Here is a 72,089-nt window from a genome sequence, read left to right on the forward strand (position 1 = left end):
TTTACTCTTCTTCCAGGCTGCATCACAAAAGGACTCAATACCCTGAACTTTAGTGATTTGAGCATGGATATCTCTGGATGATTTTCATGCTTTAATCACTTCTTGTTCTCGTTCAAGCTGCTTCTTTAAAATCTCTTCTTTCTTCAAGGACTCAATTAATTTATCCTTAGCAATCTTACACTCAATTCTCAATTTTTCAAATTCAATAAACTGAGACTCTAGCACATTTTCCTCTCACTTAAAATAAATTGTTTTCTTTAATTTAAGCATTTTCCTTAGAGAGGGACTTAAGTGTAACACACAAGTGATATAATTCTATGGACATGTCATTTATGGCATCATTACACTCAGTTTTAGATAAATATGTTAGGTTAGTGGTGATTACCTGATTACTTGAAGAACTTATTTCTGTTTCACCAGACTTGGCCATTAGGGCTAGATTGACATAGTTCGTTTCTTCATCTTCATCTAAACCATCTGCAGCCCAGTAATTCTCCTGTGTGATGAAAGCCCTTTCCTTTTGTTTGAGAAACTTAAAGTATTTCTGTTTATAATCAATAGGCTCAAACTTCTTCTTGCTAGAATCAGACTTTCTACATTCACTTGCAAAATGCCCTGCCAAGCCATATTTGAAACATTTGAATTTGGATTTATCCACCATGTTTTTACTTGGCTTGGCTGCCCCAAAATTCTTTTTGAATTTGAGCTTGGTAAATCTTCTGGATAGGAATGCTAGATGTTCATCAATATCATCCATGTCATCTTGGCTCAAGTGATCTTCATTTTCAGCTACTAGCCCTTTACCCTTGCTTTCACAGACCTTTGATATAGACTCAACAGCTTCTACCTTCATCTCTTTCTCCTTCTCTAACTCAACAACCAGTGCTATGGACCCTCATTTCTTCCTTCATTTCTCCATTCTCTCATCTTGCTCTATTTCAAGCTCATAAGTTTTTAGGATGCCATACAGTCTCTCCAAGGTGAACTCCTTGTAATCCTGACAATTTCTCAATGAGACTGTCATTGGCTTCCACTCTTTTGGAATAGATCTAAGGAACTTGAGGTTAGAGTCTTTTGTTTAATAGACCCTTCTATGCAACTTCAAAGCATTAGTAGCTTTTGTAATCTACTAAAAATATCAGTGAGCGACTCACTTTCTTCACAGCGGAAATGCTCATATTGCTGAATCAGCAGCTGCATCTTGTTCTCCCTTACTTGCTCAATACCATCACAAATAATTTGAATTGTGTCCCAAACCTCATAGGATGTTTTACAGTCAATGATGTTATCAAATATATCACCATCAACTCCATTGAACAATATGTTCATGGCCTTCTTATCTTTCCTGACTTGCTCAATATCAGGATCTGACCACTCATGCCTAGGTTTGGGAACATATGGTTCATTTCCAGTTGCAGCTCTCATTGGTACATGAGGACCTCTCTCTATGCAATCCACATAGGCCTCATCTTGAGAAAGAAGATGGAGGTGCATCTTCACCTTCCAGTGGTGATAATTGTCTTTGTCCAGAAATGGAATTTTGACTCCAACATCCTTCTTGTTCATCTTGTTGTTTGTTGTGATCTTTACACTCTTTGTTCTTCAAGAGCCTGCTCTGATACCAATTGTTATTTCCTAATAATATAACAAGAATTACATAAGGGGGGTTAAATGTAATTCTGGCAACTTTTTCAAGATTTTAAAAGAGTTCTAACTCGACAAATATATAAGTGTTTGATTTGCAAATTGTGGAATGAAGTAGTTATATAAATCAAAACACAAAGTAATAAAAACACAAGCTTTTAAAACTTTCTGGTGGATTTGAAAGTATCCACCAGTGATATATATATCGAATGAGAACTCTGTGAAGCTTGAATAGCTCGCAGCTGCTTAAAAGTAGAACAAACAAACTACAGAGAAATTCTTGACAAGTACAGATTTTTCTATCTCTCTTTGAAAATGTGTTTGCTTAGTTGAATGTTCTACTAGCTACACTTGGTTTATATATATCACTAAGTTTACATGACAATAAGACAAGATAATAAACCAAAACATATATAGTCTAACTCCATGCTACTTCATTACTCTATTCCAGCATCTTTGAATATCTTCATAATAGCATGAAAATAGTAATGCTTCTTTGTTCTCAAATTCTTGCTTAACAGGCCGCCACATTCCTTTTGCAAACACCCAACACATGTGATTTTGTTGTCACTGTCAACAGATATTTAAATTCGAACATCCATCGGGTACATGTTTGTCATCCGTCGGGTAGCTTTGTTGATCATCTGTCGGGTAGCTATGTTGATCATCCGTCAGGTAGCTATTTGTCACTTGACTCCATTTCACTTACACAGAATTACAAGACATCTTATATTTACAATTAATCAACTTATTCTGCATATCCACTAGTAGTCAACATGACTCATATACTCCTACAGAATCTACACAAAGTTATTTACAGAAATGTGCTACATATCTTATTATTACATAAGCTACTCACCCGGTGGATGTCAAATTGTCATTCGTCGGGACTATATTAAATCATCCGTCGGGACTTTATTTGATTATCCATCGAGTGCAACAAAATTCACTAAGTTAAATCTACTAAGGTGTTTTGTTTAATTAATCATCAAGTTCACAACATATTCCTAACAGTCGTTGACCATATCTATGTTTCTACGATGGCCCAAGAACACGCTCATTCTTTAGCTAGCACTTGAATCTATTTCTCAAGTGCAAGCTAAACCAAGTGACTTGGTTCAAGTAACCTTGTTCACCACCCAGACACTACAATTAGATGGTGAGAGGCTACTAGCTGGGGTAAACCTTGATGACACCATCAAAACCATTGAGAATTCATCAGTTTTTACTGAAGATCTCATGGATATCATAAATGCACCTTTATGTGTAAATCATCCTTCACAGGCTGTTAGGTTTGAGGGTAGTACTCCTGGGGGAGCTATATAAATCCTCTCCAATTCAGTTGGAGATTCCTATACAAGGAACAACTCCCCTCAAAACCCTAGCAGAAATTGCATTAGCAGTTATTTCTAGGAGTACAATTACCAATGACCCTACTATGGGGGAGGCAAGATTATCACATTCATTTGATAGTGCTTTGCAAGAACCATAAGGGTATGAGACTGGTGCACATGACAGTAACCCAGTCAAATCCCCTCCAATTCAATTGGAGGTTCCCACTACATGTGAGGAACAAGAACTTATCATAACCACAGAGCAATATGTGAGTAAAACTATAACTTCAGTCACAGGTGGTTTCCGATCAACCTTCAACATCACAACCTCCACAATAACACCTCTCTCAATGGCTGCAAGAATTTGACTCTCAACCTACATTTGTAGATGATCTTCTTGTTGAGAAAATTTCTGGATTAGCCAACATCTCACAGCATCACTCACTTCAGACATGAGTAATCAAGACTATCAAGCCATCATGCTGACCTACAATGAAGATGTTGAAAAACAGAAGGAGAAGATAGTAAATGATGCAGAACTAGATGGGAATGTGGATGCATGGCTATCTCAAGACTTTGTATTGGAGATGGATCAAGTCTTGGCTAGGTTTAAAGATGAATATATCACTATTCTTGGAATCAATGCCAAGGCCTTGACTCTACAGGATGTCTATGATGCAGTCACTGAGGTCTACAAAGCTCAACTCAAGGCTTTTCACCTATTTGGTAAATCTCTAGAACTCAAGCTGACTGGTCATGAAGACAAGATAAGGAAACTGGTGAAGGATAAAATGGATGAGATTATACCATCTCAAGTACAGATCACCTCCAAGTTCAAGCATTTTGCTGATCAAATGTCAAGGGTTGATCTGACTACCATTGAAAAAGATGTAAAAAATCTCAAACAATCCTTCATTGCTCTTCATACAGTGGTCCAACAACAAATCACTCACTCAAATGACATAAAGGTCAACCTGGAACAGCTTCACCAGAGTAGATATGAGCCTTCTTCCTTGCTTATGGATTGCATCAAACAAGCTGAATGTGGAAGCAACTTTTGGCTCCTCAACATCTACAAGTTCCTATCAGATGGGCTCAAACTCTATAAATCTACAAATCTAGTCTCTCCAACAACAAGTCTCAGACTTGCAGACCTCCAATGTTTCTCTCAATGCACAAGTCCAAGCATTGACTTCTCTAGTCAGGAGTCAACAATCAGACATCCAGACCCTGGTGGACTCTCATAAGCATCTCCAAATACAAAATTTAGTAGCTTTGGCGGCCATCATGGGGAAGCTCAATATACCACTGCCTTCCCTACCTTAACAAATTAGGCCGGAAATCCCATCACCCCTAATCATACCTGTCACGAAGACTAAGGAGGAGATTAAGGCTAGGATTCAACAATCCAGGGATGTGGCGCCCTCCAAACCCGGGTCAGAAGTTTGGGGTCCACACACACACCTTAATTATAACCTTCTTATAACAATAATAAAGATAATAATAATATAGGCAGTGACCCTACTTACCAACCACCATGGACCGCAACAGGTTAAAGTATGCACACAAGCCAAACACACTAATATATTACAAACCGTTCAAATCCCAACTATTTCAAACTCAAACTAAGTATTAAACATTATTACAAACTTTTACAAACTTAAATTATCCCAAAAGAAGCCTACTAGCTCAGCTTTCTCAACCTGAACCCCCAGCTCCCGCGCTGGACTGGGGATCCTTGCTACCAACTGGTTCCTTTTTAACTGGAAAGAATATAAACAACATCGCACAAATGAGCTAACTAGCTCAGCAAGTCACAATGACAAAACTGAGAATAATGATCATCGGGTGAATATGATTATGATATCAAGTGAACAATGGATTATGATTTAGAATTGGATATTATACTTTTAATTTAAAAACCAAGGTTATGCCGCTGGTCAGTCACGCACTAACCCCGAGCAAGGCACACAGCATTGCTCTAACTACTGGATCCAAGGCACACATTGACCTACCTTGACCATTATATGGTCTGACCACGAATCTGGTCCACAATTTTATAAAAACCAATCCAATTCTAACATAATAACTGAATATGCAATAATAAACAATTAACCGAAATCATTAACAACAATAATTGTTTAACAATGAAAGGGTTTCAATCCTTGTAAGGATCAATAAGGCAATTTAAAAGCTTGGATGCTGGGTAATGAAAGAATTGGATAACAAAGGAATCAACATTTCAGGGTTTCAAAAATTTAGGCTTTCAAAGCATAGGATACAAGGATTGAATGTACAAGTAATTCAGTTCAGTGTTTGGGATTTTGTTTACATGTATTTGTGGAGTAATATCGTATACTTGAGATTTGTGTTTAGGTGTACAACAATCAATGGTCTAGAAAGAATAAGGTTTATGGCTCAAGAACAATAACTGGAATCAGAGTTTAGGTTTCAGTGCTTCAAAGCACTTGCAATATCAATCTGACTATCAAATACTACAATATCTCGAGAAAGTTCAGAACACTTGCCTGATATTAGCTTACTACACTGCACTCATTTCCAATCACAAGTGTCTTACTCTTCAACTATCTGTTTCCCTTTCCTACGTCTTGCCTCTTCTGCTCACATATCATAAGCATCTATCAATAATTTACTCATGGAATTCTATTCAACACATACTTCTATCTACCCTTCGTTTTATCCAAATCCGTTTAACGGATTGAAAGTTATGCAATAATCAAGTAAACACCGAATATATAGACCGATAGTCAATTAACAAGTCACATATAACATATAATACATCACGTAATCAATGATATATTATTTATAAAGAAGTCTCGGGTCATAAATAGGCTTTTTGGTATTTAAAATGATTTTTAAAATATTTTTCGGAATTAAAACGGGTCGTTGGATCAATTTCGGGTTAATAAACAGGGTTCGGTTGGCCAATTCTGGCTCCAAAATAATTTTAGAATAATTATCGAGCTTGGAAATAATTTAGAATAATATTTTAAAGCTCGAAACTATTTTTCAGAATTTTTAAATCATTGTTAAATAATTAAATCTAATTAAATAATTAATTAAAATCAATTAATAATTAATTAAATTAATTAATCAATTAATTTTCGAATTAATTGACCAATTAATCAATTAGAAATTAACTGAAATTAATTAACTAATTAATTTAGATTTATTTGTGAATTTAAAATAATTTTCAGAATTAAAATAATAATTTTTAGAATTTTCAGAAATTAAAAACGAATTTTTATAATAAAAATAAATAGGAAATATGATTTTTAAACATTTTTAAAACAGAAATCCAATTTTTGCAAAGTTTGGAAACTACAGGGACCAAACTGCATCGTTTTCAAAACTATAGGTACTAAACTGTAATTTTTCAGGGGGTCGCCGGAAAACAGCCAGGGATGGCCGGAGAACACGTTCCAGGGATGCTCAGGCCACCATCACCTCCAGATCACATCTACACAGCACCAGGAACACAACCATGCAATCAATTCATCCTAACAATCCCTGAGTTGACCGGAATTTGGCCGTGAAATTTTCCAGTTTCCGGCGAACATCGGAAAACTTCAAAACACAACTCCCTTCTCTACAGACCTCGTTGGTTCATGAAACTTATACGACTAGATTGCAAATTTCACAGAGAACACAACCCACTATAACACAACATCAACCTATCACAGAATAAGAAACCCCCAAATTTCAATTAAGAACATTCATACGGGTTATAAACCCTAATTTTAAAATTCGAAAATCAAACTCAAATTTGAACATGTTATTGAACTCCAAATCAGACGTATGACATATAAAAATCATCAAGAAAACAAGCTCTACAACATGCAATCATCAAATCATACAAACAATCATCCGAACAAAAATTCATATTTTTAATAAAATAAATTCGAAAATAAATAAATTTTTAGAAAAATAACCTTGATTTCTGCAGGTGTATGGATTACAGAATCTGGTAGAGCTCTTCAAGACCTTCAGATTGGTTACTCGAGCTTTCCAAACCGAATTCAATAACACCTCCAAATGCTTGTTTGATTCTTAGAACAGTTTTAGGAAATTAGGGTTTTTCTCTGAAAATTATATAATTATCTGTCTGCAAATGATTTTGATACGAAATAAAATACGGTAAAAGGCTATTTATAATTACGGAAAATTAGGATCCCGTTGGATCATTCCGGATATAAAACGGTACGTTTATTTGTAAAAACTGATCCAAACGGTATCGGTTTTCGGGATAATTATCCAAATCAGTACAATTTGTACTGCGGTCTTGGTCTCAGCGCCTGGTTACACGTATTACGAAGTGATAATTGTGATAGTTTAATAAAAATCTCCCGTTTATCGAAAATACGGGTTTTATTGATTTACCGAAACGAATATTGTATCGAAAATGTTGCGTCGAGACCCGCGCAGGACAAACCGTACGCCGGATCGAAAAAGTCGAAACATGGAAAATGCTCAAAATATTACAATTAGGTTAGGAAGGAGTTCTCAAAAGAGTTTCGGGTTCCAAAAACGTAACAACGGGTGACGTCAGTTGGTTCCCGTTTTTATAAAATAGATTTTAATTACCCGGAAAAAGATTTTAGAAATTTCATATGATTCTTATAAATCCATAAACCAACATAAAAATAATTAGGAAGATATGACAATTATCTATATTTTATTTTGGACATATAAAAATTAAAATACTCAATTAATATTATTTTTGAATATTCAAGTACAGATAACACTTACCAATTAGCTCACAGAATAGATACTGAACACACATAATAATTATATAATAGCAAAAATAATTACACGATATATCCTGGATATTACATCCATTCCCCCTTAAAAGGATTCTGTCCTCCGAATCTCTAAGAAAACAAATGAGGGTACTTTTCTCTCATATCACTTTCTAACTCCCAGGTTGACTCTTCAACCTTTGGGTTTCTCCACAATACTCTTACTAACTTTACCACTTTATTTCTCAATACTTTCTCTCTTTCCTCTAGAATCTCTATCGGATTCTCTACATATGATAAATCTGCTTGAAGTTCTATTGGCTCATATTCTATTACATGCCTGGAGTCTGGATTATATTTCTTAAGCATTGATATGTGAAAAACATTGTGAATGTGCTCCATGTGCGGAGGTAACGCCAACTCGTAAGCTACCTTGCCAATACGCTTTAGGATTTCAAAAGGTCTGACATATCTTGGGTTTAGCTTCCCTTTCTTCCCAAACCTCGCTAGTCCTTTCCACGATGATACTTTCAATAATACCAAGCTTTCTTCTTTAAATTCCATTTCTTTTCTTGACTGGTCTGCATATTTCCTCTGACGATCTTGTGCGGCTATTAATCTTTTCTAGATAATTTCAACAACTTCCTTTGTCTGCTGCACCAATTCGGGTCCGAGTATTTTGTGTTCTCCTACTTCGTCCCAATATACTGGAGATCTACATTTGCGTCCATAAAGGGCTTTAAAGGTGGCATCCCAATACTGGCGTGATAACTGTTGTTATAGGCAAACTCTATCAGGGGTAAATGCTCGTCCCAACTTCCTTTGAAATCAATAGCACAAACACGTAGCATGTCCTCGATTGTCTGGATCGTTCTTTCACTTTGGCTATCCGTTTGGGGGTGATAGGCCGTACTCATATTCAATCTTGTTCCCAAACATTCTTGAAAACTCTTCCAAAATCTTGAATTAAATCTTGGATCTCTATCAGATACGATAGACACTGGAACTCCATGACGAACTACGATCTCTTTCAAGTACATATGAACTAACTTGTCGAGCGAAAATCTTTCATTTATAGGCAGAAAATGAGCTGACTTGGTAAGTCTATCTACTATAACCCAAATGGCATCATGATTAGTCGTTGTCCTTGGTAATCCAACTATGAAATCAATGGTAATATATTCCCACTTCCTTTCTGGAATCTCCAATGGCTGTAGCAATCCGCTTGGTCTCTGATGCTCTGCTTTAACTCTCTGACAGGTATAGCATTTGCTAATCCATTCCGCAATTTCCCTCTTCATATCTGGCCACCAATAATTCTTCTTTAAATCTCTGTACATTTTGGTACTCCCTGGATGGATGGAATATCTTGAACTATGTGCCTCTTGTAAAATTTCATTTTTCAGCTCCGTCACTGGTGGAATCCAAATTCTTAAAGAAAACCTAAGAATACCTTGATCATCTTGTTGCGTGCATAATTCCTCACCTACCAAACTATTTATATCTTGATCCATTACCTCTTTTTGACATTTCTTTATTTTCTCCAATAACTCCGGTTGGAAAATCATACTGTACACTTTTGCTTCCTCAGGCTTGTAAATTCTAATCTCCAATTCCAATTTTTGAAATTCTTTATATATCTCTTCAGGTACGGATAAGACATTTAACCTTTCCTTCCGACTTAACGCATCTGCTACAACGTTCGCCTTACCGGGATTATAATTAATCGAGCAATCATAATCCTTGATCAATTCTAACCATCTCCTTTATCTCATATTAAGTTCCTTCTGGGTAAATATATATTCCAAACTTTTGTGATCCGTGAAAATCTCACACTTTTCTCCATACAAATAATGTCTCCAAATCTTCAAAGCGAAAACTATAGCTGCTAACTCCAAATCATGAGTAGGGTACTTCTGTTCGTGTGGTTTCAATTGCCTTGACGCATACGCAATCACCTTGTTGTGCTGCATAAGAACACATCCTAATCCTTTGTAAGAAGCATCGCTATAAATTACGAAATTCCCTTGATCGTCTGGAAGTGACAAAACAGGTGCCGTGATTAATCTCCGCTTCAATTCCTGAAAACTTTCTTCGCACTTGTCATTCCATATAAACATTTCATTCTTTCGTGTAAGCTTTGTCAATGGTGTTGCAATTCTTGAGAAATTCTGAACGAATCGTCGATAATATCCTGCCAATCCCAAGAAACTTCTTACCTCAGTGGGTGTTCTCGGTCTTTCCCAATTCGTAATTGCCTCGATCTTTGCCGGGTCCACTTTGATCCCTTCATTACTGACTATGTGTCCTAAGAACTGAACTTCCTGTAGCCAAAACTCACACTTCGACAATTTAGCATATAACTTCTTTTTCCTTAAAATCTCCAAAGCTGTCCTTAGATGTTCCGCATGATCCTCCTCCGTCTTTGAATAGATCAAAATATCATCTAGAAATACTATAACGAACTTGTCCAAATATTCCTTGAAAATTCTGTTCATCAGGTCCATAAACGCTGCTGGGGCGTTGGTCAATCCAAAAGACATTACTATAAATTTATAATGCCCATACCTTGTTCTGAAAGCTGTCTTTGGTATATCTTCTGGTTTGATCTTCAGTTGATGATATCCCGATCTTAAATCGATTTTGGAGAAATACTTGGCTCCCTTCAATTGGTCAAACAAATCATCAATTCTGGGTAACGGATACTTATTCTTGATTGTCAACTTGTTGAGCTCCCTATAGTCGATGCACAGTCTCATGCTTTCATCCTTCTTCTTGACAAATAATACCGATGCACCCCACGGGGATACGCTGGGTCTGATTACTCCTTTCTCTAACAGCTCTTGTAATTGCTTTGCTAACTCTTTCATCTCAACGGGCGCCATTCTATACGGGGCCTTGGATACTGGTTCAGTTCCAGGTGCTAAGTCGATTGCAAATTCAATTTCTCTATCTGGAGGAAGTCCTGGTAATTCATCGGGAAACACGTCTGGAAATTCCTTCACAACTGGAATATCTTCAAGTTTTGCGGGCTCCTGACTTCTGTCGATCACATATACTACGAAATGCTCACATCCTTGTCGTAGTAACTTCTTGGCTTGAATCATCGTTAAGAACTTCTTTACCTGCTTCTGTCTCTTGAACGTTACTATTCTTTCATCTGGCATTTTCACCATTACTTTCTTATTTCGACAATCTATCTGAGCATCATGCTTAGATAACCAATCCATCCCTAATATAACGTCAAATTCTCCTAACTTAAATGGTATCAAATCTACACAAAACTTACTACCAGAAATCTCAATCTCACAATTCCCACAAACTTGGTTAACAGTTGCACATTCTTGATTTGCTAATTCCACAGTCATTATTTCATTTAAATATCCAACTGGACAATTTAACTTACTAACAAAATCTTGTGAAACAAACGATCGAGTTGCTCCCGAATCTATTAACACTTTGGCACATAAAGAATTTACATTAAGCGTACCTGCCACGACATCCGTATCCTGGATCGCATCCTTCACCGACATGTCAAAAACTCTAGCCCTCGGAGTCTCATTCACTGTTGGGGTAGATCCCATAAACCTTAATACATTACTGACTGGGGCTGGTGTCTTGCAATCCCTGGCCATATGTCCTGGCTTTCCATATTTGAAGCATATAAATCCAATGGCTGGAACCTTCACTGCTGGATTTCGGATAGGTTGATCCTTATTTGCTGGCTCTCTTGCTGGCTGATTTCGGCACTCCCTCGAGTAGTGCCCTTTCTGGTTGCATTTAAAACATACCACATTCAACTTGTTACAAACTCCTCCATGCTTCTTTCCACATACTTGACAATCTGGAAAAGTTAATCTCAACTGATTCAGCGGATTCATATTAGTTGGACGATTGCCCTGGCCTCCGTCTCCTGCATTTTGTCTCCTGAAATTAAAATTTCTCCCTGGCTGAAACTTGCCCTTCTTAAAATTTGGAAACTTCCCTGTTTGTGACTGATCCTCACTTCCCTCAACTTTCCTTTTCTTGCTTTCCTTTTCTTTCTGGAACATCTCAATCTCCGTCTCTGCGATCATAGCTTTCTGTACAACCCCGGCATAGGTATCCAATTCAAAAATAGCTACCTTCCCTCTAATCCATGGTTTCAAGCCTTGCTGGAATCTCTTAGCTTTCTTTCTATCAGTATCAACATACGACGACACATACCATGACAATTCCTCAAACTTCCCCTCATAATCTGTTACCGACATGTTCCCTTGCTTTAATTCTAAAAACTTCAGCTCCATTTGATCCTGAACAAACTGAGGAAAATACTTTTCTAAAAACAATTCCTTAAACCTTTCCCAAGTAATAACATCCGTGCTTTCCAATGTCTTCACCATCTCCCACCAATAGGTGGCCTCATTCTTCAGATAGTAACTTGCAAATTCAACCTTCTGCTCCTCTTTCACTTTTACCAAGGCAAATGCCTTCTCTATTTCCTTTAACCACACATTTGCTTCAATTGGCTCTAAGGAACCTTTGAATTTTGGTGGGTTTACTGCCTGAAAAGTTTTGAAAGTTACCTGGGGATTGGTCTGTCTCGGCTATTGTTGTGCCAGGTGAACTGTTTGTTGGGCCAAGATTTGAAAAATCTGGGCTATTGCTGGGTCCATGGGTCCTGGGTTCACATTCTGGTTTGTATCATCTTGGTTGTTATTGTTGTTGTTGTTGGTTTCTTCATTCTGGGTGTTGGTGCGGGTATTTCTTCTGGGAGGCATTTTCTGTAAAGAATCAATCAATTTATTTAGCTTTTGAATCAAATCTTTGTATAAAAGAAAAGTTTTGTAAAATAGGAATATCTCTTTTTGAAAACAGTTGTAACTAAATAAATTGCATGCTTCTTTACAGAATATAAACAGTTATGGAAAACAGGGTACATGGTATCACAGGGTATACTGGTGCAATAAATAAGGTAAAGTAAAACAGGTGCAAGAAAGTAAATGACAGTGTTGGAAAGGAAAAAGGTACTGATATATAGATCAAAATTTTTAGGTAGTACAAGCGTAAAGACGCTTCGAAAGTAAAAACAAAAAGGGTAAAACAACCTACTCACTAGTCAGCATCGCTAGTCTATAAATACAACTCAAAAGTCTACTGATACACACTACACACTACTGTACATACTACATAATCATAACAACATTGCTCAGCATCTCCATCTCAGAATCTCTAACTCATGGCAAATCTGGACCTCCTATCTCCTCAAGCTCCTCTAGAACCCACTTAGCCCACTCCACTAGGAAATCAGGGGTGATGTCCTCATGTGTAGCCTCAGCAATCCTCACAGCAGCTGCTCTACGAAATGCCTGGAGCCTCTTTCTAAGTCGCCTCTCACCACTCCCCATCTCTCTGGTACGCATGATATGTAATAACTCCTGGATCTGACCCTGTAGGAATCGCTGCTCCATAAGACAAGCCTCAAACTGATGATATGGGACAGGATAGGAAGAGAACTGGAAAGGTACTCCTGTGACTGAATGACTAGTAAAGCCTGAATCAGCAGGTGGGGGTCCTCTAACAGGTGGCCTCATGCCTGGAGGTGGAATGGCCTGCAATGGTACGGGCTGCAACACCGGTGGAGGTAGAATAGCCAATGCTGGTGGAATAACAGGACGTGGAGCCGATGCTGGTGCTCCAACTGAAGGCTCTCAGTGATCAGCTGATACGGGAATAAAAGAGTCGGCCATCTCTGCTATCTGAAATCATATCGTAATATAAGAATCTCGTACCACGACGCAAACTACACTAATACCGGTTATACCATAACACTCAACCTCTCGACGTTCTATCATCCTATACCTTATTTCTAATCCTATCCCTCTACCCATTTTCGTCAACCTAGGCTTGTGTCAGTGACTTATGACCTGTAGCTCTGATACCAAACCTGTGGCGCCCTCCAAACCTGGGTCAGAAGTTTGGGGTCCACACACACACCTTAATTATAACCTGCTTATAACAATAATAAAGATAATAATAATATAGGCAGTGACCCTACTTACCAACCATCACGGACCGCAACAGGTTAAAGTATGCACACAAGCCAAACACACTAATATATTACAAACCGTTCAAATCCCAACTATTTCAAACTCAAACTAAGTATTAAACATTATTACAAACTTTTACAAACTTAAATTATCCCAAAAGAAGCCTACTAGCTCAGCTTTCTCAAACTGAACCCCTAGCTCCCGCGCTGGATTGGGATCCTTGCTACCAACTGGTTCCTTTTTAACTGGAAAGAATATAAACAACATCGCACAAATGAGCTAACTAGCTCAGCAAGTCACAATGACAAAACTGAGAATAATGATCATCAGGTGAATATGATTATGATATCAAGTGAACAATGGATTATGATTTAGAATTGGATATTATACTTTTAATTTAAAAACCAAAGTTAGGCTGCTGATCAGTCACGCACTAACCCCGAGCAAGGCACACAGCATTGCTCTAACTACTGGATCCAAGGAACACATTGGCCTAACTTGACCATTATATGGTCTGACCACGAATCTGGTCCACAATTTTATAAAAACCAATCCAATTCTAACATAATAACAGAATATGCAATAATAAAAAATTAACCGAAATCATTAACAACAATAATTGTTTAACAATGAAAGGGTTTCAATCCTTGTAAGGATCAATAAGGCAATTTAAAAGCATGGATGTTGGGTAATGAAAGAATTGGATAACAAAGGAATCAACATTTCAGGGTTTCAAAGATTTAGGCTTTCAAAGCATAGGATACAGGGATTGAATGTACAAGTAATTCAGTTCAGTGTTTGGGATTTTGTTTACATGTATTTGTGGAGTAATATCGTATACTTGAGATTTGTGTTTAGGTATACAACAATCAATGGTCTAGAAAGAATAAGGTTTATGGCTCAAGAACAATAACTGGAATCAGAGTTTAGGTTTCAGTGCTTCAAAGCACTTGTAATATCAATCTGACTATCAAATACTACAATATCTCGAGAAAGTTCAGAATACTTGCCTGATATTAGCTTACTACACTGCACTCGTTTCCAATCACAAGCGTCTTACTCTTCAACTATCTGTTTCCCTTTCCTACGTCTTGCCTCTTCTGCTCACATATCATAAGCATCTATCAATAATTTACTCATGGAATTCTATTCAACACATACTTCTATCTACCCTTCATTTTACCCAAATCCGATTAACGGATTGAAAGTTATGCAATAATCAAGTAAACACCGAATATATAGACCGATAGTCAATTAACAAGTCACATATAGCACATAATACATCACGCAATCAATGATATATTATTTATAAAGAAGTCTCGGGTCATAAATAGGCTTTCTGGTATTTAAAATGATTTTTAAAACATTTTTCGGAATAAAAACGGGTCGTTGGATCAATTTTGGGTTAATAAACAAGGTTCGGTTGGCCAATTCTGGCTCCGAAATAATTTTAGAATAATTATCGAGCCTTGGAAATAATTTAGAATAATATTTTAAAGCTCGAAACTATTTTATAGAATTTTTAAATCATTTTTAAATAATTAAATCTAATTAAATAATTAATTAAAATCAATTAATAATTAATTAAATTAATTAGTCAATTAATTTTCAAATTAATTGACCAATTAATCAATTAGAAATTAACTGAAATTAATTAACTAATTAATTTAGATTTATTTGTGAATTAAAAATAATTTTCAGAATTAAAATAATAATTTTTAGAATTTTCAGAAATTAAAAACGAATTTTTATAATAAAAATAAATAGGAAATATGATTTTTAAACATTTTTAAAAGAGAAATCAAATTTTTGCAAAGTCTGGAAATTATAGGGACCAAACTGCATCGTTTTCAAAACTATAGGTACTAAACTGTAATTTTCCAGGAGGTCGCCGGAAAACAGTCGGGGATGACCGGAGAACACGTTCCAGGGATGCTCAGGCCACCATCACCTCCAGATCACATCTACACAGCACCAGGAACACAACCATGCAATCAATTCATCCTAACAATCCCTGAGTTGGCCGGAATTTGGCCGTGAAATTTTCCAGTTTCCGGCGAACATCGGAAAACTTCAAAACACAACTCCCTTCTCTACAGACCTCGTTGGTTCATGAAACTTATACGACTAGATTGCAAATTTCACAGAGAACACAACCCACTATAACACAACATCAACCTATCACAGAATAAGAAACCCCCAAATTTCAATTAAGAACATTCATACGGGTCATAAACCCTAATTTTAAAATTCGAAAATCAAACTCAAATTTGAACATGTTATTGAACTCCAAATCAGACGTATGACATATGAAAATCATCAGGAAAACAAGCTCTACAACATGCAATCATCAAATCATACAAACAATCATCCGAACAAAAATTCATATTTTTAATAAAATAAATTCGAAAATAAATAAATTTTTAGAAAAATAACCTTGATTTCTGCAGGTGTATAGATTACAGAATCTGGTAGAGCTCTTCAAGACCTTCAGATTGGTTACTCGAGCTTTCCAAACCGAATTCAATAACACCTCCAAATGCTTGTTTGATTCTTAGAACAGTTTTAGGAAATTAGGGTTTTTCTCTGAAAATTATATAATTATCTGTCTGCAAATGATTTTGATACGAAATAAAATACGGTAAAAGGCTATTTATAATTACGGAAAATTAGGATCCCGTTGGATCATTCCGGATATAAAACGGTACGTTTATTTGTAAAAATTGATCCAAACGGTATCGATTTTCGGGATAATTATCCAAATCAGTACAATTTGTACTGCGGTCTGGGTCTCAGCGCCTGGTTACACGTATTACGAAGTGATAATTGTGATAGTTTAATAAAAAGCTCCCGTTTATCGAAAATACGTATTTTATTGATTTACCGAAACGAATATTGTATCGAAAATGTTGCGCCGGGACCCGCGCAGGACAAGCCGTACCCCGGATCGAAAAAGTCGAAACATGGAAAATGCTCGAAATATTATAATTAGGTTAGGAAGGAGTTCCCGAAAGAGTTTCGGGTTCCAAAAATGTAACAATGGGTGACGTCGGTTGGTTCCCGTTTTTATAAAATAGATTTTAATTACCCGGAAAAAAAATTTAGAAATTTTATATGATTCTTATAAATCCATAAACCAACATAAAAATAATTAGGAAGATATGACAATTATCTATATTTTATTTTGGGCATATAAAAATTAAAATACTCAATTAATATTATTTTTGAATATTCAAGTACAGATAACACTTAACAATTAGCTCACAGAATAGATACTGAACACACATAATAATTATATAATAGCAAAAATAATTACACGATATATCCCGGATATTACAAGGGATGCTAAAGCCAAATCTAAAGAGCCTATTCAGGATGGTCAAAGCTCTTCTCAAGTGGATGTTGAAAAGGAAAGACTTCTCAAGGCTGCAGAAGGACCTAATCAAGACCAAGAATTTAGTGAACTTCTTGCAGTACTAAGAATGTCCCTTAAAAACAACTACTTAACCAACAAGAAAGCTTTGGGAATGAACATAAACTTCATCAGGGAAGTGGTGGTTAAAATTGATGACTTCCTGGTAAAGAGAATTATTGTGAACATAAATGATGGTGGTGTTGACAGGTGTCTTCAGGTGTCTCATCCACATATTCAAACTCTAAGAGCATCTAAATTGGACATAATGATTGACAGAATGAAACAAGTTATTCCAGAAGACACTCAACTTCTCCAAGAGCTCAAAAAGGCACACATAGCAGTTTTCCTGAAGCCTATCTATATCCACACAAAGGAGTAGTCTACATCTATCCAACAACCAAACAGTGCAGACATCTTCTTGTTCCCAAACAGTGTGTCACATCAAATATGAAGTTGATCATGACTATACAGACTGACTTAAAATGCAAAAAGAACAAGAAACAAGAGGATGTGGAGATGATAAAGATCTTGAATAGATACCTTGTCAATGCTGACACCATGTTGCCAAATGATCAGTACAATTTAAGAGATGACAAGGATGATGATGAGCAGAAGGATGACAACCAAAAACCTACTGGATCAAATCCAAGTCAAATCTCCAAGGTAACTTGTAGCAAGGATAAGAAGCAAGAAGAATCATGATGGCTCGGAACCACACCAAACCCTAAAAATCCAAACAACTCTAGCTCAACCCTCAAAGTCAACAACCTCAATCATCAAACCTCCACTAACCTCTAAGCCAAAGTTTCTAGATAAACAAACTGCAAACACCTTCCTAAAAACTCCAATCACATCAAACCAAACATCTCTTAAGAAAATCACAAGCTTACCTTTGGACAAACCTTCACTCAAAATTCACTACAAAACTATTGGGAGGAAACCTAAGAAGGCTAAGGATGCTGAAAAAGTACAAATTACTGAAAAGGCCATCTGGAACTTCTTCAAGCAAAATGACTTTCTACCTTTAAATTGGTGCATCTCAGATGAAGATTATTTTCAACAGCTAGATGAAGAAATAGTTAGAGTCTGGGTTGTTACTCTAAAGGAAGTGAGAATCTACTTTCAAGATCGGTCCTTCACTTTCCTTGGCAGCAATTTGATGGACACTCTCTCTCCAACAGAAATCAAGAGAGTGATAAGTTTATTGAAGGAAAAGGACACTACTACAAGAGCATGGAGATCAGTTCTAACTGAATGGTTGATTGCAAGGGAGGAAAGAAGAGCAAGGAGTAAAGCAGAATATGAGGAGAAAAATAGGAAGTATGATGAAAAGATTGAAATGTACATCAAAAGATCAGAAAACTTAAAGCAAAAGGGATGAGCAGAATTTCCAAAGATGGAAGATTTCTGAATGTAAAAGTTGGCTCATTTTCAAATTCAGAACAGAAATGTTAGATGGTTATCCAAAGCAAGAAAGACTCAAACTGATAGAAGCTCTAACAGAGACTCCAATTATAGAGGAACTATAAATTCTTTTATATTTAAAAAACCTCATTAGAGAAGAATCAAAGGTCCTGGTCTTTGTCTGATGCTTGTAATTACCCAACTCAAAATCATCTAATGTACATTGTTGTATTTGTGTCAAATTCTATATTGATTTTATTTTTCCATTATAACTTGAGGTTAGTCTTGTTAACAAGCATGAATTTGTGTTAAGCAATCTTCTCACAAATTGGGGGAGATTATTGTGCAAGACATGCCTGTACTTTAACAAGTCTAAGTCAAATTGATAACCCTAAGTAAGTTGTATTGTAATTTTAGTTTGCATTTTGTATTGTAACATTTAATGTCTATAAAAATGTCAAATGAGCATACTGGAGTCTTTTTTTTAAACAGTATCAAGCCTAAGAATTCAATCTAGAAGAAGATCAAGAAGATCATACCTCAGAAGAATTATGAAGAAGGTTGGAGTTGAATAAATCTTTTTGGAGAAAAATGTTCTAAGTCAAGATCTCTACAAGTCACAGATTTAGTGTTATAGAGAAGTCATTCGGAAACTCCAGAATGACTTATAGAGAACTCAAGAAAGCTACTAGAGAACTCATAAGATATCGACAAGTCAAATTCAAGACATGAAGATTGGAGATATGGACAAGTCATTTCTTCACTAGAGAACCCAGAGTTATCGACAAGTCAAATATCACTAGCTAGAGAACCCTGAGTTATCGACAAGACAAATTTCACTAGAGAACTCAGAGATATCGATAAGTCAAAATTAACTAGAGAACTCTGAGTTATCGATAAATCAAATTTGACTAGAGAACTCTGAGTTATCGACAAGTCAACAAGTCACTAGAGAACTTAGAGATATTGATAAGCCAAAGTGAAGACATGAAGTGGAGAGATCTCGACAAGCTAAATTCTCTTATAGAGAACTCAAATACCTCTACAAGTCAAATCAACTAAGGAGTATTAGAGATCACGATAAGCCAATATACTTATCGAGATGTCAAGTTCTTTATATGCCTAACTGGAGATCTCGAGGTAAAATCTCAAATTACAAATTGCAGACCAGTTCAATATCCAAGATTAACAATCAACAAACAATCCAACCAGTTGGATTGACAAGTCTACAAAAAGCAGCTTGAAGAGTGTGCAAGATCAAGGGTGAAGATTAACTGACAAAGGAAGATCTAAGTTAACACAGTATGAAAAGATATGCTAAGCCAGAAATGGAAGATATACTTTTCCTTAAATGGAATGATTAGTGACAGTTTACTAAAGTGAATAGCATCTCTTATTGTACATTGTGTAAACCAGTAGTTAACTATCATATAAAGTGTTAGATATATTTGATAATGTCATGGCTAATATGTTTTATGTTTAGCTTTCAGATCTTATTTGAACAGGATAAATCAGTACTTAACTGTTTATCAGTACTTATACTGGAAGTCAGGACTTAAGGATATCAGTACATATGTTATCAGGAGATAATCATCAGAAGATAGATATCAGAACTTAAGTGCTCAAGGACAATCAGATAAGGACAGTAGCTGATTAAAGGAAAGAAGATCAAGATAAACATAAGAAGAGATATGCATGAAGAAGGAATTCCGTAAAGAATGGAATACTTGGAAGAAAAGATATCTGATTGATATATTTTAGGAAGCAGAATTATATTCCATATCAATTAGCGATTATCTTGTAACTGTGTAGTATATAAACACAGATATAGGGTTTACACTAAAAGTGTTATCATCATTAGAAAAGATTATTCATTGTAACCCTAGTAGCTCTCGTGATATTTGTTCATCACTGAGAGGTAACAGTTCCATACTGTAACAGAGTTTATTGTTTCAATAAAGTTTGTTTTATGTTACTTAAGTTCTTAAAGTTCGATTTGAGTGTACTATACACTGTATTCACCCCCTCTACAGTGTGTGTGTGTGTGACCTAAAAATTGGTATCAGAGCCAATCTGTTAACATACATACAGTTAAAGATCCAAACACAATCATGTCGGACACAGAAACTCCAACTAAGCCTACCAAAACTGAGGAATCACCAAAGACACAAATTCAGAGTCGGTATGAGACCATCAGAGTTCCCATACTGAGACCATCTGAATATCCCATATGGAAGGTAAGGATGACCATGTTCCTGGAAGCAACAGATCCAGAATACCTTGATAGAATCAAGGAAGGCCCTCACAAACCAACCAAGCTTGTTGTTGCAGTTGCAGGTGAAGCAGCAAAGACCGTACCAAAAGAGAAGAGTGATTATACTGCTGAAGACATAGCATCAATTGCTAAGGATGCTAAGGTACGACACTTACTGCATAGCACCATTAATAATGTAATGTCAAACAGGGTAATCAACTGCAAGACTGCTAAGGAGATATGGGATGCTCTGGAAACAAGGTGTCAGGGAACTGACACAATTAAGAAGAACAGGCAGACAATACTCACTCAAGAGTATGAACACTTTGACTCAAAGACTAATGAGTCATTGAATGATTTATATGATAGATTTGTTAAAATTTTGAATGATTTGTCATTGGTTGATAAAGAGTATTATCTTGAAGATTCAAACCTTAAGTTCCTGTTAGCTCTTCCTGAATGCTGGGATTTGAAGGCAACGACAATAAGAGACAACTACAATCTTGATGAAACAACTCTTGACGAAATGTATGGAATGCTCAAGACTCATGAGCTGGAGATGGAATAAAGAAGCAAGAGGAAAGGAGGAAAGTCAAGGACATTTGCTCTTAAGGCTGAAGAAGAATTCCCCAAAGAAGCTTCCTCAAAGAAAGACAAGGGTAAAGCTCTTTTCATAAAGTCTGATACTGAGTCATCAAGTTCTGAGAGTGATGATGACTAAGATTCTGAAAGCTTGCCTGAGACTTATGCTGATGAGGAGATGATGAAGCTGTGTGCTCTTATGGTGAAAGGAATCACAAAGATTGCATACAGGAAGTTCAGGAAGGGAAAGAAGTTTTCCAGGAAAGGTATAAGTTCTGATAAGAAGAATTTCAGAAGATCTGAAGGCAGAGGAGGAAAGTCTGACAGAGGAGATTACACCAATGTTAAATGCTATAACTATGGTGAGAAAGGCCACATATCTCCTGACTGCAAGAAGGTAAAGGGTGACAAAGGCAAGGCTCTTGTCACAAAGCAGAAAAGCTGGACAGACACCTCAGACTCTGAAAGTGAGGAAAACTATGCATTGATGGCAAATGCTGATAAAGAAAGTGCTAAGAGCAGTTCTGAAGCTGCTGAAACAAAGGTACCTCAGACTACTTATGCTTTTCATACTGATGATATTAATGAGTTGAGAAGATATCTTAAAACCATGTTTGTTAGTTATAGAGATCAAACTTTAACATGTGAAAGATTAACTTCTGAAAATCTTGCATTTAAGAAAAGAAATGATTTCTTAGAAAAAGAGTTAGTCATGTTCCATCAAACTCAGAAGGATAGAGATGATGCCTTTTATGTTAGGAATGAAGTGCTAAAATTAAATGAATCTCTAAAAACTGAGTTAGAAAAGGAAAGAGAGATTATCAGGACTTGGACTAACTCTGGCAAAACAACTCAAAATTTTCTAAGTAGTGGAAACTGGAAAGAGGGCTTAGGTTATGGAGAAGATAAGAAAGATAAAGGAATTGAAGAAATTAAGTCTGTTGATAAGCAAAAGCGAAAGTTAAAACCTGTTAAGTTTGTAACTGTAAAGTCTGAAAATGAATTATCAGAAGTTACAAAGAAATTAGCTTCTGACAAACTAAAACAGGAAAACACAGCTGAAGTGAACATAGGCTTAATGACAAAGAAGCAGCTTAAGCATAAGCTGAAAGATGTCAAGAATGCAAACAAGGTAAAATCACCTAGGAAAAATAGGAATGGAAAGGAAGGTGTGAATAAAAGCAATGATTATAAACCTGTTCTTGATGCTCCTAGGAAAACATGTCATAACTATGGAAGTTCTAACCATCTGGCTTCTTTTTGCAGGAAGAATAAGAATATTAACTCCTTACCTTCAAAATCAGGAGTTAAGAGTCAGTCTGTTAGATACAAACCACAAAATCCTTGTTTTCATTGTGGTAGTTTATGGCATTCCATTTATACTTGTAAGGAATATCATAGTTTGTGCTATGATTATTATCAAATAAAACCTTCTTTGAAGAAAGTTTCCATTGTTCCTTCTAGTGTAAATTCTGATAAGAAAAATGTTGACATAAACTCTGATGCTAAATCCGCTACAAATGTTAACAAACTTAATAAGGCCAAAGGATCCAAGCAAGTCTGGGTCCTTAAAATTAATAATTAGTGGTCTTTGTGATTGCAGGGCAACAGGAAAAATATTCTAGTTCTGGACAATGGATGTTCAGGACATATGACTGGAAATAAGGCCCTGCTATCAGACTTTGTGGAGAAAGCTGGCCCAAGTGTTTCTTATGGAGATGGCAACATTGGAAAAACATTGGGATATGTCAATATCAATCTTGGAAGTGTCATAATTAAACAAGTAGCTCTAGTCTTAGGACTTAAACACAACCTACTGAGTATAAGTCAAATCTGTGACAGAGGTTATCATGTTGATTTCTTTGAAGAACATTTATGAAGCTAAGCTTTCAACAAGTACTGATGGTTCTGCAATCTGTCTGATGAGTAGAGCATCAATTGAAGAAAGCTGGAATTGGCATAAGAAACTCTCTCATTTAAATTTCAACAATATAAATGAACTGGTCAAGAAAGATCTTGTGAGGGATTGCCAAACACAGTATTTGCTCCTGATGGTCTTTGTGATTCATGTCAGAAAGCCAAACAAAGAAAATCTTTATTCAAGAGCAAGACTGAATCATCAATTCTTGAGCCTTATCATCTAATACATGTTGATCTATTTGGTCCAGTAAATGTCATGTCTATTGCAAAGAAGAAGTATGCGTTGGTCATATTGGATGAGTTCACCAGATACACATGGGTGTATTTCTTGCATACAAAAAGTGAAACTGCATCAACCTTGATTGATCATATCAAACATCTGGATAAAATGGTCAAAGATTCTGTGAAAGTTTTAAGGAGTGATAATGGCACTGAGTTCAAGAATTTGATAATGAAAGAGTTCTGCAAAAGCCATGGAATAAAGCAGGAATTTTCTGCTCCTAGAACTCCACAGCAAAATGGGGTTGTTGAAAGGAAGAATAGAACTCTCATTGAAGCTGCACGTACAATGCTTGAAGAAGCAAAGCTTCCAACCTATTTATGGGCTGAAGCTGTGCAGACTGCTTGTTTTACTCAAAATGCAACACTCATTAACAAGCATGGAAAAACACCATATGAGATGGTGAAGAAAAAGAAGCCAAATCTGAAATATTTTCATGTATTTGGATGCAAGTGTTTTGTTCTCAAGACTCATCCTGAATAGCTATCAAAGTTTGATCTAAAAGCTGATGAAGGAATCTTTGTTGGATATCCACTTTCCACAAAAGCCTTCAGAGTCTATAATTTGATAACAAAAGTGGTCATGGAATCTATCAATGTCTCTTTTGATGACAAAAAGATTACTGGGCTTGAAGATTTCATTGACCATGATCAGCTGAGATTTAAAAATGAAGACTTAAATTCTGATACAGAAAATCCTGACAGTCTAAGTCCTGATACTGTAAACTCTGATGGAATAAACTCTGATGTTATTGAAACTGTGGAGACTACGTCAAAGGAAGATGCACCTATGCAGGAGGAGCATACTCAAGATCCTACCACATCTCAAGAAACATCAGAACATGCATCTGGCTCTTCAAGTTCTGATTCGTCAAGTTCTGATAAGCAAAGTTCTGATAGTGCTGAAAATCTAAATACTGAAGAATCCAATTCAGAGAGCATAGTTTCAGGGGGAGCATCAGAAAATGCTAATGAAGATAGCATGGATCATGGGGGAGCATCCAGTTCTAGAGAAAACCTTCCATCTGCAAGGAAGTGGATAAAATCACATACACCTGATTTGATAATTGGAAATCCTGATGCAGGTGTCAGAACTAGAACAGGTACTTCAAATGAATGTCTTTACAATTCTTTTCTCTCTCAGACTGAGCCAAAGAAAGTGGAAGAAGCTCTTCAAGATGCTGATTGGGTGCAAGCAATGCAGGAAGAGTTGAATGAATTTGAAAGAAACAAAGTCTGGACCCTAGTGCCAAGACCAAAGAATAGATCTGTTGTTGGTACAAAGTGGGTATTCAGAAACAAAACTAACAGTGATGGCATAATTACAAGGAATAAGGCAAGGCTGGTTGCAAAACGATATTCTCAACAGGAAGGAATTGATTATAATGAAACATTTGCACCAGTTGCTAGGTTAGAAGCCATAAGGATATTCTTGGCTTATGCTGCTCACAAAAAGTTTACTGTCTTTCAAATGGATGTGAAAAGTGCTTTTCTCAATGGAGAATTGGAGGAGGAGGTATATGTTGAACAACCTCCAGGTTTTGTAGATACCAAACATCCAGATTATGTCTACAGGCTTGATAAAGCACTTTATGGACTTAAGCAAGCTCCTAGAGCATGGTATGAGACTTTAGCTCAGTTTCTTCTGGAAAGTGGATTCAACAGAGGGACAATAGACAAAACACTGTTCTACCTCAACCATGGAAAGGACTTACTTCTGGTCCAGATTTATGTTGATGATATCATTTTTGGATCTACAAATGACAAACTTTGCAAAAAGTTTGCCAAACTAATGCAGTCAAGATATCAGATGAGTATGATGGGGGAACTTAGCTATTTTCTGGGCCTTCAAGTCAAGCAGAATGAGGAAGGCACTTTTATTTGTCAAACCAAGTACACCAGAAACTTGCTGAAGAAATTTGGAATGCAAGATTGTTCAAGTGCATCCACTCCAATGGCCACTGCGACAAAACTGGATAAGGATACCGGTAAATCAGTAGATATTACTGACTACAGAGGTATGATTGGCTCTCTACTCTATCTAACTGCTAGTAGACCTGATATCATGTATGCTACATGTCTTTGTGCAAGATTTCAAGCAGATCCAAGAGAACCTCACTTAACAGCTGTAAAAAGAATCTTTAAGTATCTTAAAGGAACAGCTGCTCTGGGATTATGGTATCCTAGAGAATCAGATTTTAAACTAATAGGTTACTCAGATGCAGATTTTGCAGGTTGCAAAATTGACAGGAAAAGCACAAGTGGAAGCTGCCAATTTCTTGGAGGCAGATTGGTTTCTTGGTACAACAAGAAATAAAAGTCAATTTCCACATCAACTGCAGAAGCAGAGTATATTGCTGCAGGAAGCTGTTGTGCACAGATTCTTTGGATGAAGAATCAGTTACTGGATTATGGGTTAACATATTTCAAAATCCCTATTTACTGTGATAATCAAAGTGCTATTGCTATGACAGGTAATCCAGTTCAACACTCAATGACAAAGCACATCAGCATCAGGTACCACTTCATCAGGGAACATGTGGATGAAGGTACAGTGGAATTGCATTTTGTTCCCACAGATCAACAACTAGCAGATATCTTCACAAAACCACTGTGTGAAGCTACTTTTACAAGATTGGTAAATGAACTTGGAATGGTTTCAGGTTCTTTCTCTAAATCTGCTTAGTCTTGTTCTGTGTTATCAGACTTTATGCTCAGTATTTACAGAATTAATCTCATTATGTATTCTATGTTTAATTGATAAATGTCTTTAAGTACTGACTGTTGTCTGATATATGGTTCTAAACTCTGATAAGTGATATGTCTGTTCAAGTACCTATTCTATCCTATGAGGATAACTGTGCTAGATACTGACCTAGTAGTCTTCAATAAACAAATGATTCCATGTAAGAAGTAATTATTTCAGTGGAAACCCTATGACACTAGCAAATTCTGATAATTGAGCTTAGTTAAGTTTACTTTGTATATCTTATTACTAAGTCACAAATTAGAATAATGCTACTCATCTGTTAAGTTCTGATACTAGTAAAACTGCTGAATGTACTAAGTGCTGATAAACCTCACTTATCAAAAGAAAAAGCAAAAAGATCAAAGAATAAAATCAGGTACTCCTTTGAGATCTAGAGTAAAACTGTGGAAGGGAAGACCCAAGTGCATTGCTGGTATTAAGTAGATATGCATTAGAAAAGCAAAATATTTTCTTGTTAACTTTTCACACTCTATGATTATTGGAGAAATACTCTGATAATAGCATAAATTCTGATAAACAGTCGTGACTCACTTATAATGAGAAGCCACTGTAAAATAGAATTTCAAAAGATGCATAAAATTAGCACAAAACAGTTGAGGTGGACTCTAGCATGAACTCATTCATCAGTAGGTTTCAGGACAATGACAGCTCTTTAGCAAAATTTTAGTTATGCCTTATTTCTAAGATGTACTGAAGTGAATCAGACTTTACTCTTTGTCTGTTATTTATCTTAATGCACACACTAATCACTCCATCTGAATGATGAAAATTTCTGTGGTGGTCTATGTTATTTTAGATAAACAGTCATTGTGTCATTTTTGCACAAATTCTGAGGACAAGTTCTAGTTACACGTTCTGATGATTAAGTTCTGAAGTCTATAACTCAGAACTTGTATGAGGATTTACTAAGATGGGCATTCCTTTTTCGAGTTAAGAAATTATGTTCTGATGACTGTTAAGTTCTGGTATAGGTCTAAGTTCTGATTTCTCAGTCTAATCCTTTACTTGGCTTATCTGTGAATAAAATTTGATAACAGTCTCAGTTCGAACTATAATATGTTGAAGTGGAAGATTAATAGTCACTATGATTAGGATTAATGGTATTCGTACTTAAACAGTCCACTGTTTCTTGTTTCTTGTGTGTAAACCATGATTCCTCTTTCCAATGAATGTTATTCTTTTTCAAAGTCTAGGGAGACGAGGTAGAATTAATTCTATTTGTCAGGATTCAATTTCTTTGCGTCTCCTGGCATTCTCTTGCCTATATAAGCAGCCACTTCACATCAATCTTTCCATCAAATTCTTCTTACACACTTATCTTCATAATTCTTCTTTCAAAAACACAATGGTCAGATACAACATGTTTTTGAACTACCAAAACTTCAATATGGAGCTAAGCTGTGCCGGATGGCAGCAGGAATGGCATGTCACAGCCATTCCTGAGGAGATATGGGACTCTGTCCCATAGGAGGTACTGACACACCTTCTGTACTTCTATATGGACTACCATCGCCATCTGGAGCGATTGGAGGAGGAAAGGCTGGAAGCTCTCCGCCAGCAAGAGCGAATCATCCGACTCGCCATTCTGTTTATCGAGAGTAGGAAGAAGAAGATGACTTAATCTCGTCTTCTTCCTGTTTTTCTTCATCATCAGCTTTGTCAGGCTTCTTAGCTAGGACTAAGACTGTTGACGTTAGGTTTAGAAGCTTAGGGAAAATCTTGTATAAGTATTGATGTAATTTCCATTTCATAAATTTATTGTCTTGATATATTAATGAAAGTTGTTTTTACTTCAAGATTTTGTCTCTGAGTTATTTTATCTTGTGTTGATAAATCCTGATTGATATTCTGATGACCATATAAATTTTGTTTTATATTAAGTTCTGATTCATTTTCAGCACTTACTTATCTAATTTATCTTGGTCATTTTCATGTGATGTATTTTCAGAATATCAATGATGCAGTGAAAAATAATTCAATCAGTGATAACGGTTTAAATTTTGAATTAAAACTGTTTCTCTTGATAAATGGAACGGTTTTTTTTTAAACTAGGCAAATGGGTAAGTAATGATTCCTGTTTTCTCGAGCCCAGTAACTGTCCGTTATTACTGCATGTCTGACAGGTGTCCAACGGTAACATTTTTGTTCAGAGTATAAGTACAACAGAGAGAAGATTTCTTTAATATTTTATTTTCTTCATATTTTATCTCTCTCCTTACTTTTACTCTCTTTCTCTTTATTTCTCACGTTGGTTTTTCATACAGACATTATCTCAAACACCTAACAGGCATACTTGAATCTCATTTTTTTTCACATGGAACCAAAGGATTTAATCATTGATGGAGCTAAGTTTGTCCCCAACAACTATGCTGCAGTTCTTGATCACACTGAAGCTCCATCTGAATTGCACTTTGTGCAAGATCTTCTTGCACATAGTGAGGTTGGGTATGCATTAACACAGCCTGAATTCTTTTCAAGCCAACAAGTTCTGAGGTTTTGGAGGACTGGACTTTTTGATGATGGTGGTCAACGTGGAACTCCTAGTATTATCTTCCAAGTGGGTGATTCATCCTTTGTAGTCACTCCTGGTACAGTACGCAGGGCTTGACATCTTCCAGAAGATTGTACTTTCTCAATTCCAGACGACTCAGCCCTTCGGGAGTTAATGGCTGAATTGGGATATGAAAAGAGTCTGACGAAACTTGGACAGTTGAAACGGGCTAATATCAGAAGAGAATGGAGTTTCTTCTTTGATTGCATCACCAAAGCTTTTGGGAACAAATGTTCAAATTTTGATGCTATCCCAATTCTTAGTCAGCACATAGGGTATGCTATTATTCATCAAACTCATTTTGATTTTGCAACTGGAATAATTGGTTTTATTGGGGATAGGATGACAGAGGATCGAGATGTTGTTTATTTTGCTAGATTCTGTCAACTTATTTACACTTACTGTACTGATGAACCTCATTTAGTCAGCACTCAAACCCCACCTTTTAAGGTTACAAAACGATACTTTAATGACCTGGTAAATGCTGATACTAAGAAAAAAAGTGGTTAGACCATTACAGATTCCTAAGTCTATAAAACAGATCCTGGTAAATGCTGCTCCAGATACTTATAGATCTGTTTACTCTGATGTCCAACCAACTCCAAACACCCAAAATCCATCGACCTCAGTACCTACCTCTCATTCTACTCAACCTACCCTCAGAACATATCTCAAATCCTATCTCTCCACTTCACAGACTGCTCAACCTTCATCTTCCAAGCCAAAGAGGATAAAGAATGTTCCTCAAACATCTCAAAAGAGAAGGAGGATTGCATTGAGAGATGAATCTGATTCTGAGGAACAGGTTTCTTCTAGAGAACCTATTGTTTCTGAAGCTGAGAAAGAGATTTCTCAGAAGGATTCTGAAATTGGGGGTTCTAGGCTTCTCAAGAGGCTTAGACGAATGACAGTTCCTGAAACTCCCAAGGAATCCAAATCACCAAGGAAGTACAAGAAACAGAGGGCACAAAGGCCAGTTTCAGATGATAAAGAGGAAGCAGCTAGGGAAGGGGATCAGGAATCTCTGATCTTACAAGACAAGGAATTTGCTCCAGTCACTTCCTCTCCATCAACTCCATCTCAGGAAGCTGTATCTGACAAGGCTAACTCACCATCTGTGTCTCTTGTTGATCCAGGCACAAGTGCTGATATTGATGTTCAACACTTGGTTGTGTCTGAAGTATTTCTCTTAGAAGCTCCAACAGCAAATAATCCTTCCACAACACCTGTTACTGATGCTGTTCAAACTCCAGAGTTATCAACAACACCTTCTCTGCATCAAGATGCTGATGATCAGACTTTAGGTGAGCATCAGGATATGGCTGTTGATCAGAACTTAGTATCAGATCAGCAATTAGAGGATGCTGAAGCCTCCATTGCTACTCACACTGTTGTCTTATCAGAAGATACTGATTCTTTAAGTTCTGATGCTGCAAATGCTGGAGATACTGGTGATGTTGCTCCAACTGTAGATGCTGATGAAGCAGGTCCTTCAGGACATACTCCTCAACAGCCTCTTCCTAAGTCTGAACTGGTAAAGGAGTTTGTTATCGGGGATGCACCAGTACCTTGGAGTGAAACTCCTGCAGGTCAGGAGTGGACTAAGGAATGGAACTCAGTTTTATGTGTTCCAACTGCAATACATCTTGCTGAGCACTTGACTAAAGCTGATGAAATGTTAAATTCTGATGATTTAAAAACCCAGCTTAGAGTCACTGCATTGAGTATTAAACATCTACAAGGTCTTCATTCAACTACTCATACAGAGCTACACAAGATTCAGGAGAACTTTATCAAACAAGAACAAGTTTGGAAAATTGATAAGAAAAAGTTCTTTCAACCTACCATTGATAGGATTGCTTATATTGAGAAAACTCAAGAGAAACAACAAGCTCAGATTGATGACATTCTGACAAATCAAGTTTCTCAGCAATCGCAACTTACTGAAATCCAATCCTCGGTGGAATTACTTATCTCTCTTTTACTACCTGCTGATGCCAAAAAGGGGGAGAAGGTAATTAAGTCCAAATGCAACACTAACAAGACACTGCAAGGAAAGGATGATGGAAATGATGATCAAGGATACTCTGGAATGGGTAGCGGTCATAGTCAAGGTAGAAGGTTTACATCAAGACAAGCTAGTCACAGGACAAGTTCTGATACTGGGAAAAGAATAAGTTCTGCTACTGGTAAAAGGATAAGTTCTGATGAACTTCTAGATCTTGATGAGGAAATGTCAAGATAGTTATTTCTTCAAGAAAATCCAGGAATGGACTTGGAAAGTTTAAAGGAAGAAGAAGCTAGACTTAAATCAGAGAAAGTCACATCTAAATCTGAAGCTTATGGTAAAAAATCACTTTCAAAACTCAAAGGCATTGTGATCAAAGAAAGGACACATACTGAAGCAACGTTGGCTAGATCACAACCACAGATAGATCCAAGATCCAAGGGTAAAGAAAAGGTTGGTGAACCTATCAAGGTTTATGTACCTCTTGAGAAAGAAGAAATTACTGATGAAAAGGATGATCTTGCTCTGACTTCAAGAAAAGTTCTTAAAACAACCTCTGACATGGCTCAAGTTGTTCAGAGTCAAGAAATTGTAAGTTCTGATATTCAGAAGAAGCAAGTAACCTCTGACAGAGCTCAAGTTAACTTGATATCAGAAAATAGATCAAAGACACTCCTACCAGGATTCACTAAAGCAAAACAGACTCAATCTTTGAAGACTACTGCAAGTGGTTTTGAAGCAAGAGTAGTTACTGGAAAGGAAGCTAGAGATAAAACTGGATTGGGAAGTGTTGATGAAAGAAGAGTACACAACACTACCAATGATCCAACTTCCTTGAGTGAACCAGGTATTGGAGCAACTCCTGAGAGATTGAATCAACTGGAATCTGTACAGATGGTTTACCATACCTACTTGAAAGAATACATCATGTTGTATTTCATGACAGATGGTAGGGTTTATCATATAAGACAAAATGCCATTCCATTGAAGTATTTTAAAGAATTGGAGCATGTACTTTTCTTACTTCAAGTGGATGACAGAATAACAGAGACTGCTGCAAACTACTTTAAAGAACAGATTCAGAGACAGAAAAGGCTTTATTCTGTTAAGTCTGACAGCATATATGTTCCAAAGTACAGAGATCACAATGGTGATATTATTGATATGAAGCCTAATACTACACAGATCAGAACATATCTTGGTATTAAGGGACTTGAATTCAATCTGGAGTCTGACAAAGCTTATGTCATAAGACTAGATCAGGAGTTGAGAAAAGCAAAGATCAATGATCTCAGAGCTGCAATCTTTCAAACTGGTGAAGATACTGCAGAGCTTAAAGATGTTAAAAGGAGAATGATTGATGAACTAAGATATGCTGAGAAATGTTTGTTGAAGAACTATCTCAGAACAACTCCTGACATCAGAGAGATCAGAAAATGATGAAGCCAAGTCAAAGATCTACAACTGCTTAAATACTGATATTTATACAGACTGAAGTTGTTATCAGAAGTTGGAATTGGTAAAAGCTTTAAGGACTGTAAGTTGTAGTTATCTAGTCTAATTCTCATGCATTTGTACTTAATGTTTTTGACATCATCAAATATCTGTTAAACTTGTATATTATGTTAATTTACAAGTTGGGGGAGATTGTTAGATATATTTGATAATGTCATGGCTAATATGTTTTATGTTTAGCTTTCAGATCTTATTTGAACAGGATAAATCAGTACTTAACTGTTGATCAGTACTTATACTGGAAGTCAGGACTTAAGGATATCAGTACGTATATTATCAGGAGATAATCATCAGAAGATAGATATCAGAACTTAAGTGCTGAAGGACAATCAGATAAGGACAGTAGCTGATTAAAGGAAAGAAGATCAAGATAAACATAAGAAGAGATATGCATGAAGAAGGAATTCCGTAAAGAATGGAATACTTGGAAGAAAAGATATCTGATTGATATATTTTAGGAAGCAGAATTATATTCCATATCAGTTAGCGATTATCTTGTAACTGTGTAGTATATAAACACAGATATAGGGTTTACACTAAAAGTGTTATCATCATTAGAGAATATTATTCATTGTAACCCTAGTAGCTCTCGTGATATTTGTTCATCACTGAGAGGTAACAGTTCCTTACTGTAACAGAGTTTATTATTTCAATAAAGTTTGTTTTCTGTTACATAAGTTCTTAAAGTTCGATTTGAGTGTACTATACACTGTATTCACCCCCTCTACAGTGTGTGTGTGTGACCTAACATAAAGTTAACACTAGTCCTTTGTTGGTTATAACAATTTGAGATCAGGAAATTCTAGTATTCTCTCAAGATTGAAGCTAAACTCTTTATCAACAAAGAGCCTAAATTTTTTTAGCAAAACATTCTTAATTTTAATAAAAATTAAGTGAGTTTTGAAATATTTGTGTTATTCATTGTTGCATGTTTAAATTCAGTCTTAACATATATTACTACAAGATTTTATCTACTTTGTTCACAACTATAAAAGATTCAAGAAAAACATAAAAACACAAAAACACATTCACCCGCCCCCTCTCTCATTGTGTAATTCATTACCTAACATGGATGAATTCAGATATAAATGAGTCCCAAACTTGTTGGAAACCAGGGATGTAACTATGAATTAATACTACTAGATAAACACTAATAGACATCAATTATAAAATGATGTTTGGCAATTTTGGAACAGATGTCTTTGTGGGTGATGTTAAAGGGTACCCCTTTAATATTGGTTTAAAATTGATGTTAAAAAGTACATATTACGTCGTTTTATTATGAGAAATTGACATGTATTTCTCTGTTTAATTTTTTTATGCACTTTTATCTTTTAAATATTGACATAATATGATATTCTTATTAATTTAAATATATACTAGACAAAGGCCTTTTAATAATTTTTAATAAAAAACTGATGTTATTGTTAAAATAATATAAGATCCTGAAAAGGGTCATTCTCCTACACCTTGAGGTTTTAGAGTAAATGGTTCCTTGACATGGTATCAGGGTTCAGGCTGGCAGAGGACTCAGGTTCGATCCCTACCACCCCCATCATTTATCACAATTTATGAGGGACATGAAAGACAAATTTATGTTTCAAAGATGGGCACCCGTGATCCACTTTTCGACCCATAAATCGGCTTTCACGTTTGAAAACGGTGACAAATGAGATGAAAAGAAATGGTGAAAGTCTCGACGATGTTCGGGTGATGGAAAAATTACTCCGTTAATTAAAAAGGAAATTTGATTACGTTGTTACTTTTATTAAGGAGTCAAAGGATTTTAATTTCCATTGATGAGCTCGTAGGTTCACTTCATGCTCACGAGTAGCGGATGAACCAGTATGATGATGCAATCCATTTGGAAAAGGCATTGCAAAGTAAAGTATCCATTGGCGACAGTTCTGGCAGTAGCGGTTCTATACGTTGCAGAGGTGGCTTTAGAGGTGGCTACCGAGATGGACGAGGATGTGGAAGGCAATTTTTCAACAGAGGCCAAAATTTTGAAGGTTATCAACTATCTGGTCATGGTCAGAATTTTAGAGTTCGAGGAAGAGGTGGATTTCAACGAGGTGATAAATATCAATTTCAATGTTACAATTGTAATAAATTTGGTCACTTCAGTTATGAGTGTAGAGCACCAAAGGTGGAAGAAAGGATTCACTTTGCTGCAGCAAAAGAAGATAAAGACGTTGGCACTGCTATGTTCCTCACTTATAAAGGAGATGAGGAGAACAAGAAGAATGTTTGGTATCTTGACTCAAGAGCCAGCAATCATATGACTGGCCATAAAGATTTATTTACAGAGATAGACGAGACCATCAGCGGAGAAGTTACTTTTGGTGACTCGTCAAAAATTTCGGTCAAAGGAAAAGGTACAATTACAATTGTGTCAAAGAATGATTAGAAAAAGTATATAAATGATTTTAATTATATACCTGCTTTGAAAAATAATATCATCAGTCTTGGCCAACTTGTGGAGAAAGGGTAATATATTCAGATGCAGGATAATTCTCTCATCATCAGAAAACAGGTTCGAGAATTAATTACAGATGTGGAGATGTCAAAGAATCACCTGTTCACACTTGATATGCAGACGAAAGTGCAGAAGTGCGTGAAATCAGTAACTAGAAATGACTTGTGGTTATGGCATTTAAGATTTGGTCATCTTGGATTTTCTGGCCTGAAATTATTGTTAATGAGAAAGATGGTTGACGACTTGCCAGAAATTAATGAACCAGAAAATTTGTGTGAAGCATATGTCAAGGGAAATCAACATAGACAAAGTTTTCCCGTTGGAAAATCAGGGAGAGCCAGAAGGCCATTGGAGATAGTTCACACAAATATAGCTGGTCCATTTAATATCCCATCACTTAGAGGTAATAGGTTTTATTACCTAACATTTATTGATGATTTTAGCAGGAAATGTTGGGTGTATATCATCAAAGGAAAATCGGAGGCTCTTGACAAGTTCAAGGAGTTCAAAGCACTAGCGGAAAAATAAAGTGGACATTATTTGAAGACACTCAGATCAGACAGAGGAGGCGAGTATACTTCAAATTTGTTCAGGAGTTTCTGTCGAACACATGGTATAAATCATCAGTTGACAATGGCATATACTCCTCAACAAACTGGTGTTGCAGAAAGGAAGAACCGCACAATTCTTGACATGGCAAGAATCATGGTGAAAGCAAAGCACTTGCCAAGAACTTTTTGGGCCGAAGCAGTTTTGTGTGCAGTTTATTGCTAAATCGCTGTCCAATAAATAGTGTCAGAAATAAAACTCCAAATGAAGCATGGAGTGGAAGCAAACCATTAGTTGGACATCTAAAAATTTTCGGGTGTATTGCATATTCCCACGTTCCCGATCAGAAAAGGAAGAAGCTGAATGATAAAGGAGAGAAATGCGTCTTCACCGGATATGACAAAAGAAGCAAGGCATACAGACTCTATAATCCCCTAACGAAGAATTTAATCATTTCTCAAGATGTTGAGTTCGATGAATCAGATTACTGGAGATGGAGCGAGGAAGAAAGAAAAGTTTCCGGTTTATTCTTTAACGATGATGATAACGAAGGTGATGACTTCAACATTAAAGATGACGGAGATGATGATCTAACTCCTCCACAAAGTCTGACTCAACAAACTCCTGCATCAACACCATCAACGGGAGGAAGCAGCAATTCAGGAGGAGCGCCAAGAAAGATACGAAATTTGGATGATGTTTATGCTGAAACAAGTCCAATTGAAAACTTTGATTATTCTTTATTTTGCTTAATGGTTGCATGTGATCAAGCTACATTTGAAGAAGCTTCTGAAGAAAGAAAATAGAACAAAGGCATGGATGAAGAAATTGGTGCAATCAAGACAAATGATACATGGGATCTCACAGATCTTTCAGAAGGACACAAAGTAATTGGTATCAAGTGGATCTATAAAACCAAGATGAATCAAGATGGAGAAGTGGAGAAATACAAGGCGAGGTTGGTGGCTAAAGGCTACAAGCAGAGATATGGCATTGACTATGACGAGGTATTCGCTCCAGTTGCAAGAGTTGATACCATACGACTTCTTACAGAAATTGCTGCTCAGAACCAGTGGAAGATATTTCAGTTGGATGTCAAGTCAGCAAATCTGAATGGTTATCTTGAAGAAGAAGTCTATATTGAGCAGCCTCCCGGATATGTTCAGAAAGGCAAGGAAGATAAAGTCTATCGACTGAAGAAAGCATTATATGGTTTGAAGCAAGCTCCACGAGCATGGATCACAAGGGTTGACGAATATTATCAGAGAAATGGTTTCATAAAGAGTCCATACGAATATTTTCATAGAAATGGTTTCTTGAACACAAGGGAGATATTATGATCGTGTGCTTGTACGTGGATGACATGATCTTTACAGGAAACAACCCTGGTATGTTTGATGGTTTTAAGAAAGTTATGATTAACGAATTTGAGATGATAGATTTTGGTCAAATGTCATACTTTCTTGGAGTCGAGGTGAAGCAAAACAAAGATGGGATTTTTATGTCTCAGAAAAAATATGCGGAGCAAATTATAAAGAAGTTTAGAATGGAGGAATGCAAGCCAGTAAGCACGCCAGCAAAATCGAGCATAAAGCTCGGAGTTGATTCAACAAGGGAGTCGGTAAATCCGATGTTGTTCAAAAGTTTGGTTGGAAGTTCGAGGTACCTAACTTTTACTCGTCCATATTATGTTTGTGGTTGGAATGGTTACTAGGTACATAGAGAAGCCGAAGCAAGATCATTTCATGGCAGCTAAAAGAATTTTGAGGTACATCAAAGGTACGCTGGGTCATAGTTTATTTTACACGCATTCTCAAAATTCAAAATTAGTTGGTTATTCAGATAGTGATTATGGTGGTGACTTGGATGACGGGAAAAGCACTTCAGGATATGCTTTTCATATCGGTTCAGGGATATTTTCATGGTCTTCAAAGAAGCAACAAATAGTTGTTCTCTCAATATATGAGGCAGAATACATCACAGCAGCAGCATGCACATGTCAGGCTATGTGGTTAGGCTACATATTGGGCGAGTTAAATCTCGTGGAGGAAGGTCCAGTTCAAGTTTATGTGGATAATAAATCTGCTATTTCTCTCACGAAAAATCCAGTGTCACACAGTCGCAGCAAGCACATCAATATTAAATATCATTTTCTTCGTGACCAAGTGAATGATAAAATCGTGGAGTTAGTGCATTGCTGGACATATGAAAATTTAGCATATATATTTACGAAGCCATTAAAGCCAGATATATTTCAGAATATGATAACAAAGCTCGGAATGCAGAGTCGAGTTTGAGGGGGAGTGTTAGAACTCAAACTCTCCACTACCCTAATAAATATTAACAGCAGAGTTATCCGGTAACATTCTAGTAGATGTTAAATAAATACTTGGGTGAAAAATGAACACATATATTATTTACAAAGTCATCCTCAAAATATGGTAGGCTAAAGGTGGCTGGTAAGACTATTAAATAAACCAACTACATGTATTTATGGAATCAATATGGAAGTGTGCATGTTTACATGGAGATGGTAAGAAGGAGTAATACACAGCTGCTGAATGTCAAAGAAAGAGTCCTAAAAAAAGGTGGCTACATAAATATGTAGAGCTTATAGTGATGTAAGATCTTAAATCACCATGTAAATTACATATGCAGTGAGGACATTACTTCCAAGCCTATAAATAAGGCACCCACTGTATAGTACAATATATTCAAGTGAATTGTAAGAGTAAAAGAAAAGAGCTGTAGCTCCAGAGAGAGATAAAAAAGGCTGAATCATGTTAGAGAAAATATGTTGTGTGCTTTATTTATATAATATATATATAAAGTGTGTTGAGTGTGATTTTTATTATCGAAATAATATTAAACATACACCATGTGTTCTTGATTTAGAGATATTGTGTAAGCCCATTCACGTTTCCAACACGGATAAAGGATTATGTTAATGTACAACCTAAACTATTAATAGACATGTTAACATGTGTTCTTAAACTAAACTTTAGCGGTTATGTAGAAAATAACATAAGAACCAATACCGGAGACTTCATCTTCTTCTTCCATTAAACCCCATATATTCGACTCCACTCCCCACACATATACACATCTTCTTCCTCAATTAAAAAGTGTTTATCAGCCTGTTCAATCACCTCATCTAAACGCGCTTGCGTCAAATCAAATTCCCCCGAAACCATTAAACCCTAAACCCCCAAAATAGAAACACCTTAAAAATTCTTTTTAAACGAACTTAACCACTAAATTGATCTAATTTGTGAGGTTTTTGAATCTAATTGAGTGTTGATTTGCCTTTTTGTATCAGTTTCTCTATTCATAGTGATGTAAGTTTCCAATTTCTTCACTTTTTTGTGTCTTTTTTCTCTTTTTAATTGGGTTATGTATGTGATTCATCTCTATCAAAATTAAAATTAAGTAAGAAAAGTCTTGTCATCTGACATGTTAGAATCTATGAGATAATAATCTCTTCGTTTATTTTGGTGCAAGTTATTATTTTGATTACATTGTTCCTTCGTCATACTCTTTGTCTTCTCAATGGATAAACAACAAACATACATGCAAGAAATGGAGGAGGCTTTTCCAGCGGTCCAAATAGAGGAGGAAGAACATGGTGGACTCTGCTATAAAAATACAAATGATGGATTAATCGAGATCGATACAAGGTGGTGTCTGGTTGGACGTTTTCTTACTGACTCTCATATAGATTTCCAAGCCATGCAGCACAAGATGGCATCTCTATAACGTCCGGGAAGAGGATTGTATGTTAAACAACTGGATTATAATAGGTTTCTTTTCTAGTTCTATCATGAAATGGATATGAGGAGAGTCATGGAAGGGAGCCCTTGGTCTTTTTGCCATTTTCATCTCATAATGGAATGATTAAAAGATGGAGACAACCCTAGAACACTGGAGATTAATAAGATTGATTTATGGGTTCAGCTACACGTTATGTCTGCAAGATTCATGTCACAACGAGTGGCTACTAATATTGGTAACTACATTGGTACATATGTTGATGGAGATCCCAATATTTTATCGGAGTCTAGAGAGAGTATCTAAGGATTCGAGTAACTTTGTCACTAGATAACCCTATTAAATGAAGAATGAAGCTCAGGAAATCAGAAAAGGAATGGTGCTAGGTTAATTTCCAGTATGAAGCTATTCCCACCTTTTATTTCATTTGCGGAATGATCAGTCATGCTGAAAGGTTTTGTGACAGAGTTTTTGATACTCCAATGGAGGAAATCAAGAAACCATATGGAGCCTGGCTTCATGCAGATTCAAGGAGGAAAACCCATACGATGGGATCAGAGTGGCTTCATAGTGGTGGTGCTTCTCAGGAGAATAGTTCTGGGGGGGGAGGCAATGTAACTGCAGATATACACAATCCCGTAAAAATGCGTTGGTCCAATGAACAAGCGCCAGTTCAGGATACGGTTCACAAGGAAACATGACAACTCGGGGAGAAATGGAAGGTGACATCACTGAAATATCGGGGAAGATAAATCATAATATCCCTAGTCATATATGCATACAAAATTCAAGTTTAAGTTTGGAGGGAAACAATAATGGGCCGGATACTGCTGAGTTAAATGTTTTGGACTGAAAAAGACGTATAATGGACCCTGTCCACAATACTGTTACACTTACAAATCAGGCCCACGACACGAGTATGGAGATAGTGATGAAATATTCTACTGAACCAAAAAACAGATTATTGGCGGGTGCTACTTCGCAGACCCGCCAGTCATCATGAATGCACTAGCTTGGAACTGCCAGGGTCTGGGTTCACCTAGAAAGATTCAGTTCCTTCAAGAAGTAACCTGTAGTGAGAAGCCGTCGTCTATCTTTCTTTATGAAACTATAAGTCGTTATGAGAAAATGGAAAAGCTATGTAGTAAGTTAGGGTTTGAAGGTTTTATTACTATTGAGCCTCAAGGGAAAAGTGGAGGAATTACTCTATTCTGGAAAAATGTAGAGGCTGTGAACCTGTTAAGTTTTTCTCGTTCCCACATTGATATTTCTGTATACGGGGCAGGATAAAAAAGCTGGCGTTTGAAGGTATCCATGGAGAGCCTGCGAGGACACATAGGTTTAAAACGTGAGAGCTTTTAAAGAACTTATCTTATGATGTGAATCTACCTTGGTGTATAATGGGAGATCTCAACAATGTTACATCTCAAACAGATAAGAAGGGTGGTCCTCCATACCTAAATCATCTTAGTGAGGGATTTAATGAATGCCTTCACGAAGCTAATCTTCATGACCTTGATATAATAGGTCACCAGTTTACATGGGAAAAAGAAAGAAACACGGATTATTGGGTGAGATCAGACTGGATCGTGTGTTAGAAAATATGCAGTGGTTAAATGTTTTCGATATGGCTAAAGTCTACAATTTGCAGGGCTCCCCATCAGACCATAGCTCGCTTCTATTATGTCCAGAAATACAGTTGAGAAGAAATAAGAGAAGGCCATTTCGGTTTGAGAATGCTTGGCTTACCGAACCAATGTGCTCTCAAATTATTAAAGATTGTTGGGAAGAGGAGGAAGACAGTACTATTCTTCAAAAACTGAGTAAGTGTGCAGAGAGTTTGAATGTATGGGGAAAAGAAATTACAGGTTCTTTTAATAGCCGTATCAAGCATTGCAAAGCCACGCTAAAGTTGCTGCGAGGTAAACGTGATGCATGGCCTGTTGCAGAGTTTGAGAACACTAGACAACAGCTGTTCTTAGTGCTCGATCAGAAGAAAATCTTCAGAAGGCAAAGATCTAAACAACTCTGGTTACAAGTAGGGGAGAAGAACACTAAGTATTTTAATGCTTCTTATAAAAAGAAGAAACACAATAATCATATTCAAAAATTCAAGAATGCAGATGGAGCTTGGGTTGAATGGGACTGTGGTTTGCAAGATTTAATTAGGGAGTATTTTCAGCACTTATTTACTAAGGAGCAAACTCATAGTGAGATGGTGTTAAACTATATCTCAAAAAATGTATAGCAGCAACAGAATTCCGAGCTGCTAAGCATTGTGACCGATAAGGAAGTGAAAAATGATGTGTTTCATATGCACCCAGATAAAATGTCGGGACCAGATGGCATGACCCCGGCTTTTTTCCAGAAAAATTGGAATACAGTAGGTAAGGCAGTATTGCATATGGTAAGGGATTTTTTGCGACAGGGGTTCTCATGGAAGGTATTAATATTACTAATATTGTTCTTATCCCTAAAAAGAGAAACCCGTATATGCTGTCAGAGTTGAGACCTATTTCTTTGTGCAATGTGGAGATGAAAATAATTATTAAAGTAATCGCAAATCGTCTCAAGTGTGTGCTGGATTCGGTGATCTCAGACACTCAGAGTGCTTTCTTGCCAGGAAGATTAATTACTGACAAGATCATGATCTCCTTTGAGGTCATGCATTATCTGAAAAGTAAGAAATTTGGCAAAGATGGTTTTATGGCTCTTAAGTTAGATATATCCAACGCGTACGATCGCATCTAATGGAAGTTCCTGTAAGAAATGCTTCTTCGAATGGGTTTCGATAGTTGGTGGACTCATCTCAGTTGACTATACCATTATTCATGGCGAGCGTGAAAGAGGTTCAATTAAGCCAAGTCGTGGCCTACGACAAGGAGATCATCTATCTCCTTACCTCTTTATTATCTGTGTAGAAGGTCTGACTAGGTTGATTAGGCAGTATGAAACTACAAAATTGTTGCATGGGATAAAAATTTGTAGGAAATCCCCGCTCATCAGTCATTTGCTATTTGCAGATGATAGCTATGTTTACTGCAAGGCAGAGTTAGAAGATGCGAGGAAGGTGTTGGAGTTATTGTCGATATATGAAAAAGCTTCAGGCCAGCGAGTTAATAGAGGTAAATCCACTGTTTTCTGTAGTGCAAATGTTATTCCATATAACAAGGAGGAGCTCTGCCAGGTGCTTCAAATTCCTGAGGCAGATAATTCTTCAAAGTACCTGGGTTTACCAAATATGTTAGGTAGGAACAAGACTACAATCTTTGGCTAATTGAAGGACAAAGTCAATGTCATTATCCATAGCTGGAATGAAAAGAAAGTATCTAAACCAGCAAAAGAAATCCTTATTAAAATGGTGGCTCAAACCTTGCCTTCTTATGCTATGAATATCTTCATTCTCCCATTAGATCTTGTTCGTGACATGGAAAAAGCAATGACAAAGTTCTTTTGGAATACTTCACAGAAAAACAACTCTAAAATCATATGGATGGCCTGGGAAAGAATGTCCCGTCACAAGCATACTGGTGGGTTAGGTTTTAAAATCTTACGAGATGTAAACATTTCGATGTTGGGGAAACAATGCTGGCATTTTATTACTAATCCTGAAATTCTGGTGGCCCGAACTTATAAAGCTAAATACTTTGCCAACACAGAATTTATGGAAGCAAAATTGGGGAGTAGTCCTAGTTTTATCTGGCGAAGTATCATGGAAGCGAGACAAGTGATTTCTTTAGGGTCATGTTGGAGGATTGGCACAGGCATGGAGATACGAATCACTGGACAACCTTGGCTAAATAATGTTAATAATCTTTATATTTTTACTAATTCACCATCATTGTTAAATCAAATAGTGGTCTCTCCATTTCGTACTGGGACTAAAGAATGGGATATGGATATCATTAAAGATATTTTTGACACAAGAGATCAGCACTATATTACAAACACGAGAAGGGAACAAGATCTGGATAAAGATACTTTGTACTGGAAGATGGAAAACTCTGGGCAGTATTCAGTAAGAAGTGCTTACAAGCTTCTACAGGAACATAAAGGTTCGTGGAATGCAGCTAATAATAATTTCATTTGGAAGAGTTTGTGGAAGATTAAGGCTCCTCCAAAGGCTCTAAATTTAGTTTGGCGAGCGATCTCGTACTGCTTACCAACTAAGATGCTCTTGCAGACTAAGCATGTTCAAATCAACAATATTTGTCCGGTTTGTCATGAGGAGGCTGAATCAATTTTTTACAGTTTGGTGCAATGTAAGGTTGTAGCTCTGTTTTGGCAAATCCATAATCCTAATATTAGTACGAATGAGACAATGGAATTTGCTGAGTGGCTGGAGATAAACTTATCAGGACAACTGAAACAAGCTACTACAAAGATCATCACCTTGTGTTGGTCTATTTGGAGAGCCAGAAACGATTTGGTGTGGAGTAATAAAAGCTGGAACTCGATGAGAATTGTTGCTAAGGCATGGGAGTATCTTTCACAGTGGACGACAGCTCAGGGTAGGTATACTAGGGCACCTCTTCGACCTCCTATTGTAGGGGATGGTGCAATCTACTAGGCAAAGACATAATAAGATGAAGTAAAGATCAATGTGGATGCAGCAATCTTTGAGAACAAGGGAGCTTCAGGACTAGGATTGGTGGTACGGAACCATGCATGTCATATGTTATCGGCTAAAACCACATGCTTTTCAGAGGTAATGAACCTGACTTTAGGTGAAGCTTTGGCAATTAAAGAAGCATTGAGTTGTGCTTGTTAGAAGTCAAACTCTCTCTAGAAGATATCACAACAGCTGGTTCGAATAAATATTTTAAATATCTAACATGATAGGAAGTCAAGCATCAATATCAGCAGCTAGCTAAACCCATGATAAATGGTGGGCAAAATAAATGTTACAGTATGCAAGATTGATGGTCAAATATGTGTAAGCACAAATGGAAAAGGTGTCACCCTTAGAAGTGTACACGCAGTAGCTAAATAAATATGATGGCGTAGAACATGGTAGGCTGGCAGATTACAAGACTTCATCTAGGTTTGAAGTAAAACAATGTTAGCTTAAAGTCCTCATGTATTAACTAGACAGTAAATGTCAAAGAAAGCATGCATGCAGCTGGCTAAGCTTCACGCGGTATCATCAAGTAGTATAAATATAGGTTAAGTATTTGTTTGTAAAAAAAAACACACCTGAAAAGAAAAAAACACAGAATAGTTGTTGAGAAAACAGAACAAAGCTGAAGCTCTTTGTTGAGAAAAATAGCCAGCAGCCTTGTGTTTATGTCAAGAGTGAAAAAGTTGTAGCTTATTATTGTTATTAATATATACAATTGTGTGTTTGGTTTATTATCAAAAATATAAATATTTGTGAGGTCCATTTTTTCGTTTCCAACAAGTGGTAAATTTTTAAAGAAGTTCAAAATGGAGGAATGCAAGCCAGTAAGCACGCCAGCAGAACCGAGCATAAAGCTCAGAGTTGATTCAATAAGGGATTCGGTAAATCCGACGTTGTTCAAAAGTTTGGTTGGAAGTCTGAGGTACCTAACTTTTACTCGTCCAGATATAATGTATGCAGTTGGATTGGTCAGTAGGTACATGGAAAAGCCGAAACAAGATCACTTCATGGCAGCTAAAAGGATTTTGAGGTACATAAAAGGTACACTTGATCAAGGTCTGTTTTACACGCATTCTCAAAATTCAAAATTAGTTGGCTACTCAGACAGTGACTATGGCGGTGACTTGGATGACGGGAAAAGCACTTCAGGCTATGTTTTTCATATTGGTTCAGCGATATTTTCGTGGTCATCAAAAAAGCAGCAGACAGTTGCCCTCTCAACATGTGAGGCGGAGTACATGGCAGCAGCAGCATGCGCATGTCAGGCTATGTGGCTAGGCTACATATTGGGCGAGTTAAATATTGCGAAGGAAGGTCCGGTTCAAATTTATGTGGATAATAAATCCGCTATTTCTCTCGCGAAAAATCCAGTGTCACACAGTCGCAGCAAACACATCAACATAAAATATCATTTTCTTCGCGAACAAGTAAATGATAAAATTGTGGAACTGGTACACTGCAAGACCGAAGAAAATTTAGCGGATATCTTTACGAAGCCATTAAAGCCGGACGTGTTTGCAAAAGTAAAAGAAAAGCTCGGGATGGAAAGTCGAGTTTGAGGGGGAGTGTTAGAAGTCAAACTCTCTCTAGAAGATATCACAACAGCTGGTTCGAATAAATATTTTAAATATCTAACATGATAGGAAGTCAAGCATCAATATCAGCAGCTAGCTAAACCCATGATAAATGGTGGGCAAAATAAATGTTACAGTATGCAAGATTGATGGTCAAATATGTGTAAGCACAAATGGAAAAGGTGTCACCCTTAGAAGTGTACACGCAGTAGCTAAATAAATATGATGGCGTAGAACATGGTAGGCTGGCAGATTACAAGACTTCATCTAGGTTTGAAGTAAAACAATGTTAGCTTAAAGTCCTCATGTATTAACTAGACAGTAAATGTCAAAGAAAGCATGCATGCAGCTGGCTAAGTTTCACGCGGTATCATCAAGTAGTATAAATATAGGTTAAGTATTTGTTTGTAAAAAAAAACACACCTGAAAAGAAAAAAACACAGAATAGTTGTTGAGAAAACAGAACAAAGCTGAAGCTCTTTGTTGAGAAAAATAGCCAGCAGCCTTGTGTTTATGTCAAGAGTGAAAAAGTTGTAGCTTATTATTGTTATTAATATATACAATTGTGTGTTTGATTTATTATCAAAAATATAAACATTTGTGAGGTCCATTTTTTCGTTTCCAACAGTGCTAAGGAATGGACGAAAAAAACTATCACTATTGAGTCAGATTGCTTAGTAGTTATTCAGTTGATCAGAAATGCTACATCTCTGCGATCTAGACTTGAAAAGGTGATAATGTAGTGTAGAAATTTAGTCCGCGAGTTAAACAACGTAAGGTTGTATTTCATTAAATGGTCTACGAATATGTCGGCACATGAATTAGCTCATGTGTCTCATATTTACCCTGATCGTGTATTTGACTGGGGATCTATCCCAGTTAATGTTAGATCTTATATCTCGAATGAGTCTTTGGAATAATGAAATAGCATTTCGTCAAAAAAATAGATATGTTAACATACATGCCACCACTCATGCTTGATGTAATAACGTTCATGACCATTCCACCAGCATACCCTTTTCTTAAGATAATTTTGGATCTTATTGTCTTATGTTTATGGCAGGCCACCAGCAGAAGACACGCGTTACAGCTGCTCCAAATCCTAATCCTGAGTCTATTTGATAGTACTTTTTAGTTGTGTAAGCAATACGAATCTTGCTATCATACACTTATCAGCTGTATTGTTTCCCCAGTGAAAGACATGACGTGGAATGTAAGAAGAAAATTAACCAATATAATTTTAAACAATAGAAAACAGATAACACAAATTCAATCAATATGTATAAGTATTATATTAGTCGCATAGAGTTGAAATGGCTCATATGGTTTGTTCAACAACATTTCCAGAAATCCACTAGTCACATAACAGGAATGCACGATGTCATAACTAGCGTGATGTCCCCAGAATAACATGCTCAATTCAAACACCCACGTAAACAAAGCCTCAAATAATTAGCATGCTCAATTCGAATAATTACTCAACTCTATTAACTATTTCTAACTAAATAAACTCCTCCTTGTAGTTCAGATATCTTTAAACCTCCGAATCAAAAATTTTCCAACCTCCAAACTCGAGTTTCCGAACTTGTTTTTGACTGGGAGAGATGTGCTTTTGTACTGAGCTATCAGATCTTCACCAGCGTTGGGCACAATCTTTTTGTTCTTCAATTGAGTTCTTGAGCAAACTGTTCTTCGACAGAGAGAGAGAGTCGGGTTGGAGTAAAAGTTTTGTTTTTTAATTTTATGTTTTACCAAGATTTGGATATGTATGTATTTGATCTTTTATTTTAATTTTTTTATATGTTTTTAAGTGTAAATAATTGAAAAGAGCCTCTTTTGAAAAAAAAACTAAGGCAAAAGTTGAAAAGAGGGGGTGTTTGAAGATGGAATGAAAAACTTGGTTAATGGGGGAAATGGGGAACGCGCGATGCTGTGTGTTTTTAGATCATACTTATAACATCGATGAAGATAATATAATGTAATAAAGACTTTTTACATTGGTGTACACTATAACCGATGTATAAAGTGTGATGTTTATTACACTTTGTCTAGTATGTCTAGTAGTGACTCCAGGGCTTAAGCCAATCATGTTTTTCTTAAAAAAAATATATATGTAATTATATAGTATATACTGACCTTGACTTTTGACAAGCCCAAAGATATATGAAACTCATTGCTCTGCTATATAGTCAGCTTATTCAAATGAAAATTATCTGTATTTGTAAATCTGAGTTAAAAAAACTATATATACTAAGAGACTTTAGAATAAGATTTAGATTTAGAGTCATCAATAAATACGGAACATTGAGATTTTAAGTGTATGGTCGGTTGAAGAAAAAAGAATCAAAAGATAGCTTATCATGCCTTAAAAGACTTTTCAAGGTCACCCGACTTTCAATTCTTGGTTCCGCCCCCGTTGGAAACTGATTTAGGTCCAAGCTACATAAGGTGAAATCAAGCACATTATAAATTTTAATTGCCCTCACTTGATTGTTGATCATCCGGTCCATCATATTTGTTGTGCCCAAAATTTTAAAAAGAAGTTGGCACACACACAAATTATATGCCTCAAGTTTAATGCGAAACAAAAATTTCAAAAAACAATATTTTTAGACTTAGTATCTGTAAATTTCATGAATCTGTACACAATTTAATAGTTTTTATGATTCTTCAGTTCTCTATCCTTTATAGGTTTTCTAGTCTTTTACACTCCATGGACATCTTTATTTTACTGTTTAATTTAGATACTGAGTTCTAATTTGTGCCGAGAAAGAAGATGCTCAAATCGCTCAAGACAGCTATACAACTTCTCTTTCTGTATAAATACATTTATGGAAATTTTCACAATAGTACTAGATAATGATATACACTCTTTGCACTACAAGAAACAGGATTTTACCGACCGCAAATTAAATAAAATTTGAACTATGTACGCTGGAAACAACACATTTTAGTACGTAGTAGCCGAGGATGAAAACAAGGTGGAGCTTTCATTTAAAAGAAAATGGAGTTCTATTGCCAAGAATATCCCTCAAATTAATTTTGACAGAAGGTGACCCTCAAGTACACAACTTAATTATTGCTAGATTGAGAATATTACTAACTTGCAAAACCTATGTGCATATATATTATGTTGCGTGGCTCCCCTGGGTTATACACGTATTCAAAATTCGAGAGATTAGGAAGAATGCCTGCTACAGTTATCTCCCAAACAAGGGTCACCGTCAAGCTATCAAGAAAACTGTATGCACATATTCCGCCGGTCAATCATAATTTCCTCAATCAAATGCATTTAGGAAAACATTGCTTGTTGAAATTGACCCTAGCAGGTATTACATGTTGAAAAGGAATGCAAATCATGGTTATTTGTTTCAATGTACATAATAGGTTTCCTTTCATGGCCATATCTGATAAAAGGAAGCGATGCATGCCAACAGAAGAAGATCGTGAACCAGCAAGAAGTGCATATCTTCTTTACCACGAAGTGAGTTGAGAAATTCAAGCTTTAAAGGGTCAGTGGATTTGTTTTTGGGCACATCCAAAAATGCCTCGTACTAATAAAGTTATCTGACTGTTTATATACTAGCAATCTGCCCCTGCCACAAAAGATCAATACAAGAAAAACAGGATCAGACAACTGAAACCCTCAAATTCCGTTGAGTATTGAGATGTTATCTGATAGTCAGATAACCTGTCCGTTGTCTGAGTTAAGTGAAGACAACAGAAAGTCGTAAGGAAGCATTGTTAGAAAGGTTGGATTAGACGACGGATTTCATTATAGAGGGTTGTAAGATAGTATATTAGTCATGCGGTTTTTAGAAGGATACCAGCCTCTGAAATCATTAACACAACGGTTCTCGTGAAACGATGTGTTGTCCTTCATTTCTATAGTCAACACTTTCTAAAACTAGATTCATTGTCTGAAATGACTTAAGACAACGGTTATGTTGTCCGAAAGAATTGTGTGATTGTTTAATTTACAATAGTTTAATTTTACAAAACTTTTGGCTAAAATATATTTTTACAAGTTTTTGACACATACAAAGCATTGTTAAAAAGATATTATTACAAGTTTTTGCTACTAAGAAAACATGTATTAATTATATTGGACAACGGTTTAGAAAACTAAAAAATGCAATGTCATATTTTATACACAACGGTTTGACAATTTCATACGCAGGGTTTACTAAAAACAATTTTCTTAAGCAGCCATGAAAGAGCTTAAAACTATTTCTAAAATCTGACAGCATTCTTGACACATTCGTGGAAATGTGAAATGTTGATCGTTTGTTTCTATGATTAGACGGTTTCTGCTCCCCCGCCTTCTTCTCTCTGAGCTACCATTTCAAGCACCATGTACATCTTCTTAATAGGCATCTATAATAAGTAAATATCGGTGTTTAACCAAGAATAACAGAGACAGCCTCGCATGAAGCTCTGTAGTTTAATAATCAATTCATCAAAAGAATATAGCCTAAGAAATTAGTTTACTGTGAATCCTTAAAACGTCCAGTTCAAACTGTTTGCAAAGAAGTAAAGCTAATAATAAAATGAGAAAAAGAGTGACTCCAAAAAACAAATTTCGAAAGAGAAGATAGAAAATTAGTAAGACTTGATATGCCAACTTCCAACACTTTCTAGTCTAGTTCAAAACATTGTTCATAACTAAATCCTTAAATAACACAGGATAATGCTTTTTACCTGGTACATAAATGGTCAAGCGGTCCACAATGTCACAAACTATACATACAATAAAATTATCAAATTAAACAAGCATTTACCCTAAATTTACTAGTAGCCTATAAACTGTTCGACGAAATGTCACAAAAAACATAACAATACACTAAAAGAAACAGACATGATGTTAAATACACATAAATACATAAGTACATATCCCTGTAAAATGTAATTAGGGGGTCAAGAAGGAGATTACTAGTATCGACAATATCTTGATGAATGGCGACATCAGCGAGTGATTGAGGACGATATTTCTCAACCCAGATGCAGTAGAAGTCCTAAAATAATAAATTAACCCAGATGCGTTTGGTGGATTGAGATCCAGTAGAAGAGAGAGGTGGGTTCCTGTGTGTTGTGTGTATAAGGAGATAAAAGGGGGAAGGAGGAGTGAATATTAAGGAAGCGGGAGTCAAAACAAAAAAAGGGGGAAATGAAATGTTAAGAGGGAAATGAAATGTTAAGGGGAAATAAATTAAAACCAATAAATTAATTTGAGAAATATAATTTTTGCTTCATTATTCTTTTAAAATTTATAAAAAATTAATTTCTTTTTTTGATATTTCTTTAATTTTAAATCTTATTTATTTTAAATTTATTTAAATATTTGAGCACTAACAAATGTAAATAATTTATTTAAATTATTTATATTTTTGTGGTAAATTAATATAAAAATAATTTATTTAAATTTATTAAATATTTGAGCACTTATACCAATATACTTGTTTATGTTTACAGAGAGAAGGAGATAAAAGGGGCTGGGGAATTTTGTAAAAAGAGGTGGAAGGGGAAGTGGGTAATGAAAACAAAAGAAGGGGAAACAAAAAGTTAAATGGGTAAAGCAATTATAACGAGAAAATTCCATAAAAACTCTTGTCTTACAAATAAATTTACGAAATCATTCTTATAACATAATATATAATAAATTTAACAATTTTAATTTTTTTAATATTGAAAAAAACTAATATATTTTTATATTTGTAGGATCGTACTTGTAAACTAATCGAGAATGAATATCATGTTTGCGGTTGTACTTTTAATAATTTTATTAGAATTAATTATTTTTTAAAATTAAATAAATAATTAATTTTTATTTTATTTAAAAATTAAAAAAAATGTTTATTATTAGTCGACGCTAACAATTATGGTGGTGTAGTGTAGCATCTCTTTCAACTTGAGTGATATTTGTCCTAAAAAATATTCTTTTCATGTAATTTTTTATTCAATTTTCAAATACGTAAATATAAATATTTATATAAACATTTAAAGATCATTAGTTCTGAAATAATAGGTCTTAAACTGCATTAAATACTAATTTGTGAGAGACAATGGTTTCATAAAAATAATACAAAACCGTTGTACTTTTAGTATTTCTATAACAGTTTATAACAAATAATTTAAAAGACGTTGTATGAGTTTCCGTTCTACAACGGTTAAGTGAGAATAAACTGTGGTCTGTAATCAAATGACGGATTACGTCGTAAAACCCGTTGTTTGATTAATTTTCAGACAATCGTAAACGAGTCTCAAGTAAATATTAGTCATTTTATCGAATTTTCCTTATAAAGTCATGTAAGATAAGTTTAATTTTTTTTAATAATTTTTTCATATGACTAAAATCTATATGATTTGACATCCGTACGATTGGATCATCTAAAAAATAATTTTAAAAAATAATTTTGTTATTCGAGAAAGAATCTCGTTGAGGGTAATAGTACTTTTACCGAATTTTCTTATAAAGTCATGCAAGATAAGTTTATTTTTTTTATAATTTTATCATATGACTAAAATCTATATACTTTAACACATGTACGGTTGGATCGTCTAAAAAATAATTTTAAAAAATAATTTTGTTATTCGGGAAAGAATCTTGTTAAGGGTAATAGTAATTTTACCGAAATTTCCTTATAAACTCATGCAAGATAAGTTTTATTTTTTTATAATTTTTTCATATGACTAAAATATATATACTTTAACATCCATACGGTTGGATCGTCTAAAAATAATTTTAAAAAATAATTTTGTTATTCGGGAAAGAATCCTATTAAGGGTAATAGTACTTTTACCGGAATTTCCCTATAAAGTCATTCAATATAAGTTTGAATTATTTTTATAATTTTTTTCATATGACTAAAATCTATATACTTTAACATCCGTACGGTTGGATCGTTAAAAAAATTATTAAAAAAATATTTTGTTGATCGGGAACGAATCTCATTATAGGGAATACTACTTTTACTGGATGTTCCTTATAAAGTAATGCAAGATATGTTTTTTTTTAAAAAAATTTCACATGACTAAAATAAATATAATTTAACATTCGTACGGTTGGATCGTCTAAAAAATAATTTTAATAAATTATTTTGTTATTTGGGAAAGAATCTCGTTTAGGGTAGTAGTAATTTTACCGAGTTTTCCTTATAAGGTCATTCAATATTAGTTTGAATTTTTTTTTATAATTTTTTATATGACTAAAATATATATAATTTAATATCCTTACGGTTGGACCGTCTAAAAAATTATTTTAAAAAATTATTTTTTAAAATTTAAGAATTCGATATAACACAACATTTTTTTAAAAAAACCTTTGTGTGACACCTTCAGGAAATCAAGGGCTCTTATTGTGTCAACTAAATGATATAGGTGAAGTCAATCAATGGGTGAGATTTTGCCAACCAAGCGATCCGGGTGAAGTATTTTCCACCAATCAGATGGTGCCACGTTTTCCTGTAAATAGACAACAGTTATTGTAAGTCATATGTCATAGCCTATTTGTATATTAGAGGATTCAACTCAACTCAAATAAGAATGTAATAAGTAAATAGTGGATCGACCGTCAGAGAGATCTCGCAAAGTAATATATGTCAAAGGATTCAGAAACAAGGTTCATCTACAGACTTGAGGAGTTAATTCACTGGAAGAAGTTCAAGAATTTGATCATGCCTCAGTGATATAAATCAAGATCGTGGATTTAATCAAGTGACAGAGATCTCGTCAGGGTATCATTAATTACAAGGATTTAATCTGAAGAAAATCAAAGCGTCAAAGTCAAGACATGAAGAAACGTCACGCAAGTTAGTCACTCATGAACCAGACAGTACATCGAGTGTCAACGTTGAAGTGGCGGAATTGATTCATAATTCTCAGTGATTTTCAGAAGATATTCAGAAGAATGGATGTTGCTCAGGGTTAGTATTAATTCTCTATTAATTAATTAAGTCATATAATTTAATTAAGTAAATAAATTATATCTGCAAGGATTAATTTATTGATTAATTAAATTAATTGATTAATTAATTCAGAATTAATTTTAGGAATTTTCAGAATTTTAATTGGATTAAAATCTGCATTAAATCAGCAAGACAGTTGAAAATGAACTAGCATGACAATCAGGATTGTCATACCGATTGTCATGCTAGGCCATTTTCAATAGTCTCACCCAAAGTTACACTAGGAGGAGGATTGTCTTGCTAGTTCATTCTGATTGTCATGCTAGTTCATTCTGATTGTCATGCTAGTTCATTCAGATTGTCTTGCTAGTTCAATCCATTGTCCTACCGATTGTCTTGCTGAGCTCAGGATTGTCTTGCCAGTTCAATTCTATTCTGTTGATTAAAAAGAAGCAGACAAGCAGCAGTTCATTTTATCCATCCAGAACACAGAAGTCAAGAAAAAAAAGCAGAAAAGAAAAACAAGAAGAAATATTTCATCTTTTCATCTGCATACTTCAAGATTAAATTTCTAGATTGTAAAGTTAAATCCAATCCACTAGAAATCTTTATCTTGCTCTTGTGTAACAATCTAGCGGATCAAAATCCCTAGAACTTAATCTCAAATCGCGTTTAGCATTTGATTCTAATTATTGCAAAAATAGAAAAAGTTCATGTCGAATTTATTCTAGATTTGTGATAATTGATTTGAGATTAATACCTTGTAATCGATACAGTTGTTGTAACACCTTTCAAGTTTAATAATATTTTTATTTAACTTGAATTTTGTTTCATATTTTTTATTCCGCATTTATTCGATTATTTGGTAACGTTTGTATTCAACCCCCCCCCTTCTACAAACACATTGGGACCTAACAATTGGTATCAGAGCCTTCTGATTAACGAACAAATCAAGATCCTAGACTTTTGTGATTTTTCAACTCCTTGAATTTTTATTTATTCAAAAATTCATAATGACTTCACATAAAGTTGGAACCGTTAAAATTCCACAATTTGATAAAGAGAATTATATCATGTGGAAGAAGAAGATGCTATTATTTTTACAAGTTGCAAATCCCAAATATTCAAACTTGTTAAAGAAGGGTATAAAAACTCCGATGGTTATTGAACCGGAGGTAATAATAGATGGTGTGGTGACTACTAAAGCTAGAACCTATCCAAAAGAGCCCGAAGATTTTACTCCTGCTGAGAAGGAAGAAGCCTCCTTGGATGCCAGCCTTCAATTAATATTAATTGATTCCCTTGATCCCTTGATGAACAGACATGTGATGAACTGTAAAAATTCCAAACACATGTGGGAAACTATTGAGGTGATTAATGAAGGCACAGAGGAAGTTAGGGAGAACAAGTTGGAAATCCTAACCTCTGAATATGAACATTTCAAATCAAATCCAGGAGAAGGAATTACTGAAGTGTTTGAGAGGTACAATGCGTTGATCAACAACCTGAACATCAATGGAAAGTATTATTCAATCAGGGAGGTCAACAAAAAGTTCCTTTTAACACTGCCAGCTCATCTTGAACATAGAATCACTGCCATTAGAGAAGCTAGAGATCTGAGTGAGATTTCTTTGGACAGGCTCTATGGAGTGTTAAAAACCTATGAGTTGGAGCAGATTCAACAGAAGAAAGTCTACGGGAAGGATAGAATGGTCAGCACATCTACTGCACTTGTAGCTGAAGGTCAACAACAACAACAATCTCAACAGTTAGAAAGAATGGTACAGTTGTCCAAGGGTGAGGAAAATGAGTTAGTAGCAGAATATGATCCTCCTACTACAAATCAATCAAGTGATGATTTTTATTCCTTGGAAGAGCTGGAGCAATTGGAAGATGAATCAATGGCCCAAATTGTCAAGAGATTCTCTAATGTCAGATTCAGGAGGAATCCAAAGCTTAAGTACAAGTCCAACTACAACAAATTCCAGAAAGGTGGATCTTCATCCTCTAACACCAGCAGTGGTGGGTACAAAACAGGGATGGTTGATCGAAGCACCATTAGATGCTATAACTGCAATGAGTTGGGACACTTTGCCACAGAATGTAGGAAGCCAAAGCAAGTAAGAAAGAACTCTGAAAGGGCTTATCTGGCAAAGGGAAGAAGCTGGGATGATACTGACAGTGAAGATGAAGATGAAGGAAATCTTGCTCTTATGGCTATTGATGGAAAAGCTTCATCGTCAAGAATAGAGGTAAAACTTTCTGATGCTGAAATGGTTTATCATCTAAGAGGTAACTTAGATTGTGCACGTCGTGATAATGAACTGTTAAGTTTACAGATCACAGACCTTGAGAAAGAGGTCAATGAATTAAGACTTGTGCACATTAATCAAGACAAATTAAAAGAACAGGTATCTTTTCTAGAGAATAGAGTTGACTGTTATAGAAAACTCGAAACTATTCTCAAAGACAAGATCACCGGTCTTGAGACTAAGGTTAGAGCCTACTTCAATTCTTGTTTGAAGGCTAAAGAGTTCTACAGTAAGCAAGCTGTTAATCAAACATCTGGAATAGGTTATGATTATAATGCTGCTATTGGAGAATTAGGCATAAACTCCCCTCCTCATGTCTATGCTAAAGGGAGGGAAGTACCACATGTGCTTAAGGGTGTTGATGAACCCCTCTATAAAGCATCAATTGCTGAACCATTTGATGCGACCTCTTCTGTTATTCAAGAAGAAATACGTGCTGAGGATCATGCTTATGAGAAGATTGTTTCTAAGTCAAGTGAGTCGAAAGTTCCAGTCAAAGTTGTGAAAGCAACTGAGACTAACTCAGACACACATGAGTTGGAAAACAATAATGCCATGTCTACCATGCATAAATTACCTGTTGTTAATCACTCTCATAAAGCATGTAGTGTTGCTAATTGTATGTCTTGTGCTTTTAATATGATGTATGCTTATTTTAATGGTAAGCATGTGTCTAATGATAAGACTACTCCTCGTCAGCATGTGAATAACAAGAAGCATGATAGGTCTAAGACTGCTAGTCCTTCTAAGGCTAGAAATGAGACATTTGTGCCTAAGCTTAAACAGAAATTTGTTAAGGCTGTTTACAAGGTCAAATGTTCAGTCATTGAGGATGTTGAGACCATTAAAATTAAAAATGTTATTTTGCCTGACAAAGGACAGTTCTACAGGTATGCCGGGCCCAACCAAGTTTGGGTTCCGAAGAAGGTCTAATCCATTTGTAGTGCAGGGCATTAAACAGGTGTAACCGGTAGTGTGGATTCTTGACAGTGGATCATCAAGACATATGACCGGAGATAGAGCCCTGCTATCAAATGTGGATTGAGAAAGCTGGCCCCCTGGTTACCTTTGGAGATAACAGCAAAGGTTTATCTGAGGGATATGGCTGTTTACAAGCTGGGAATGTTATCATTGTAATTTTGTATATTGTGCTAGGTTATTATCAGGAAGCAGTATCTAACATATAGCACCAGTGACGAGACTTGAGAATATTACGATATATCAGACACCTGCTGCACATTACACTTGGAATTGTACTCTAGTAAGATGTGTACAAGTGTACTCCTGGTTGGTAAGTCAAAAGAGGAAGTCAATGCACCACAGTTCATGGACTTTGCAGCTGCAGATCTATTGGACTATGCAATTTCTTCTTCACAATCTCACTTCAGGTTGGTATGAACTAGTATACTGCTCAAGCAATCGTCAAGGACATGGTATGGCACTCTAACAGAAGTTATAATTTTATATGAATAAGTAGAGTCGTCATATTAATAACTATCTTATCACTAAGCACAATCATATTGTTTTATATGTGCAGTGGTATATTGATTATGCAACATAACAATTAGTATCTAAAGTACTTGACAAGTATCGGTCAATGATATCTTGTTAACATTATGTTGCAGATATTTGTAAGCTTTTGACATGAATGAGAATTACTTAGACTTTACCCTAAGTGATCAATGTTTTATCAAAAACTCATTCATATTGAAAAACAAAATCAAACTTCTTTCTACATTAGTGATTTCTTATTTCATGTAAAATCTTTTGAAATCACTATTGTAAATCATTTTCTCTCTATTACCATATGTTCTGTGTTACAGGTTCAGTCTCCAATGACTTTCTTTCATTGACAGTCATGAGGTTGAAAACCCACAACATCTATCCCAGACTGTAAAGACAAACACAAAAACAGAACCAGCCAACACTCTCTTACCACTAAATGTAGTATGAATGAGCGTGAGGGAGATAGTGCCTAGTGCACCACATAAGGAAAGTTCTGTAGTCAACCCAGTAGCTCTGTCTCCTACATATATGAGTAGTATTTAAACCGAGACAACTGCTAGCCCCCATACATCTTCTCAAAAAGATGTAATGGCTGAAAAGGCACAAAAACAGTTACTAGATTCATTCTCTCAACAGGGTGCGTCTATTGAATTTTGCCTGTCGGCCAAGGTATCCGATGTAGTGTCACCACCTCAAATATAAACAATTCTTAATGCACAAGGAAAGGTTACACACACAAAGGATGAGTTGACGGAAACAAGAGTTTCGACCATTTTAAGGTCAGATTCGATTGTTCAAGGTTCGTTAATGGACCAATTGCCTTTACAGGTGTTAGGAGAGGATACTGATCCAAAAGCCATATGTCAGTGGTCAGTGTCTACCTCCCCAGGCTTAAATCCCCTGGATGCATCTGCGGATAGTGGATCTGACATAGGTGCAGATCGGCAACTTGTTGACAATGATTCAGATATTACCTGATGAGTCACAAGGAAATGTCTTCACAGGCATTAGAAGGGAACTGTGATCTTTATGCTAAATTCTTTGGATCATTGTTTACCTTCCCAGAATTCAAATCTGGAACCCTAAAAAGGAAACTAGCAACTTGTAAATTATGACTCAGATTCATCTGACGAGTTTAACAAGGATGGGGATTTGTAAACTCCCATTGCACCACCTGTGACCTCCTTAAGGATGGCTAAGGTGATTTTCCTTGCAGGTACAGCTGGATTATGGAGCTATGAGAGAAGAGTGATACACTTGTGAGAATGAGTGTAAACACGAGTGGAGAGAAGAGTGAAACACATGTGAGGTACACTAAAACAGGATCACACACTCACAGTGAGGAAGAAAGAGAAACACTTGTTATTTCTTTTCCAACCAAGTGAAATATGAGAACTCCTTCAGACGATGGCATACATTCCTTCTTTAAGGGGGAGATTAAAGCTTAAGTAATAGTTTGGAGGATTCCTCAACTAAGGGGGAGAAATAGCAGGGAGGAAGAAAAAGATCCTAAAAATGTACACTACACCACACCATTGTTGTTTCTAACTACGGATCCTATTGTACGGGAGAGGTGGTAAACACAAGGTGATTTCCTAGTAAGGGAAGAAGCTGTTAGGGGAGTACCATTGGTTTTTATCTGCGGATCCTATTGTACGGGAGAGGTGGTAAACGAAGGCGATCTTCTTTAATAAGTTGATTCTCATAGGGGGAGAAGCAAGAGAGATATGGGCTTCTCAACAGGAAATGTGGTTGTACAAATGAAGATGGAACTACTTGAAGATATGTTTATTCTAGAGGAACATCTACTTGGAATCTGGAAAATGTTAAATCTAGTCCAGAACTTTTCTACTATTTACTTTGCATGTATGTTTATATCTTTTTCTTATTTATTAGTTGAGTTATCCTCTAGGTATTTGTGTGTTATTGTCTAACAAACAAATAGGGGGAGATTGTAAGTCATATGTCATAGCCTATTTGTATATTAGAGGATTCAACTCAACTCAAATAAGAATGTAATAAGTAAATAGTGGATCGACCGTCAGAGACATCTCGCAAAGTAATATCTGTCAAAGGATTCAGAAACAAGGTTCATCTACAGACTTGAGGAGTTAATTCGCTGGAAGAAGTTCAAGAATTTGATCATGCCTCAGTGATATAAATCAAGATCGTGGATTTAATCAAGTGACAGAGATCTCGTCAGGGTATCATTAATTACAAGGATTTAATCTGAAGAAAATCAAAGCGTCAAAGTCAAGACATGAAGAAACGTCACGGAAGTTAGTCACTCATGAACCAGACAGTACATTGAGTGTCAACGTTGAAGTGGCGGGATTGATTCATAATTCTCAGTGATTTTCAGAAGATATTCAGAAGAATGGATGTTGCTCAGGGTTAGTATTAATTCTCTATTAATTAATTAAGTCATATAATTTAATTAAGTAAATAAATTATATCTGCAAGGATTAATTTATTGATTAATTAAATTAATTTATTAATTAATTCAGAATTAATTTTAGGAATTTTCAGAATTTTAATTGGATTAAAATCTGCATTAAATCAGCAAGACAATTGAAAATGAACTAGCATGACAATCAGGATTGTCATACCGATTGTCATGCTAGGCCATTTTCAATAGTCTCACCGAAAGTTACACTAGGAGGAGGATTGTCTTGCTAGTTCATTCTGATTGTCATGCTAGTTCATTCTGATTGTCATGCTAGTTCATTCAGATTGTCTTGCTAGTTCAATCCATTGTCCTACCGATTGTCTTGCTGAGCTCAGGATTGTCTTGCCAGTTCAATTCTCTTCTGTTGATTAAAAAGAAGCAGACAAGCAGCAGTTCATTTTATCCATCCAGAACACAGAAGTCAAGAAAAAAAAGCAGAAAAGAAAAACAAGAAGAAATATTTCATCTTTTCATCTGCATACTTCAAGATTAAATTTCTAGATTGTAAAGTTAAATCCAATCCACTAGAAATCTTTATCTTGCTCTTGTGTAACAATCTAGCGGATCAAAATCCCTAGAACTTAATCTCAAATCGCGTTTAGCATTTGATTCTAATTATTGCAAAAATAGAAAAAGTTTATGTCGAATTTATTCTAGATTTGTGATAATTGATTTGAGATTAATACCTTGTAATCGATACAGTTGTTATAACACCTTTCAAGTTTAATAATATTTTTATTTAACTTGAATTTTGTTTCACATTTTTTATTCCGCATTTATTCGATTATTTGGTAACGTTTGTATTCAACCCCCCTTCTACAAACACATTGGGACCTAACAGTTATTGTCTTGTTAGAACCGTCGTCTGGACCTTATTTAAAAACTGTTGTTTGATGTATAATAAGACTAAACTTTTCATAAACACTTGTCTAAAAGGTAAAAATCCAGCAGAAAGACTTTTAAATTTACCGTTATCTCGGGATCGCTTAGACAACAGTTTCATAACTGTTGTCTTTTTACATTTACAAGACTACGGTTTTTTAAACCGTTGTTATAGAGTTGGGTTAACAACATATTTGAAAAACCGTTGTCTAACATTTTACAACGGTTACTCATCCCGTTGTGTGAAGCATATCAAGACAATAGTTTTAAAAAACTGTTGTGCAAACTCCACTTTTTTATGATTTTTTTAACAATGGTTCACAAAACCGTTGTATGAACCTTGGATTAGACAATGGTTATAGGAAGGCAAAATAAAACCGTTGTCTGTCATTTTGGGATAACGGTTTTTTTTCAAACTGTTGTCTAAGTGGTGTTGTCTGATGCAGTTTTTCTTGTAGCGGATGTGGGACAACTTCTAGCATATTATTCTGATCCATGTAAATAAATACTTAATATGCAGCTAGATGATAAGTTCCAATACGCTAAAGACAACAAGGACAATGTGGTACATGGATGGATAAGTGATGAGACTGGTGTGGGCTTCTAGCTGAACAGCCCTAATATTGAATACCGTACTATAGGTCCTTTTAAACAAGAACTTTCCTCTCATTATGGCCCAACTGCCTTAGTAGTGAGTCTTTTTGATGCAAGTCATATGTTTTATAGCTGATACATATTACATTGGTTCTTCTTTTTCCTTCAAATATAAGCCCCTATTATGACTTGTAAATGTTTTTTACAGGTCTTCTTTTCTAGCCTCTACTCAGAAGAGGAAATGGAATTAGTATTTCAGGATGGAGGCCTGGAAGAAAGTTTATGGTCCAGTTTTTGTCTACTGAACTCAGCTCCGACTTAGAATATTAATGATCTTCACTCCACACTCTGGACAGACGCTAAACGACTGCTAGTTTTTAACATTATGATTCTCATTTCAAGTATAGAGTTCTTTTGAAATGTATTCTTATCCGTTACCTACCAATGAAATTTTCAGGCATCGATTGAATAACAAAGTTGGCCATATAGTTTTCCAATGTCTAATGACTACCCTCATGCCGATCAACGTTGTACAATTAGAGGCCGGTTACAAATGAGTGATAAGTACGTACACATATACTAATTTTGTGTAGCACATAATATAATTCAACTTCCAATTTCAATTTATTATCTTCTTTTAGGTATATTAGTCCAGGCCCAATAAATGCAGTAGCTGCCTATGTTGGATTGGCTCCAAAAGGGGATGAATATTCATGGAAAAGAGAGAACAGGGTAACACACCACAGACCCCCCCCCCACACACATATTAGCTTATTATAATAACCTTTCGAAAAAAACAAGATGGTAATTCAACTCAATATTCTCAGTACAACAGAAAGGACTAAATTCAACCGGATAAAATCAGTTGAATTTAGAACATTCTCGACGGGAACCGGTTGATTTTAATATAAATTCAACCGCTACCTTCCTGTTGAAAGTAAGGCCGTTGAACTTAGTGAATCGGTTGAATTTAAGGTTAAATTCAACCATTTCCGGTTGGGTTTCACTTTACTAATTTCAACAATTTCTCGTTGGAATTCTGCTTAGCAAATTTTGAAAAAATTTGAATTGCAAATTTTGAATTTTGTTAAAAATTTCATTTTCCCGCCAAAACAGTAAAATCAACCGAAGTTCGTGTATTTTGTCTTTGTTACTATCAACAATTTTCGGTTGATTTAATTATCTTGTCACGTGGCAATGTGGACTAAATTCAACCATATTTTGTTGAATTTGACTGTAATAAAATCAACTAGATTTGGTTGATAAAAAATTTCTTTTACTCGTGTGCATATTAAATTCAACCGAATCTAGTTAAAAATCTTGAACACAAGGTAATTTTCAACCGCTTACAGTTGACTTTAATGTACCAATCATGTCATTATTATCAATATTAGATTTCCTATTTGCCTGCTACATTAACTACTAGTATAGTAAATATGAGAAAGTAACGTAACAATTACAATCCACATAATAATATTGCATTAATACATAAAATATGTTTAATGTCTTCATTACTACACCAAAATGATTTAATTAAAGGTCTTACAGCAAAAGAAAATATTTAGAGATTTTACGAACACAAATAGAAAGTGAAAGTCTTAGGATCAAAGAGGGTAGCGTTGCTCTAAATCCTCTATATGAACCATGTCATCCTTGTGCAGCTCCATGTGAGGCTGTTTCCTCGTGCAGCTCCATGTGAGGTTGTGATCCAGACGCCTAAAATCAAGAATAATAAAATTTTAGAAAAGTATTAAAACAATGTAGCAACCGGTTGTATTTTCGGTTGAATTTGTAATTTGGTGGGAAATTCCCCCAAAATAAAACGTGTTTTTTACAATTTCAACAAATTTCGGTTGAATTTAGCTATAGCTGAATTTAATCGGTTTAATTTATTTTTTGGAGGAAAGTTTCCCGCCTGTTAAAATTTTAGCTTATACAAAATCAACCGGATACGGTTGAATAAACCGCGGTTGAATATACCCCGGTTGAGTTTAGACTTTTGGCGGGAATTTTTCCGCGCAGTGATTTTTTTTATTTCCCAAATTCAACTGGATAATGTTGGAGATAATACGATTGAATTTAGTCAGTTGAATTTAGTTTTTTGGAGGAAATTTTTCCGCGCAGTGAATTTTTGATTTCCCAAATTCAACCGGATACGGTTGAATATAATACAGTTGAATTTAATCTGTTGAATTTAGTTTTTTGGAGGGAATTTTCGCGCCTTGCGAAATATTGTTCTAAACAAATTCAACCGTATCCGGAGGCATTTAAGAACGGTTGTATTTAATTGGTTGAATTTAATATCGGTTGAATTTAAGCGGGTGAATTTAAAGTCGGTTGAATTTATTCGGTTGAAATTAGGGTTCGGTCAAAGTAGTTACGCTGTTGACTGTTAATTAAACAGGATCCGGTTGAATTTATCGCCCGTTGATTTTAATCGGTTGAATTTTGCCCCTTTTCCAGTAGTGTCTCCAGGCTTACCAATTCTGGAACCAAACGGATGCGATAGGGAATTTCTTACTTGAAGCTGTCCGACCAGGGAGTTACCACTTATATATGCTACAGTTCCTGGTCACATAGGCCGTTACATAATCAAACCTGATGTTACAGTTAGGCTAGGTGGGGTCTTGATTGCTTTCAGAAACACTTTTATGGAGCACATACATTTATAGATAAGACTAAAAAACTAACAATATGTTTAACTTATTCACCAGGCAGGAAGTTCAGGCGATACGGGTAATCTTATTCATGAACCTCCAAGATCCGACGTTTGTCAAGAAAGTATACCTAAATCATGACATGTAATAAGCACATAAAATATTCTAAACAGTTAAATACATAGGGTAACTAAATAAGGTGAATTAATAAATAATTAAACTAAATGTTTATGTTTAAACTGGATAGTTTTCATAAATAGATTTAGACAATACGGCTTATGGGATCGATACTCAGGTCTATACCCTAAAGATGACCTAATCTTCAATGTTGGACAAAGTAATTATAGCAAAGATTGGTTCTTTGCTCATGTTTCAAGGTGTGTTTCACAAGTACCATACTTTTACATCGACCACAAATATGGTTTCTTATGGTTTCCAGCTTCTAATGAAATGTTAAGTGCACGAAAACAAATAACCAATGCCATACAGTGACATGGACCATTAATTTTGATCTGCCACTTGTCGACCCAAATGGAAATTATACACTTAAGTAGCATTAGCATCTTCGAATTTTGTTCACCTTTTGGTACAGACTTGTCTCTGTTTCATTAAATCTACTCCTATATTTATTTGATTCAAGAAATTTAAAAAAATTATGGTAATTACTTTCCAATTTTGCAGGTTTTTGTTAATGAACCAGTTGATGGTTCTCCTCTGTTTAGAACACCTGGGCAAGTTGGACACCACAATGCAATTGCAAGACATGGAATACATGGATTTTACTACCTCTTTAGTGTTCCAATACCAGGACGTACTCTTGTTTCGGATAAAACAAGATTTTACTAAATCGTGGTCCAGGCGCAGATCCTCTCGTTGGCAGTATGTATGACTACATCCGTTTAGAAAGGACTCCTACAATAAAAGCTAGCTAGGAAATCATCCAGGTGTAATAACATTTGTGACCCTAAGGAATTATAAGTTAACATTTTAACTTTCGTCCTTCTTTAGTTTAATAGCCTATCAACTGTATTATATGTTTTCTGACTTGAACAGTTTGATTAATTTTTCACGAGCCATGAGTCATGACTAATGTAAGAAATATGATGTAGATTATGTATTTGTGTAATTATCATGTTCATTATGAGTTGTAGTAGTGGCAAAGCTGCGCTTTGACAAGGGACTCTAAAGTCTAAATTAGTATGTGATTTTGATATTAGCACTCTATAATTGTATAGTTTGAGTTAGTTTTAGTTGCATATATTTTTGAAATTCCATTCATTTGTCTCTAGAAGATTGATTCCAGTCAGTGTTCACCTCAATCAGATAAAAGTTATCGTTCTAACAAGTTAAATAGGTCTTTAAGTAACCATGAAAACAATGAACATAGACTGTATTAACTTCCCAAAATCTTAACCGCGGAATTTTGTAACTTGGCATGTAACAGCTACAGCTTTTGTTCTTGATGTAGCACACCTGAAAGCACCTCTCAGCAGCAAATCGTATAAATCAACACCTTACTACACTCAATCTTACCCGTCAAACCTGGATTTGATGTAGCCGAGTTACATCTCAGTTCACATATTATCAACACTTGTATCCGAACAGATAACCTCGTTTTATTAATTCTATTCTCTAGACAATCGCAACGAAGTTTCTAAGATTAAACTATAATGCCATCATAAAGTCTTATAAATGTGATGACGCTTCGCCTATATATAACCATTAAAAAGGCCTGGCCTATACAAACAAACAACATGATTCAAAATCATGGAGCAACATTGTCCCTATTCCCTTGCATGAGATCAAGAGTTGGACTCCTGGTGTGGTGTGTGTGCGTGTGTAATTAATTAGAAAAAATATGTAGTCCCAGGTTTATGTTAACAATGGCAGGAGCTACCTGTTATCCTTTTGATCTCTCTGCATTCTTTAATGAGTTTGTAATGTATACTATATTATAATATACTAAACATTGGTAGTTGGTCGATATTGAAATTACTTAATTACCCTTATTTAATTATTTAATTCTAGTTACTAGGTCGATCAATTATTTATATTGAAGTCAACTTCCTCTATTACTTTACCAATTTCAATTATATTTTATATCGAACTCTATATCATTATAATTTATATTAAATTTAACTTCTTCTACCAATTTAAATTTTAATTCAAATCGAGTTTTATATTATTCTAATTTATTAATTCGGGTTAAATTAAATTTAAGCAAACTAAATATAATTTTTAAGATTTAGTTGATATATAATGTGACTCGGGTTAAGATAAAATAATAATACTATCAATCCCCCTAAAACATTATACTAATGAATTTGGATAAACAAAATAATATATAATTCGTATCCTATTGACATGAATTAAAAAATCAAATTTAAATTTAAATTAAAAAATAATATACTATATCATTATCCTACTGATTCGAGATAAATCAAATTAATGTTACACTAACTATAATTCGTATCCTATTGACATGAATTAAAAATCAAATTTAAATTAAAACATAAATATTATTTTTTTTAAAATACACATAGAATTGTAACGACCGCCAAAAATCAAATAATATTCTAGTTTTTATTTGTAAAATTAAACCGCCTTGAAAATTTATAAATTTCGTCTTAGATAAAATTTAGCTTTCGTGCTCGAATAATATATATATATATAATAAATAGATAAATAAATAAATAAATAAAATTTGCGATGCTAGGATTATTTCTTGGAAAATTTTAATAGTCGTTTAAAAATTTTATTGCGTGTGCATCCGTAATTTTGTCAATAATATTTATTAGTCGATAATTTTATAAATTTGTTGTTTGGTAAAAATTTGTGCAGCTAATTAATTTTATTTAGGATACTATTTTATTTTATCTAGTGAAATTATTTTTTTAGATTTAAATTCTAGTAATTATTTATTTGAGACTCAATAAAATTAGTACCATAATTATTTTAAGATATTTTAATTTAACTCGTCTAGGAAATTTTTATATCTTTAATGAGCTAGACAATACCCTCTTTTTATCATAAAGAAAAATAATAAATACAATAAAATACTTGGCTTATAATAGAAGTTGGTTAGATATTTTTTTGAATAGATATTTTTAAGGAAGAATCTAGAGGTGAGATTTTTTTAGGAAGAGTCTAGATGAAGATATCTTTATAAAAAAAATAATAATTAAATAATAGCCATTAAGAGTTACCAAGGTTCTTTTAGAATACACTAGGTCTCGTGAATACACTACGTCTGGTGAAGAGGTAAAAGATCAAGACTCAACTCAATTGTATCGTGTTAAGGTAACTACTGCACTTTTATCTTTCATGAATTTATTAAGATTGGTGTCATTATCTTTAATTTATTTCCAGAGAATAATTAGGGATTAGATTAGTATTGTTGTTATCGTCAATTAAATTATTTGGCAATGTATTACAAGATTTCAGCTTTTAAGTTTTATTTATACATATAACAAAATGCTAGAATGTAATTAAAGGGGCTTGGGATTTATTTTAATTTTTTTTACAACAAAAGGGGATTACGGGTTAAAGGGGAAGGAGGACAATAAACTAGGTTTTGTTTTTACAGATTGAGTTTGGTTGTTGTAGTTATAGTCTCAATTGTAAATAGGGTGGAGAATGAGTTGTATATATGTGAGTTGTTTGGTCGTCGGTGGAGAGGAAGGGGTGGAGCCACTGCGGCTGTTAAGTCGTCGGCGGTGGTTCCCAATGCTGGTGACGGAAAACAGAGGTTAGGAATGGAGGGGAGGTTCTGTGTTGTTAGTAGTGTGTGTTTTGTTGTGTGTATGCGTTGCAGAGTGTGAGAGGGATGAAGGCGGAGCCACCACCCATGTGGTGGTGGCGATGGTGGTGGCGATGGTGCAGTACGGCGGCGGCGTTGAAGGCGTTGCTTGTGGCCGAGACAAAAGATCGAGGGAGAGAGAGAGAGTACGAGAGAGAGAGGGAGAGAGCGAGAGAGAGGAAGAGAAAGAGGAGGAACGGTGGTTCCTGATGCTGGTGACAGAAAAACGGAGGTTGCAGGAATGGAGGGGAGGTTATGTGTTGTTAGTAGTGTGTGTTTTGTTGTGTGTATGTGTTGCATAGTGTGGGAGGCATGAAGGCGGAGCCACCACCCATGTGGGGGTGGCGATGGTGCAGTATGGTGGCGGCGTTGACGGCGTTGCTGGTGGCCGAGACCAAAGATCGAGGGCGAGAGAGAGAGAGAGAGTTTGGCCGGAAAATGGGTGGGTCTTGATTTTGGAGAAAACGAATGAAAGGAGCTTGTAGATCAGGCTATGGGTAGCAAGATTATGCAAAGAAATTAAGATTTCGGGTTAGCCGGAAAATGGCTGGCGGCGGTTTCGGCCGGCAGCAGCCATGGAAGTTGAAGAGATGGTGGGGAAGGAGAGGTTGAAGATGAGTTGTGGAAGATGGGGGTCAAGCTGTAAATTAATAATAAGAGATTAAATTAATTTGATAAATAATGAGTATTGTTAAATATTGGGTAATAAAATGTAATAAAATAATTGGACAAATAAATTGGATTTTAAAAAAGGAAATATTTGAATTAGTGGGAAAAAGAAATTGAGATAAAAGTAAGGTTATTATTACTTTGGTTAACCTAGAATAAGAGTAATAAATTGTTGAATATAGAATAAGTTGTGAATAAAAATAATGCAAGATATTAAGGAGTTGAGGCATTGTTACTATGTTATTTAATAAAATAATCATGAAATAAAAGTAGAAGAGTGTAAAGGTGTTAAAAATAAAGTCAAACTTTTAGGGATATTAACGTTAGCTTAGTATGATTTAATAAATAAAATGACTCGACTAATTCATTTTCTTTTTTTAATAATGAATTAAAAATTTAAATCGGCATTAAAATATTTTAAGAAAGAATATTAGAGCGAGTGTTTGAGTCCCTTTATCGAATATTATTTAATATTTCTTATTTTATGAATTGATAGAAATTCTATTTTTACCTAGTGGAATTATGGGGCAATATTGAGCTCGCATATTATTTTAAATTATTATAATTATTCCTAACATACGGGCGAGCAAGGCAAGTTTACTATCTCTCCACTCACCTTAAAAATATTTATTTTTGTAAATGTTTTTAATTATATTTTTTTCTCAAGTATTGTTTATTTCAAATTTATTTAATTAAGAATGATTTATTTTCCAAACTTTAAAAATATTATTATTCTGGATTGGTTAATTGTATTTAAATGTTCTTCGATCGAATACCCTATTTTTTAATAATCTTAGTCGTACTCATTGTTCGAGACGACTTCTTTTAATTTCTTTCAGTTAAGGTTTGATTCCTTATTTCGGGTCAACCATATTCGTTTCTTGTCGGTTACATCTACTGTCCAGATGTATCCACTTTTATTGAAATCAAGAACTGATTCATTGTTCGGATCATAAATTATTAGGAAATATATTAAGTTGTTACTCGTAGTGATGGGTCCTACTCGCAACGATTCTGAACGTTATTTAATTGATTTGTTATTCTTTTGCTTTGAGATAACCAAACAATTTTTCTTTGAACTCGACCATTCTCTTTGTTCGAGAGGGTTACCTTCTTTTCTTTCTAGGCGACGCTTTGTTCGTGTCGTCTAAAATTATTTTCTTGTTCTTTGGATTAATCCATTGTTCGGGTTAATGTAATTTATTTTAGAAGTGCTAGATGTGTGCTAGACTTAGCCAATAAATTTTCTAGTGTCTAGTTTTTTTATAAAGGAACTACTCGGGGATTCATATTCTAAACTGGTCAACATGGTCCAGAAATGTTGACCATGATTGTATAGTCCGGAGACGTTGACCGTATTCAATCTGGTCCGTGATGGTTAACCATGGTTGTGATAATGTGTTATGTTAAAAGTGACATTTGGCTCTGTGGAAGCCAGGATTGTGTGATAACCCATTTATGATTAATTGCTAGTAAAATTTGAAATGTAAGGTGGGACTTGCCTGAAGGTACTGATCACGCTAAATGCGAGTCCTGCAGGAGTCGATACTTGTGACATGGTAGTTGATCGAGCCATGGGGTATCGAAAGGTGGACGACCAGTATGCTCTTATGTTATGTTATTTAAAGATGTGTTTGAGTTTGTTGATATTCTCAGATTTGAGATTTATTATTTAAGTCATCAGTTTATCTTTTATTCTTAAAATTTCAATTGTTATTCTGTTATTTCCTCTTTTTTTGGGATTGGATAAATAGTGAATTTGCTGAGCATTTTAATGCTCACTCTTGTTATCATTACATTTATTTTAGCAGTCAAATCAAAAAGTGATGAACATTTAAATCCGCGTGTGAAGGGCAAGGAAAAGATGCCAAGTTCAAGCAAGGATCTTAGATTGTCTTTATTCCAGTTATAAGCTATGGAAGTCGCCTAATAGTGAAATAAAATTTCAGTTTTGTAATAAAGTTCTAGTGGCTAGTACTTTGGTTTGCGGAGTATGTATGGTATTAGTAAGTGATCCTCGGATCTGTGGACGTGATAAGACAAATGTAATATACTTCTCATGGTATTGTAATAATAATCAGGTATTTGATACACTACATGACGTGACGACCTAAATCCGGGAAAGAGCGGGTTGGGGCGCTACAGAGGTGGTATCAGAGTTATAGTTATATTCTTAGGACACGAACCCCTAGGAATGTAATATGAGAGAGAAATAGGATTATCTTAAGTACGTATAACCTTAAACCTGTAAGTATTTAACTAAACCTAACTATTAAGGTATAAGACTTACTAAGGAGTATATTAAGGAATTGAGTAGATTTTAGTGACTAATATCTAATAACGGCTTGGTGCAATTGTGTATATATATATATATAGATATCAGGTACCCGATCTGTTCGTGATAGACCCCCGACGCCATCCATTGCGGTTATACCTCCACCACCAGTTTTACCACTTGAGATCGTTGATTTGGATGATGAGGTTGACTCTGTACCTGTAGTGATACCTATAGTTGTTTCTGCTCCTGAGGTACAAACTCCAGTTGAGTTTGAGGATTTTGTGTATGCTTTACTGGCAGAGATCACCCATGTTGTACCTCTATCCGCACTCACTCAGACATTATCATCTTCTTATGTTCCACCCGAGTCCAGAGAGGGAGATGTCATGGTTACTGAGTTGGTTAGTCACTTCCACCCTGCCTCGATCGATCCCCAGACCCAGATGATCACTGCTGATAGGTATCATTTTGAGATACTGAGCCCTGTTAGGACCGAACATGTTGATGAGAGCCAGCTTTCACCAGTCCGTACAGAGAGATTGATTAGCTCTGCACCTCTAGGACCACTTGTCTCTTTATCTACCCTTTTTTCTGCACCAGCTCCTGTTTATGTGCAGCCTCTTGTAGAGCCGACTGTTCTTGGTCCCATAGTTGCTGTTACTTCTGAGGCACCTATTTGTGACACTGCGCCTCCTGCACCTCCAGTATCTGTTCATACTCCTGACCCTAGCCATGTAGGCGCTACGCCTGTTATGCCACCATTACCCCTTGTTCCTGATACTGCCGAAACTGGCATGGTACCATTTCACATTCACTACTCATTATTCCAGCAGCATCAGTGGTTATGGCATAGGTATGAGGAGCTATTTGACACCAGGGAGTCCCTTATCAGGCTACTTACTGCTACGGACCCTACCCGTGTTCACCTTGGTGGTAGGCTTTGACTAGGGATGTTTAGATGGAGATTGTCCAGCAGATTGCTGAGACTATTCTGACTGGTTTGAGGAGTTCTATTGCTGGGTTACCATCTTCGAGTTCTGGCCAAGTTGATAGAGCCAAGGTGGTCGCACTTATGAAGAGAGCTATCACGGAGTTTCGTGGAAGGATCGCCTCGTTGTTCGGTCATTGACCAATCATGACTATGGATATTGTGCAGTCTTTTGACTCTTTGAGGGATAACACGTCTATATAGTGTGTATTCATATCTTTTGGTGACTCTTACTTATGATGCTAGCTATTGACTTTAGTGCTGATAGTTATAGTGATAGATTTGATGATGATGAGCCTTGTAGACTTTTTGTTTTGATGTAGTCTCGAGTTTGACATAGTAGTTGACTAGATCTCTAGTATGTAGTAGGATGTTATGATGATGTACTTTGATCATTATGGTGTACTAATATTTTGACCCAGCCTGTTGGGGTATAACTTTGGTTATGTATTATGATATACTCTCTGTCAGTAGACTATGATATCATCATCAGATGGTTGATGACTCTTTTACATTATGGATGTTATCGTATTTTATATCTGTTAGCATTTTATTATGTTGCCTTGGTAGATAGAGATTTTACATGGTTACGATA

At 35.6% G+C, this 72,089-nt stretch overlaps 2 protein-coding genes across 2 annotated transcripts; both read left to right on the forward strand.

The window, feature by feature from the left end:
• Positions 1–40,661: 40,661 nt before the first annotated feature.
• Positions 40,662–42,538, forward strand: LOC141691513 (uncharacterized). The gene is made up of 4 exons (XM_074496247.1): positions 40,662–40,832; positions 40,913–41,395; positions 41,510–41,704; positions 41,984–42,538. Exons 1-4 carry the CDS (start codon positions 40,662–40,664, stop codon positions 42,536–42,538), a joined length of 1,404 nt encoding a protein of 467 aa, XP_074352348.1.
• Positions 42,539–44,688: 2,150 nt separating this feature from the next.
• On the forward strand, positions 44,689–45,441 carry LOC141691515 (secreted RxLR effector protein 161-like). The gene has a single exon (XM_074496248.1). It carries the CDS (start codon positions 44,689–44,691, stop codon positions 45,439–45,441), a length of 753 nt encoding a protein of 250 aa, XP_074352349.1.
• The last annotated feature ends 26,648 nt before the right edge of the window (positions 45,442–72,089 follow it).

The sequence above is a fragment of the Apium graveolens genome, chromosome 10 (assembly GCF_009905375.1).
Source record: "Apium graveolens cultivar Ventura chromosome 10, ASM990537v1, whole genome shotgun sequence".
In the NCBI taxonomy this organism is placed as follows: Eukaryota; Viridiplantae; Streptophyta; class Magnoliopsida; order Apiales; family Apiaceae; genus Apium; species Apium graveolens.

Bases quoted from the DNA above. Each gene is read 5' to 3' on its own strand.
- LOC141691515 (XM_074496248.1), top strand. From the start codon at position 44,689: ATGGAGGAATGCAAGCCAGTAAGCACGCCAGCAGAACCGAGCATAAAG.
- LOC141691513 (XM_074496247.1), top strand. From the start codon at position 40,662: ATGGGAGATCTCAACAATGTTACATCTCAAACAGATAAGAAGGGTGGT. The intron at 40,833-40,912 runs GTGAGATCAGAC...TACAATTTGCAG, and splicing joins AAAGAAACACGGATTATTGG to GGCTCCCCATCAGACCATAG. The intron at 41,705-41,983 runs GTATTAATATTA...CTCTTAAGTTAG, and splicing joins GACAGGGGTTCTCATGGAAG to ATATATCCAACGCGTACGAT.